This window comes from Nicotiana tabacum, chromosome 1 (genome assembly GCF_000715075.1).
Source record: "Nicotiana tabacum cultivar K326 chromosome 1, ASM71507v2, whole genome shotgun sequence".
Lineage (NCBI taxonomy): Eukaryota > Viridiplantae > Streptophyta > Magnoliopsida > Solanales > Solanaceae > Nicotiana > Nicotiana tabacum.
Genome location: NC_134080.1, coordinates 127,476,200 through 127,548,288, shown reverse-complemented (window position 1 = coordinate 127,548,288; position 72,089 = coordinate 127,476,200).

Here is a 72,089-nt window from a genome sequence, read left to right as displayed (position 1 = left end):
CAGCGTGCCCCGCAGAGTTCTCAAGCTATGATTACAGCACCAGTTGCTACCCCACCTACTCATCTAGCTAGAGGTGGAGGTCGGGGAGGTAGAGGTCTCCACAGAGAGGGAGGCCATGCCAGATATTATGCCCTCCCTACCCGTACCGAGGCTGTCGCCTCCGATTCTATCATCAGAGGTATTGTCCTGGTTTGTCATAGAGATGCATCGGTTTTATTCAATCCAGGCTCCACTTATTTTTATGTGTCTTCTTATTTTGCTCCACATTTGAGTGTGCCTCGGGATTCTTTGAGTTCCCATGTTTATGTTTCTACTCTTGTAAGAGATTTTCTTGTTGTGAACCGCGTTTATCAGTCGTGTTTGGTTGCTCTTAGTGGTGTTGAGACCAGAGCCAATTTATTGTTGCTTAACATGGTAGATTTTGATATTATCTTGGGCATGGACTAGTTGTCGCCCCATTATGCTATTCTTGATAGTAATACCAAAACCGTGATGCTGGGTATGCCAGGTGTACCGCGTGTTGAGTGGAGGGGGGCTTTAGATCACACTCCCAGTAGAGTTATTTTTTTCCTTAAGGCTCAGCGAATGGTTGAGATTGGGTGTGACACGTTTCTAGCTTATGTGAGAGATATCAGTATTGATACCCCTTCAGTTTATTCAGTCCCAGTAGTACAGGATTTTTCTAATGTGTTTCCAGCTGACCTTCCGGGCATGCCGCCTGATAAAGATATTGATTTTGGCATTGATCTATTGCCGGGCACGTAGCGCATTTCTATTCCACCGTATCGTATGGCTCTTCCCGAGTTTAGGGAGTTGAAGGATTAGTTACAGGAATTACTTGACAAGGGTTCATCCTAGTGTATCACCTTGGGGTGCTCCTATCTTATTTGTGAAGAAAAAGGATGGTTCTATGCATATGTGAATTGATTATCGCCAGCTGAACAAAGTTATAGTGAAGAACCATTATAATTTGCCTCGTATTGATGATCTATTTGACCAAGTTCAAGGCGCACGAGTGTTTTCTAAGATTGACTTGCGCTCAGGTTACCATCAGTTGAAGATTCAGGAGCCAGATATACCGAAGACTACTTTCAAGACTCGGTATGGTCATTACGAGTTCCTCGTTATGTCATTTAGGCTGACCAATGCCCTAGCAGCCTTTATGCATTTGATGCACAGTGTGTTCCAGCCATATCTTGACTCGTTCGTCATTATCTTTATTGATGATATTCTGGTGTACTCCCGGAGTCGAGAAGATCATGAGCAGCACCTGAGAACAGTGCTTCAGACCTTGAGAGAGAAGAAGTTATATGCTAAGTTCTCGAAATGTGAGTTTTGGTTGGATTCTGTGGCATCCTTGGACCACGTGGTTTCGAGTGAGAATATTCGCGTGGATCCAAAGAAAGTGGAAGCAGTGCAGAGTTTTCTTTGCTTGGCGGGTTATTACCATCGTTTTGTTGAGGGGTTTTCATCGATTGTAGTCCTTATGACCAGACTGACCTAGAAGGGTGCTCCATTCCAGTGGACGGAAGAGTGTGAGGCGAGCTTTTAGAAGCTCAAGACAGCTTTGACTACAACCCCAGTTTTGATATTGCCTACAGGTTTGAGGCCTTATACTATCTATTGTGTTGCCTCGAGGATTGGCCTTGGAGCGGTATTGATGCAGGACGGTAGGGTGATTGCCTACGCATCCAGACAATTGAAGGTGGATGAGAAGAATTATCTTGTCCATGATCTTGAGTTAGCTACTGTTGTTCATGCCTTGAAGATCTGGCGTCATTATTTGTACGGTGTGCCTTGTGAGATTTATACCGATCACCAGAGTTTGCACCAACTATTCAAGTATAAGGGTCTTAATTTGCACCAGATGAGGTGGTTAGAGCTGCTGAAGGACTATGATATCACTATTTTGTATCACCTGGGCAAGGCAAATATGGTGGCCGATGCTTTGTGTTTCCGGGCAGAGAGTTTGGGAAGTTTGGCTTATTTACCAGCAGCGAAGAGGCCCATGGCGATGGATGTTCAGGCCTTAGCCAGTCAGTTTGTGAGATTGGATCTTTCGGAGCCCAATCGGCTTCTAGCTTGCGTGGTTTCTCGGTCTTCTTTATTTGTTCGTATCAGGGAGCATCAGTTTGATGACCCTCATTTGATTGTCCTCAAGGATAATGTTCAGCACGGTGATGCCAGAGATGTGACTATTGGTAATGATGGGGTATTGAGGATGCAGGGTCGGATTTGTGTACCCAATGTTGATGAGCTTCGAGAGTTGAATTTAGAGAAGGCCCACAGTTTGCGGTATTCCTTTAACAACACTATTGGTGGAGACGGATGAAGAAAGATATAGTTGGGTTTGTAGCTCGGTGCCTCGATTGTCAGCAGGTGAAGTATGAGCACCAGAGACCGGGTGTGATGCTTTAGCAGATAGAGATTCCAGAGTGGAAGTGGGAGCAGATCATCATGGACTTTGTAGTTGGGATCCCACGGACTTTGAGGAAGTTCGATGCCATTTGGATGATTGTGGATCGGTTGACCAAGTCTGTGCACTTCATTCTTGTGTGTACTACCTATTCTTCGGAGCGGTTGGCAGATATTTATATTTAGGAGATTGTTCATCTGCATGGTATTCCAGTTACCATCATTTCAGATAGAGGTACTCAGTTCACATCACGGTTCTGGAGGGCTGTACAACATGAGTTGGGTATACAGGTGGAGTTGAGTACAACATTTCTCCCGCAGAGGGACAGACAGTCCAAGTGCACTATTCAAATTCTTGAGGATATGCTCCATGCGCGTGTGATTGATTTTGGAGGGTCTTGGGATCAAATCTTGCCATTGGCGGAGTTTGCCTACAATAACTATCAGTCCAACATTCAGATGGGCACAGACCGTATGAGGCTTTATATGGTAGGCGGTGTAGGTCCTCGGTGGGTTGGTTTGAGCCGTGTGAGGGTAGATTATTGGGCACAGACTTGGTTCATGATGCTTTAGAGAAGGTTAAGATGATTCAGGATAGACTCCAAACAGCCCAGTCCAGACAGAAGAGATACGCAGACCGGAATGTATGTGGTAAATCTGGGGGCCCAATTTCCCCGTCATTAGTTCATCTCACGGTCATGCTCCTCGAGGCTCAAAGACAAGGTCAAGAACCACCCTCGGGAGTCGTCAGGTACCGGCCCCGGATGGCATTGCATACTAACGGCTATAGTACCCGAGAGGGGAATTCCCAAGGCCCGCGACTGAATCTGACAAAGCTGACCTATCCGAGGCCTATCTCAAGGTGTCACGTCCAGCCGTCCTGTCTCCATGCCTTTACAGTTAATGCATTTTGTACCATAACGCGATTCTCCTCCTATATAAAGGGGATCCCCATCACTTTGTAAGCCTCTGTTGTTGCTCCAACCATTCTACAGAAGATCAATAACAATTTTCTCTCTCTTTTCTCTCTAACTTACCCGCTCGAGGCTACATATTTATTTATTGCTTTCATACTTCTTCATTTATTGCTTGATATTGGCCATAAAGAGCCTTCTTTAATTGTATCCTAACTGTTATTCCCTTACCGGTTACCCCCGATAGCTCAAGCCCGAGCCCAGTCATCGACCTCGAGGCCTTTTATCGATTAGTCCGAAGCCCGGGTAGCAAGCCCTTTGATTTAATTACTACCCTGTTTTAGATTGTATTTCATCGTTAAACTTCACATATCTAGCATCCATTGCTATAACAACTAGCATAAAAATAGATCACGTATTTTTAAAGTTCTATTTACAAATTTAATTGTTATTACCATTTTCACAGTAAACAAATTTGGCGCCCACCGTGGGGATAAAATAATAGTGATTATTTTCTTGTTGGTTTCGTTACACAACACAAGTTATCGTTCATGCTTTTTCTTGTCCAAGATAGCAGAGAGAAGGACAGAGTGCCTAGCTCGATGAACAAAATGGGGAACCAAAACCTTGAAAATAGCAGAGAGAAGAACACGACTGCTCCAGATGTTGGTACACCACCGAACTCAACCCAGGCGGAAGGGAAGGTTCTCCGACATGATGTCCACATGATTATTGGGGGAACCGACGTTCCGCAATGACCCATGTTCAAACGAACGAAAACGTCCACTACGGGAGAAGGACTGACCCGAAACCGCGTGCCCGAAGATACCCTCATATTCAGTGAGGAGGAACTCAGGGCCATGATAGAACCGCACAATGACGCGCTGGTGATATCATTTCTTTTAAACAATACCAGGATAAAACGCGTGCTCGTGGATCCAGGAAGCTTCGCCAACATAATTAGATCGGAGGTAGTAGAAAAGCTAGGGCTGCTCAATCGAGTCGTTCTCGTCCCTCGAATCCTCCATGGCTTCAACATGACCGGCGAAGTAACGAAAGGAGAGATCACCCTCCCGATCGACACGTCTGGCGTGATTCAAAACACTGAGTTCTAGGTCATCGACGGTGACATGAGGTACAATGCATTACTCGGCAAGCCTTGGATACACAGCATGAGGGCAGTACCCTCAACCTTGCATTAGGTGATAAGGTTACCCACGAGGGATGGCATCACGACCATACATGGAGAACAGCGGGCATCAAAAGAAAAGTTCGCGGTCCACCATGAGACGCCAATCCCTACATGCCCGATCCTGGACGAGGATAGAAACACATAGGCCCCCGAGGACGACGAGGAAGATTTCTTCGCTCCCCGAACATTCGTCGCCCCTGAAGAATCGGATGCGACTAAATCGACAATCGAAGAGATGGAGCAGACCATTTTAATTGAGCACCTCCCGGATCGTAAGATATATCCCTGGGAATGGGGTTGACCCTCGAACTCAGGGCAGGGTTTATTCAATTTCTTAGTAACGATATCGACTATTTTGCCTGGTCCCACGTAGATATGACACGAATCCCGTCGGAATAACCTCCCACAGGCTGAGCGTTGATCCTAAATTAAAACCCGTGAAGTAGAAGAGAAGACCGCAATCCGAGGTAAAACATGCCTTCATTAAAGAAGAGGTAGCAAAACTTCTTAAAATCGGATACATTAGAGAGGTAAAGTACCCTGAATGGCTGGCCAACGTAGTAGTAGTGCCCAAAAAGGGGAACAAGCTAAGAATGTGCGTAGATTATAAAGACTTGAATAAGGCGTTCCCCAAAGATTCCTTCCCATTACCTAATATCGATCGTCTGATCGATACTATGGCCGACCACGAGACCCCCACTTTTCTCGATGACTACTCGGGGTATAATCAAATCCAGATGAACCCCGAGGACAGGGAAAAACCTTGTTCATCACAAAATATGGTACATACTGCTATGACGGCATGCCCTTCAGACTAAAAAAGGCAAGGGTAACGTACCAGCGCCTAGTTAATAAAATGTTCGAGTATCAAGTAGGTAAATCAATGGAGGAAACTTTCGACATCCTCAGAAGCTACAACATGAAGCTCAACCCCGAGAAGTGTGCCTTCGGAGTGGGTTTGGGCAAATTCCTGGGCTTCATGGTTTCAAATAGAGGGATCGAGATCAATCCCGACAAGATAAAGGCCATCGAAGAAATCACGATAGTGAACAATGTAAAAGCCGTCCAACGGCTAACAGGGCGGATAGCGGCCCTGGGCAGATTCATATCAAGGTCATCAGACAAAAGTCACCATTTCTTCTCTCTATTCAAAATAAAGAGCAACTTTGAATGTACTCCAGAATGCCAACACGCCCTAGAATAACTGAAACGATACCTGACTAGTCCACCTTTGATGCACATGCCTAAGGAGGATGAAACGTTATACCTGTACATGGCCAAGTCTGAAATAGCGGTAAGCAGCGTACTGGTTCAAGAGGATCAAGGTACACAATTTCCTATTTATTACGTAAGCCGAACCTTGGGGGACACCGAAACCCGGTATCCCCATCTAGAAATATTGACTCTCGCACTGATAAGCGCCTCGCGTAAGCTGAAGCCTTATTTTCAGTGTCATCATATTTGCGTTCTATCAACATATTCCCTCCGAAGCATACTGCATAAACCCGAGCTATCGGGTCGATTGGCCAACTAGGCCATTGAACTCGGAGGGTATGATATCGAGTATCAACCTCGAAGGCCATCAAGTCCCAAATTCTGGCGGACTTCGTGGCCGATTTCTCGCCATCCCTTATACCCGAGGTAGAAAAGGAACTTTTATTGAAATCAGGCAAGTCCTCCGGGGTATGGACCCTGTTCACAGACAGTGCCACAAACACAAGAGGATCCATAAAAATGCAAAATTAACTAACAATGAAACCGAGTACGACGCTATGATTGCAGGTTTAGAATTGGCCAAAAAATTGGGAGTCGAGACTGTCAAGGCAAAATATGATTCGCTCCTCGTAGTGATCCAGGTGAATGGGAGCTACGAAGCCCGAGATGATAGGATGCAGAGGTACTTGGACAAAATCCAAGTCGCGTTACGTCGCTTCAACGAATAGACCTTAGTCTAGGTACCTCGAGAGCAGAACAGCGAGGCCGATGCCCTCGCGAATCTGGGATCTTTTGCTGAAGAAGAAGACCTACTCCCCGGAGCTGTTGTCCAATTGTTTAAATCAGTGGTCGAGGAAGGTCACGCGGAGATTAACTCCACCAGTCTAACATGGTATTGGAGAAATAAATATATTGATTATTTAAAAGACGGGAAGCCGCCCACAGATCCAAAAGAATCGAGGGCCCTATGAACCAAAGCGGCCCAGTTCTCGCTTGATGAAAATGGGACTCTATACATGAGAACTTTCGATGGCCCCCTGGCGGTATGCTTGGGACTAGGCGACACAGATTATATACTCTAAGAGATCCACGAGGGCACCTGTGGAAATCGTCCGGCGCCGATTCCTTGGTCCGAAAGGTGATCAGAGCTACTATTGGGACAGCATGGAAAAAGACACTAGAGAATTCGTTCGAAAGTGCGACAAGTGACAGAGACTCGCTCCCATGACCCACCAACCCGGCGAGCAACTACATTTTGTTTTATCACCATGGCCATTCATTAAATGGGGAATGGATATCGTTGACCCTTTGTCCACGGCACCAGGTAAGGCTAGATTCATTTTATTTATGCCTGACAACTTTTCAAAATGGGTGGAAGCACAGGCCTTCAAGAAAATAAGAGAGAAGGAAGTCATCAACTTCATATGGGATCACATCATATGCCGATTCATAATCCCATCCAAAATAACGTGCGATAATGGGAGGCAGTTCATCAAGAGCAAGGTAACACAGTTCCTTGAAGATAACAAAATTCAGAGAATCCTGTCAACGCCATACCATCCATGTGCAAACGTCCAGGCCGAATCCATAAATAAAACCATCATTCAGAACTTAAAAAATAAACTGGAGAGCGCCAAGGGAAAATGGAGAGAAACGATGCCCGAGGTGCTATGGGCATATCAAACAACTTCAAAATCAAGCACCGGGGAAACGCCTTTCTCTCTAGTATACGGCACCGAGGCGCTGATACCAGTGGAAGTCGGGGAGCAGAGTGCCAGATTCCAGCACACTAATGAGGGATCGAACAATGAGGCTATGAAAACGGCCCTCGAGCTAGTCGATGAAAGGCGGGAAGCCTCGCTGATTCGGATGGCTGCCCAGAAGCAGAAAATCGAAAGATACTATAACAGGAGAACAAATCTCCGATATTTCCGGATCGGGGACTTAGTCCTAAGGAAGGTTATTCTCAACACCCGAAACCCTAATGAAGGAAAGCTGGGCCAGAATTGGGAAGGACCGTATCGTGTCCTCGGGATAGCTGGCAAGGGATCCTATAAACTTGGCACCATGGAAGGCGAACAACTTCCGAGAAATTGGAATGTATCGATGCTTAAACGGTACTACTACTAGGGCACCCGATCGGAAAATCCCGTAAAAATCCTCGAGCAAACATTGCACTCTTTTCCTTCGACCAAGTTTTTTATCCAGAAATGGGTTTTTGCCGGCAAGGTTTTTAACGAGGCAACGTCCATGTGCTACAAGCTTACAGGGTTCCTTCGCAATCAACCCTATCCCAGGAAATGACAAACAATGTTCCAATAGGAAATGATATACCGGGCCAAACGGTCGAACGAACCGTGTCCGTATAAGCCTAGCTTACGGCAATAGAACGACATGTATTTACGCCAAGCAATCAAAGAATGTCTTTCGCCAAATGCATCTCGTACGACAAAGAGAATTCAGCATGTTCACAATAGGGATCCCTCTATCAAGTATGCCCCAAAATTCTCGGAGACTAGCATCAATAATTTGGCACCCAAGGTCGGAACCTCCAAAAAAATAAGCGTCGAAGGAGGCAACTTCGAGCTCACGATTGACAGCCCCCGAGCCTAAGCAAACTCGATGACTCGAAGACTGTTGCCAATCGCCATTCGTTAAAAAACCCGGGACCGTAAGACCCCAAGCGGGCAGTATCGGTCTCAAATAAAGACTCATATCGAGTACCAACGACTACACCTGTAAGACCTCAACAGGCATGACAAAACTATAAGACCTCAACAGGCATGAAAAAATTGTAAGACCTCAATAGGCATGAAATTTTTGTAAGACCTTACAAAAGGCATAAAACTCAATCCCGAAGTTTAGGCTATATGTCGTATTTGTAAAACTCCAGAAAGGGCATACCCTTGATGTAGATGTCTAAACTACCACACTCGGGTTCAAAAATGGCTCCGACCAAATGTAAATGACTACGGTCAATACGACTGCACCAGCCAAATTAACGTGACTCGGGGACACCCAACCATTGCTAACAAAATCACAGGCCATTATTTGAATCTACTTCGAAAAGAACCAGTTAAAACAGGCTACTCTCGATAGGCAAATGAGCTTCGACCATGTCAGCTCCAAATCACAAAGGCATCGAGCTACTCAGCCTACAAGCTAAACCTTCCAAGGTGCTAGAGCATCGCCACTAATGACTTGAAATCAAGGTTCTTCCCGAACCCACAATGAGTCAGGCAAAATCATTTCAAAAAGTCCTTAACGAGAGGAAAATAAAGCGTACATACACCTAAGGGCAAAAGCGTAAGAGCCATTGTCGCCAGCCAAATTAGCCTCAGGGCCACATACTAAACGGTCGCAACGACCAAAACCGTAAGAGCCACTATCACCAGCTTAAAAATTTGAAAGCTTGAGGGTCAAAGTGAGCTCGAGTCGTAACCGGATTCGGAGACCAAATCCAAAATAGTTAATTATACATGCATAAGGGAAAGAGCATAATATCCATCGCCTCCAACTTCATGAGCCTCAGGGCTACATACATAAAAGGTCACTTCGGCCCAAGGCATAAGAGCCATTGTCGCCAGCCCATGCAAATGTAAAACTTGAGGGTCGATTGTGCTCAAGTCGAAACCCGACTAGAAGATTGAACCCAAAGTAATTGAGAAAAAGTATAAGAGCTCTAACTACAGTTTACACTAAAGGTCGCATCAACCAGGCGCGTGAAAGCCCCCGAGCTTGCCTAAGGAGCCCCAGGGCCATATCACACATCTCAGTATTCTTGCCAATTCTTGATGAATATCGGGCAACAAAGGGGAATAGAGGAAACAAAGCTGCAGGATTCACTTTGTACATATGCCAATATGAAAGTACTATATACAAGCAGGAAGACCAACAGGAAAATAGATAGGAAAATCAACAAAGATCCTAATCTATTGCCAAACCCGCATCCTCAATGGCTCCCCAAGGGTTGCACCCTAGCAACTATGAGCCCCACAATGGCCCCTTCTCAATGGCATCTTGTCTCCCAAGGGATCTACCCTCATTCTTAGCACCACCTGAACTGCCTTCCGATGCACCCCCCAACAGTATGCTTTCAGGAAACCAGCCAGGCACGATCCACAACTCGAGGTAAATTCGGGCTAGCCCCCTCAAATTCCTTCCCAACACAAGAATCTACGACAATAGCTCCCTCTCCGTACGAGGATACAAGCGCCTCGGCCTTGGCTTTGATCCGAAACAATGCAGCCACTTGTTCGGAATGGAGACCCTTGTACTCGTCACTATCCTCCTTCGCATCCTAGAGCTGACGCTCGATCAAGGTTACCTTCCATTGGAGGGTGGTCCCTCTCGGAAGCCATTTCATTTACGTACCGACTAAGCTCAGAAATTTCAGCATCTCTAGCCTGAAGCTCCCCTCTCAGCAGGGTGTTCTCCTTCTCAAACTACACAAATTAGGTCAGAGAAGTTAAAAGTAGTGGAATGTCACGAGGATTCAAATAATAGTAAAACTGAGGGATGAGTAACCTGCTCGGTAAGATAGGCTTTCTCACGCTCGCGACGGCTCACCTCATCCTGATACTGGGTGAAAGCCTGGTTATAAAGCACTTTAGCCTGAATCCATGTAAAAAGACAAGCGACGACCAGAATAGCCCAGAGCGGCGGACAAGGTTAGCAAAAATTAGCCGCTCGCAAAGTCTGCCCATCTCGCCGAAAATGAATGAAGCATCAACCTCGGGACCACCCTCGAGAGTGGTTAGCGACCTCTCGAGTGCATCTCCGCCTTTGACTAGTGCCCCTGCTTCATAAGGCTCTTCATGCGGGGCGTCTTGCACTCCGTGAGACGGTAGGATCTCTCCTTGAGGAGAATCAGTAACAACCAAGGTGTTAACATGATCAGTCAAAATATCCGATCCTTGTTCACCTTGGACCCAATATCCAGGCCCCTTCGAACTGCCCACCAAGGGCATCCCAGCTCGGGAAGAATTTCGGCCACCTGCCAACTCAGGGGTAGTGCTCGATACTCCATCCATTGCTTTGCCACCACAAAGATAGGCCACAGCAGCATCAGACTCCAGTCTGGGAGCATCCATCCCTATGGCCCGAGGGTCGACCGAGTCTATGCGCTCTTCGAGGGCCGTTGAGAAGCTCCTTTCTCCCTCATCTTCAGCTCGAAGGTTTCCCATCATCTCGGAGGTCAGAACTGTTGGGTCAACGTAGGAATCTTTTTCCTTAACCCTCTTGAGCTTCGAAGGCCCAACCGGCAGACTCCCTGCCTTCTCTTCTTCTCGCCGAGCACTAGGGTGTCCCCTCTAACGGGTGGTGCCTCCTTCGTCAAAGGGATTTCCCCCAGATCTACATGAATGCAGAGGTTAAATACAAAGGATGAAGAACGCTACTAATAGCGATCTACGTCAAAGTATGCGGATGTAACCAGGCTCATGGCTCACCATGGTCTTTTGTTTCCCACCGAGCTCGGGATAAATCTCGCAACACTCATTCGGTATATGGGCAAATCGAGTGTAAGCAGTCGACCCAACCTGGAGATCCGACACCGCACCAGGGTAGATCTCTACGGCTGGAAAAGAAAGAAAAGCAGAGTTAGATGCTTGAAGAAATATTGCAAAAAAGAAGCAAAGAAAGACCCGACAACACGTTTACTAACGCCCAACGTTCCACTTCTCAGGGAACGACATCTTTTCCACTAGAATCAGGTCAGACGTCCACACTTGGACGAATCAACTTACCCATCCCTCGTCCCCGAGCTCCTCAGTGCAGGCAAAAAGGGATCTTAGGGCCCAGTAGTGAAGCTTGATTAAGCCCCCACGGGAAAGACGGGGACTATACATCCGGATCAGATGGTTGAGGGTGAAAGGCATCTCCTCTATCATGTTCGAGTAATGCCTGATCATATAAACCACGTGCTAGAACGAAGGATGAATTTGGCCTAGAGTCACTTGATAACTCCGGCAGAAGTCGAGAATCACGGGGTCGATTGGGGGCGAGGATGGCCCCACCAGTCCCAAGGTAAATGGGTAGGTGTATACACTCAGATAGCCGACTTTATGAGCCAAATATCCTCCTCCCGAGCAGGAATCTCAACAAGCATGGTATCACCCCAACGACAATCAGCCATCACTCCCCCGGCATCCATTATCGAGCTGATATACCGAGTTACAGATTCGCGACGTCCTAGCTTCGAGGAAGGTCTCTCGACCTTGAAATCGGAGTTCATCGCAAAGGATCCTACGACACATTCCTCAGTACAAGGAGGAGTAGCCACTTCACCTTGAGAGAAAAGCTAAGAGGATGAACCCGCAACCTCGTGGGAAGCAGAAGTGGAAATTTTCGCCATCCTTGGAAGATTCTAAAGGAAGAAAAAGAGTTGTGTTCCTGAAAGAGAACAAGAGCAAAGGAAGAACGAACCTTATTAGGGGTTTTTGGCATGAGATGGGGTATAGAAAGAAAGAAGGGGAGTATTTATAAAAGTACTGTGTGCACATTGAAGGAAGCCAAAAGGCAGCCAACCGCCACAGTCAATGCGAAAACCTGCAGGAACAGCGTGCGTGTTGCATTTTGGCACCTCGTAGCCGTTGCCGAGTGCAAGAACATCGAAGGAAGCAAAAATTCAGGATCATTTCAAATTGTTTCTTACCGCTTTCACTCTAAGAAATGCGGAGACTATCTGTATACAGTAAATTCGGGGGCCCGATTTCCCCATCATTTGGTCCTCTTGAGGTCATGCTCCTCGAGGCTCAAAGCCAAAGTCGAGGCCCACCCTCGGGGTCGTCAGCTACCGGCCCTGGAGGTCATTGCGTACTAACGGCTATAGTATGCGAGAGGGGAATTCCCAAGGCACACGGCTGAACCTAACAAAGTTGGCCTATCCGAGGCCTATCTCAAGGTGTCACGTCCAGGCGTCCCATCTCCATACCTTAACATTTAATGAATTTTGTACCATAACGCGATTCTCCTCCTATATAAAGGGGATCCCCATCACTTTGTAAGCCTCTGTTGTTGCTCCAACCATTCTACAGAAGATCAATAACAATTCTCTCTCTCTTTTCTCTCTAACTTACTCGCTCGAGGCTACTTGTTTATTTATTGCTTTCATACTTCTTCTTCATTTATTGCTTGATATTGGTCATAAAGAGCCTTCTTTAATTGTATCCTAACTGTTATTCCCTTTCCGGCTACCCCCGATAGCTCAAGCTCAAGCCCAGGCATTGACCTCGTGGCCTTTCATCGATCAATCTGAGGCCCAGGTAGCAAGCCCTTCGGTTTGATTACTGTCCTGTTTTAGCTTGTATTTTGTATTTAAACTTCACACATCTAGCATCCACTGCTCTAACAACTAGCATAAAAATAGATCACGTAAATTTAGAGTCCCATTTACAAATTTAATTGTTATTACCATTTTCACAGTAAACATGGAAGGTTCCTGATGTTTCCTATATGGTTGGACTTCTTCGGGTTTTGCCTATGAAGGGCGTTATGAGATTCAGGAAGAAAGGCAAATTGAATCCGAGGTTTATTGGTCCTTTTGAGATATTGAGGCGTGTTGGGAAGGTTGCTTATGAGCTTGTCGTACCTCCCAGCTTGGCAAGAGTTCATCCAATATTTCATGTTTCGATGCTCCGGAGGTATCACGGTGACCCGTCACACGTGTTGGATTTTAGTTCAGTTCAATTAGGCATGGATCGATCTTATGTTGAGCAGCCAATGGCAATATTGGATAGGCAGGTTCGAAAGCTAAGGTCAAAGAACATTCCATCAGTGAAGGTTCAGTGTCAGGGTTAGCCGATCGAGAAGGCGACCTGGGAGACCGAGCAGGATATGCGCAACCGTTACCCTCATTTTTTCACTACTTCAGGTATGTATATATGCTCGTTTACAGACGAACGAATGTTTAAGTGTGGGAGGATGCAACGACCCGGCCGGTCATTTTTAGAATTTACGCCCTGATCCCCTATTAACTGCTTTCCATGAACTTGTTTCTACTATTTTGATTCGCTGGGATGTTTGGGTTTGAGTTTCGGAGTGTTGTGGGACACTTAGTCCCTAAATGAGAGCTTAAGCTTTAGAATTTGGACCATAGTCACAGCAGTGTGAAGACGGCCTCAGAAAGGAATTTCAATGGTTCCGTTAGCTCTGCTGGGTGATTTCAGGCTTAGGGGCATGTTTGGATTGTATTTTAGATGTTTGTAGCTTATTTAGGGTTGAAATGCTGAAAGTTGAATTGGTGTTTTGATGTTGTTTTGAGCGTTCCAAATATTGGAACAAGTTTGAATGATGTTTTAGGATTGGTTGACATGTTTGGTTGAGGTCCCGAGGGCCTCAAGTGTGTTTCGGATGCTCAACGGATCATTTTTGGAACTTAGAAAATTGCAGAAAAAATTGCAGCAGTCAGTTCTGGTTTCCTTCTTAGTGTTCGTGAGTGGGGTCTCGCATTCGCGAAGAGGAGCTGGGGCTGGTGAGGAATTAATGATTCGCGTTTGCAAAGGCAGTCTTGCATTCGTGTAGGAGAAGAGAAATGGATCATCGCGTTTGCGACTTGGGCATTGCGTTTGTGAAGAGGAAAACTGGCCAGTGAAATTTTAGTGCATCGAGTTCGCGACTGTTGCCTTGCGTTCTCGAAGAAGAACGCGTCTGGGCAGAATGTTTAAGTTCAAAATCGAGGGTTTAGCCATTTTTGTGAAAACTAGAGCTTGTGAGCTCGGATTTGAGAAAGTTTTTTTTTGGGATTTTCAGAGATATCGATTGGGTTACGATTCTTAAATCCTTTTTGCTTGTAACGCATTAATCTAAACATGAATTCATCATTTAATTTCGGAATTTGGATGAAAATTGGGGAAAAGTTCTTAGACCTAAATTTCGAGTTTTGATTGGGAATTTGACGTTGGATTTGGATAATTTTGGTATGGTTAGACTAGTGAGAGTATGAGGATTCTAAAAATGTAAATATTACCCAATTATGGGCCTGGAGGGCATTTTGGTCGTTTTACCTAATTTCGCGTATTAGCTTAGAATTTATTAGTGGAATCAATTATTTGAAGTGTTATTTATATTATGTAATTGAATTGAATAGATTTGGGACATTTTGAGTTAGTACTCGTGGCAAGAACATGGTTTCAGGTTGATTATTGAGCCGGATCGAGGTAAGTGGCTTGCCTAACCTTGTGTGGGGGAAACTCCCCTTAAGATTTGCTAATGTTGATATTTGAAATGCCTTGTACGTGAGGTGACGAGTGCGTACTTGTGCTAATTGTTGGAAATCCTGTTTTCATTAAGTAACTTCAATCATGTTTTTCCTTCCTGTTTATTATACTTGCAAATTTTAAACCTGCTATTAGCTTAGAGAATCATGCCTAAATGTCTTAATTGCTTTATTTGCTCAAACTACCTTATTTGGATTATGTGCAACATACTAGGTTAGAATTACCTGTTTTACCTTGGTACAAAATAGATTTTAATTGAGTATTCTTTATATTTCTGCTGTGTGTTTACTTTGGGACTACGGGACGGTATCACGGGAGCTCCCCTGCACATATATTGATTTGGACTATGGTGCGAGACACAGCGAGATCCCTATCACATATAAATTGAGGATACCAAGAGATCCCCAACATATAAATTGAGGATACCAAGAGATCCCTAGCACATATTGAGGATACTAAGAGATCTTCGGGATACCAAGAGATCCCTATCATGTATTGAGGATACTAAGAGATCCTCGAGATACTGAGAGATCCCCGTTGTTACCTCTGTGTTGAGATTTACTCCTTTCCGTGCTTATTTTGTCTCTGTTGTAGTTGCAGTTGTCCTTTCTATTCTGTGTTATTTCTTATTGTTGCACTTAATTATACTATCTTATTTTATACTGTTATACCTTGTATTTTATTTAACCTTAGGCCCAGAACTTCCTCGTCACTACCCGACCGAGGTTACGCTTGGCACTTAGTGAGTACCGCTGTGGTGTACTCAAACCCTTTCTACGCATGTTGTTCATGTGCAGATCCAAGTACTTCCACTCAATCTTATCACACTTGAGGCGAGGCGCTTTCATAGAGACTTTGAGGTATCTCTGCCACGTCCGCAGACCGAGGAGCCCCTTTCTATTTTCTGTACTAGTATAGCCCTTCTGTATTTTCCTTTTGATAAACATTCCTGGAGTTAGAGTTTTTTATGTATCTATTAGCTTGTGATTCATGGGGTTCCGTATTTTGGGAGTGTTAGGTTGAGACTCTTGTGCTATTATATGCCAGGCAACATCTTAACGCTTTAATTGATATTTTTCTTCTGTTTTAGCTAGTTTTGTTCCGTTGTTTTCTTTTCCGCAATTTTGTTAGGCTTACCCAGTCATAGAGACTAGATGTCGTCACGACAGTTTACGGAGGGCGAACTTGGTCATGACAAGTATACCCCCATAAGGTGAATCACATTGAGATACTATGAAATACGATTTGGGAATCACTTCAAATATTTCTCGATACAACGTAAGCCCTAGTGGCAAGGTATTACATAAGAAGTTTCAAGTTATCAGTAGTATATTGTAGATCAATATTGAGGAGAATCATAATTAATAGACAAAAGTTACAAAGTATGAGCTGAGATTAAGTCGCCATTCTTAAGATGAATAGTAATGAGGAAGCATTAAAGGACTTAGATTTATACACATGGGATAAGCAAAAAGAGTAAGATGGAATTTGGTAGCAGACCTCAGCAACGATAAATCGAAGTAAGAGTTATGGTATAGTATGACCTACATAGATACAGTAAAGTCATACGAATGGATAACCAGGTCTATGAAATAAGATATAGCCATATTCGCAAGTTCTACAAAGTACTGAGTAAGGAACTTCAATACACCTATAGATGCCTAGAGAGGCATCCTATTAAGCATTGTAAATATTTACAAAGTAAGGCCTAGAGATTTGCTAAAAGTTGGAGGAAAAAGGAGAGCAGAGTCGCATAGGAAAACATACAAGTTGAGTATCGTAGAGGCAGCATGATAGGAGGTAGTAACAGTTACGAGATTGGAAGGAATTCCATCAAGAGTCAAGGCGTGGGAAAGAGGCCTAAAGGGGAATGCCCTGGCCTTTGGATTATTCAATGAACATTTGCCTAAATGGAAAGAAGAATATTAAAGTATTCGCAAGAGCTATGGGTTATGAGAATGATAAGTGAATCAGCTAACATTTGAGGACGAATGTTCCAAAGGGGGGAATAATGATACGCCCCGCAATATTACGTCGATATTACGTCCTACAGTATTATATTACGATGATCTTACGCCTTGCAGTATTACATTACGATGATGTTACGCCTTGCAGTATTAAATTACGACGATGTTGCACCCTGTAGTATTGTACTTGAATTTGTCGTAAGGTAATTGACATCAGTACAAGGAAAAGATTATTTGGAGATTATAAGGATTATGCTATTTCAAACAAGTGATGAGTAAATTCGTGAAGGTGAGAGAGGTACACGAATTAAAGAAAACGAGCTTCCTTTAAGGTGGCCGATTTGGGATAAAATATAGGTCGAGCGATAATACCCAATTATTATGGACTAGTACCATGCAAAGTACCATATGACCACGGTAGTATGATGTATAAAGTATATTAAAGTAAGTTGAATTTTAAGTAATTTGAGATAATTTTTAATTAGGCTGGTAATTGGTTAATTACCGGGTATCAGGACATTACCTAATTAACTAATTAGCGGATAAAAATCAATAATTTCCAACCAAAACGTGGCAGCATATGCCATATAAAATTATGACTCTTTCAATTGAATGAAAGAGGTGGCATATCTAATGAATACTACATGGCTTAGTCACTTGGATTAGGTGGCATATACTTAGAATCTATTACATTTCCAAGACTAAAATATCAAAAACAATTCTACAATCAGAATGTATAGAGTGAGACGTTACAAATTTTCCTAGACTTTCAACAAAATTTCATTTTCAAACATTTCCAATTAACAGTGAGACGTTAGAAATTCTCCTAGCCTTTCAACCAATTTCATTTTCAAACATTTCAATCCAAGTGAGACATTAGCAATATTCTTCTTGCAAACAATCCCTACAAAAGAAAATCTAATGAGAATTATTAGAGTCTTAGTAACGTACAAATTTTGTGGTTCTAACGGAGTACCGTGCAATCTCTTCCAATAATATCATATGGATTTTTTCCTACTCCAGGTATGTTAAGGCTGTTCTTTCTTTCTTTTTGGGATGATCTATACGACACGAACGAAACAAAGAAATGCACAAATTCCATAAAATGACTCTATTCATAGAAATACTAGAGATGTCGATGTTCTTGATTCCCTATGTGTCATATTATTCTATCATCTATTCATGGGTCTCAAAAATACGTAAGTTGGTAAAATTTATTTCATGATATTAGACAGAGGCATGATGGTTTTATGATGTACCAAGAGATCTTATTAACGTGTTTCATATGCATTTCATGCATTTATACATGCACATTGACCCATAACCAGATGACGTTATATACGCGTATATATGTATATTATATGTATATGAGATATGGAAAAAGGTTATGGCGTTATATACGCACCACCACCTGATCAGCTGGTATACATTTATGAATTTGCCCATAGTGGTCAAGATGATATGATGGGATGCCCTCAGAGGCTTGATGATGTTATGAATATATGTACCTATGCACGACATGACATTTATATGTATATGCATGACATTTTAAATATTAAAGGATTTCATAGAGCTATTCAGATTTACATGTCGAGTCTTTTACTCCATGTTTCTCTCATGTCTATTGTCTAATGATTTTCATTCCTTACATACTCGGTACATTATTTTTACTAACGTCCCTTTTTGCTTGGGGACGCTGCATTTCATGCCCGCAAGTCCCGATAGACAGATTGAGAATCCTCCAAGTTGGCGATCAACTCAGCGGAAGATGTTGGTGCACTCCATTTGCTCCGGAGTTACTTGTTTGGTCAGTATAATTTAGATGTGTATTGTTTGGTATGGGGGGCCTCTGTCCAGACATTTACGATATCATTTATTCTTAGAGGCTTATAGACATATGTTATGTATACGGATTATTGCATGGCCTTGTCGGCCTATGTTTTGAGTATATAAAGGATCATGCCGGCCTTATAGGCCGTGCGTCATATGTATAAGCTTGGATTACATGTTGGATCGTCCAATGTCAAGTATTTCTCCATGTTTTATTCTACTTAACTCACGACAACCTCTCTGACTCATTTACCTATGATAGTATGATACGAAAAGATACATTATGTTGGTACTCAATTGAGTAAGGTATCGGTTGTATGTCGTGGCCCATCGGTTTTGGGTCATGATAGATCTCTGATGCATTTACGAAACATAAACACGTGAGAGACTAGATGTACAGATTCCCAATCCGAAAGCAAGTCCAACTCATATGCTACCTGGCCTACCTTGCATATGATCCTATATGGTCCAATGTACCGAGGGCTAAGTTTTACCCTTTTTCCGAACCTCATATCGCCTTTCATCGGTGATACCTTTAGGAATACCCATTCATCAACCTGAATTCCAAGTCTCGCCGTCGATTATATGCATACGACTTCTAACGGCTTTGAGCTAATAGCCTTTCCTATATAAGCTTAATTTTCTCGATTGCCTATTGTACCAATTCTAATCCTACTAATGTAGTTTCCCCATATCTAACCACCCTATAGGTGACCTACACTTCCATCTGTAAAGAGCTTCGTATGGAGCCATTTGAATATTGGAATAATAGCTATTATTAAATGCAAATTCAATAATCGGCAGATGATCATCCCAGGTCGGCTACTTTTGAAGTCTATCACACAAGCCCGTAACATATCTTCAAGTGTTTGAATAGTACGCTCAGCCTGTCCGTCTATCTGGGGATAAAATGTTGTACTAAGACTTACTTGAGTCCCCAATCCTTTTTGGAAAGACCTTCAGAAGTTGGTTGTAAATTGAGATTCTCTATCCGAGATAATAGATATAGGGACACCATGCAGTCGTACTATCTCCTTAATATAAAGACTTGCATAATCTTCTGAGGAATATGTTGTCCTAACGGGCAGAAAATGGGCTGCCTTTGTAAGCCTATCAACAATTACCCATATCTAATCGAACTTACGCTGGGTACGAGGAAAGCCTACAATGAAATCCATATTTATTATTTCCCATTTCCAAGTCAGAATCTACATAGCCTGCAATAATCCACCGAGTTTTTAATGCTCAATCTTAACCTACTGACAGTTAGGATACTGAGCAACAAACCCTACTATATCTTTTTTCATTCCGTCCCACCCATATACTTCCCTGATATCATGATACATCTTTGTCGCTCCTGGATGGATAGAATAACGAGAATAGTGAGTTTCCCCCATAACCTACCGACGCAGCCCTACAACACTAAGCACACATAATTGCCCTCATTATCTGAGGACCCTATCTTCTGTAATTTCAAATGGTGTCTTCTCTTTCTAAGGGGCGGTATCCCTATAAAGAACTAACACAAGATCCTCGTACCGGCATTCCTTCACTTCAGTTTCTAACGAGGATGTTTCCATATCCTGAATAGTAATTCCAATATCACCCGAGTCCAATAATCGAATTCTAAGACTAGCTAGATGATTAATCTCATAGGCTATTCCCCTCTTTTCTGGCTGTAAGTATGATAGGCTACCTATAGATCTATGGTTGATGGAGTCGGCTTCCATGTTTGCCTTCCCTAGATGGTATAAAATATCAACGTCATAGTCTTTAAGTAGCTCCAACCATCTACTTTGACATAAATATAATTCCTTTTGCTTGAAGATATACCGGAGGCTGTTTATGATCCGTATAGATATCAATATGAATGCCATACAAGTAGTGTCTCCACATCTTTAGTGAATGAATCACTGCGGATAACTTTAAATCATGGGTCGAGTAAGTTTCCTTGTGCTTTCTTAGTTGTCTAGATGCATAAGCTACAACCTTACTATGCTGCATCCACATAAAACCCAATCGAACGCCTGAAGCGTCACAATAGATAACATAACCATCGGTCATTTCTGGGAGCGTTAGAACCAGTGTTGAAGTTATTCTATCCTTCAATGCCTGGGAACTTCGTTCGGAAGCATAGTTCCATTAAAACTTGGCTCCCTTCTAAGTTCACTTATATGGGTATTCTAATCCTTCACAATAAATGAAATTACCCTCTTCGAATGCCCAAACTTCATCCTTTATTTATCACAATTACGCCCTTATTCCACTACCAGTGAAACATTTCATCTATTCCAAATGTTACTAGTCTTAGATTACTCTGAGTTCATTCAGGCTATACTGAGCCTTATATAATTTAGAGAAACCATCAGCTCTCTTATGAGCATAACCCCAAGGACTTATCCATTCTTGTCCCCTTTTTACTCATATTTTTCTTATCCTTCCTCCTATCTTCCTAAAACCTTATCGCTCTACCATACTTTAACTTGCGACCCACACATCTCTATTTATACTTATTCACAACCTTCCCTCAACTTGCTTGCACCATAAATTTTCTTATGTTATTCTGTAACATCAAGCGAAACACGAGATACCACTTTGTTTAAGGTGCTAAAAGAGAAGAAAGTTTTGTTACAAGTTTCCTATAATAACCTATCAAATGGAGAAGCTACGAACCTCTGTCGGTATCGAGGGTCTAGGTCGAGTCTTTACTGCTCCAATCTTTTGTGTATCCACCCGGATACCTTCACCCAAAATGATATGCCCAAGGAAGGCCACAGAGTTCAACCAGAATTCATATTTAGAGAATTTTGCATACAACTTCTCCTTTGTAGAAATCCGAGCAGAGTATGCAAATTATCTGCTTGCTTCACCTCTGAACGAGAATACACCAATATATCATCGATAAATATACTTACGAACAGATCTGAAAAGGGCCTGAACACACGATTCATCAAATCCATGAATACTGCTGGGCATTGGTCCAACCGAATGACATAACACGAAACTCGAAGTTCTCATAACTAGTCCAGATTGTTATCTTCGGTATATCTTCCTCTTTAACCCTTACCTGATGGTACCCAGACCTCAAGTCTTTCTTTGAAAAACATATGGCACCTAGGAAGTGATCAAATAAATCATCAATCCTCAGGATCAGGGTACTTATTCTTGATCGTCACCTTATTCTACTGTCTATAATCAATACATATCCGTAAGGAACCATCCTTCTTCCTCACAATTAACACAAGTGCTCTCCATGGTGATGTACTAGGTCTGATAAAGCCTTTTTCAAGCAAATCCTTTAGTTGTTCCTTCAACTCTTTTAGTTCTACAGGAGCCATCTTATAATAAGGAATAGATATTGGATGTGTATCTTGTAGTAGGTCAATAGCAACTCAATTTCTTGCTCTAGGGGAAGACCCTAAAGTTCATCGGGAAACATCGGGAAACTTGTTAACCACGGGGAATGACTAAATGGTTGATAACTCTACTTCCACATCCCAACCCGAACTCAGTGATAAATATAGCCCCTTCTGATTATCTTCCTTGCCTTGAGATAAGAGATAAATTTACCTCTTGGTGATGCTGTATTACCTTTCCATTCTAAAAAGGGTTCTCCTGGGAGCTAAAATCAAGCCATCTTTGATCTATACTCGATGCTAGCATAACAAAAGGCCAACCAATCCATACCCATTATAATATCAAGTTCTACCCAACCGAACACCACGTACCTTATCCTTGTTTGTTATCAAATCTATCACGAGCCATTTTGGGCTACATCCATATTTATAGGTAACAATATTAAAACATAAAATGCATAACTAACTTAAAAAAGGTTTATATACATAGGGGTTGACCAGGATGAAGACACGTTATACCTAAAACTAGATATAGGATACTTCCTGCAAAACCTCTAAGTAAACCGTCACGACACAAACCGATGGGCCGCAACGGGCATGTGGTACCTTACTCAACCGACTACCAACGTAACGTATCTTTCTCATTACATCATCATATACACGTGACATATGGGCCTAATAGGTCAACATGATAATTTATAAACTCAAAACATAGGCCGACAAAGTCGTACAATCTTTCACATACACGTCATATGACCACAAGCCTCTAAGAGTACATAAATGTCATAAAGGTCGGGACAGAGTCCCGCCATACCAAACAATACACGTCTGAATCATACTAACCAAACAAGAAACTCTGAAGAAAATGGAGCGCACCAACATCTTCTGCGCTGAAAGCCTACTTGGAAGGCTTTCGACCTATCTATCAGGATGTACGGGCATGAAATGCAGCGTCCCCAGGCAAAAGGGATGTCAGCACGGAAAATGTACCGAGTATGTAAGGCACATAAATAAGTACATAACAGACATGGAAGAAATATAGAGTAATTAACTCAACCTGTAAGTCTGGATAACTCTGCTAATCATGAAATACTTTTAGTGTCATGCATATGCATATGAATGTCATGTTCGTGCATAGGTATATGTTTCATAACATCATCAGCCTCTGAGGGTATCCCATCATATCATATCGGCCACTGTGGGCAAAATCATCATTGTATACCAGCTGATCAGGTGGTGGTGCGTATATAACGCCATAACCTTTCCCATATCCCATATACATATACATACATACATATATATATATATATATATATATATATATATATATATATATATATATATATATATATAACGCCATCTGGTCATGGGTCAATGTACACGAACGCAATGCATGAAAAGTACGATCCAACATGTAATCTAGAGAGGCTGTCGTGAGATAAGTAGAATAAAACATGGAGAAATACTTGACATTGGATGATCGAACATGTAATCCAAGCTTATACATATGACGCACGGGCCTATAAGGCCGGCATGATCCTTTATATACTCAAAACATAGGCCGACAAGGCCATACAAAAAACTGTATACATGACATATGTATACAAGACTCTAAGAATACATAATATCGTAAAGGTCGGGATAGAGCCTCGCCATACCAAACAATACACATCTAAATTATACTGACCAAACAAGCAACTCCGAAGCAAATGGAGTGCACTAACATCTTCCGCTGAGCTGATCACCTACTTGGAGGACTCTCAATCTATCTATCGAGACCTGCGGGCAAGAAACACAGCGTCCCTAAGCAAAAGAGAAGTCAGTACAAATAATGTACCGAGCATGTAAGGAATGAAAATCAATAGACAATAGACATGAGAGAAACATAGAGTAAATGACTTGACATGTAAATCTGAATAGCTCTATAAAATCCTTTAATATTTAAAATGTCATGTATATGTGTATGAATGTTATGTCGTGCATAAGTACATGTTTCATAACATCATCAGTGTCTGAGGGCATCCCATCATATCATATCGGCCACTGGGGGCAACATCATCAACGTATACCAGCTGATTAGGTGGTGGTGAGTATATAATGTCATAACCTTTCCCATATCCCATATACATATATATACGTACATATATATGCGTATATAATGCCATATGGTCATGGGTCAATGTACATGAATGCAATGCATGAAAAGTACGTTGATAAAATCTTTCGGAATGTCATAAGACCATTTTGACTTTGAGTAATATCATAAAGTAAACTCTTTTCAACTTTCATATTTTTCTGAGACCCATGAACAGATGATAAAATATTATGACACATGGAAATTCAAGAACATAGATATCTCTAATACTTCTATTAATAGAGTCATTTATAGAATTTCTGCATTTGCACGTTTCGTTCGTATCGTATGGATCATGCCAAAAAGAAAGAATGAATAGCCTTAACATACCTGAACCAATTCTCTTGACAATCCCTTTAACACCCGTTAATTGCGACAACATGTATCGACGAATTGAAGTAGGAAAATATATGTATGATATTCTTGAGAAAGATTGGACCGTACTCCTTTAGAATCGCAAAATCCTGTTGTTATAACATAACATAGTCTCATGTGATTTTTGTAGCAAAATTCATGTTGCTAACATGTTGATTGAGTTGCTGAAGTTTTCATGTCATTGTAGAGACTAGAAAAAGAATTTGGAAAGGTTATCTTAACCTTTGGGAGTTGGCCCCACTTTATGGCTTAGTTGGCCAATAATTTCTCCAATCTTTGCCACCTTTCATATGAAATTAAGAGTCATCATTCAAGACCTCTATGGCTGACACCTAAATGGTTATAAGTCTTATCCAAATATCATCCACCTAATTCCTTAATCAACTTATTAATCCCCACTAATCCAATAATTAACCAATTATCTATGTAATTAAGAATTATCTCGAATTACTTAAAATACTACTCACTTTTAACGCACCTTATACACCTTACTAGCATGCTCATGTAGTACCTTGTATGACACTAGTCCATAAATACCGGGCATCTTAGCTTGGACCGTATTTTACCCCAAAATGCCAAACTTGGACAATTCATATAGTCTCGAATATTACCTTTGATCTTTCTCCCCATTCATTAGACATGGTGGGTGTCACTTTCTTTTGGAGGGCATACAATTTTTTGTTGTGAGACTGCTTTTACATGACCATTTCTCCTTCGAGTCACCATGTTTAGGTTGAAGCCTTCTTCCTTATTTCCACAGCTAGTCTTCCATTGTAGTACTTAGGGAGGACTCTCTGACTCTTGTAAAGTTGTGGGCTTATTACGGATATTTTGATGTCCTTTCTTGCCTATAATTATCCCTAGTTACTTACTTCCACATCCTTGTACTTGTAGGGTTGCTTCTGAACTAATATTTTGACTGTATTTCCAGTGGCACTCTTTTTTATTCCCGTAACACGTACGGTATCTTTAACTACCCCAACTCCTATCTGAATATTTCCCAAGGTTATGATGTCATATTTGCGTGATTGAATTCCCCATGTTGGGTTTTACTCTGTTTATCTTGCATGATTTGTTGATTTGTCTATATCCTCTTATCTAGCCATAACTAGGCTCTACCTGAATTTACTACTAACTACTCGTTGGCCCATTCTCATATTAATATTTCGTGTAATCTTTCCTAGGTTATTTCCTTTATTTTAACTTACCTCTCACATTGGCTCCTTATTTATCAATAACATCCCACGCATGAATCCTTACTTCCTTTCCTTGACATCGTGTTTGCATAATGTTCTAGAATCGTAGTATAACTGTAGGATTTGAATAAGTGCAATCTCATCCCTTTTTCATTTTTTGTCACATTCTTCCTTTACCATTTCATTATTACTAGAACCACTTAATTTAGATTTAATGCCACATCACTCCATATTCCCCCCTTTAGGAGAGTACTAAGATTTAGCGCTATGATAATCTACCTATAGATGTTTTACCTCTTTATCTTTGGTGTCCTTTCACATCATCGATGACCCTTACTCGCCTTGCAGTCATCTTTCTGTACCAAGGATAACAAACTTCCTTACTCATGAGGGAAACATCTAGTGTAACTGGCACCTACAGTCCCATAAGTTTAACTTTACTCACATTGCTTGTTTTAAGGAAATCTCTACCCGAATGACCATTCTATGAATTTCTCATGAATCTTCTTCTATGTTCCATTCTATTATTGCCGGCATGAATCTGAAATTCTCGTGATGTCGACCATTATCAAATCACTAAATCCCTAATTCATTTTTACTTTACCTTGTTCACCAGCCCGTACTAGTTTCTATTACTCTAGGATCTAACTTTTCCTTTTGGTAATCACGTCAGAGTTGCAAACTTATTTCTTGAAATGAGGATATGACTTTATCGCCTATACTATTTTGTTGTCTCAAGGCCTGTCACACCTCGTATTTTCCTTCACTTGACTATAGACTCTGTTATCTTTTTGACCTACCGTTGTCATTCATGTATCACATCTTACTCTTAATGCTTCATTAACTCTCTTCTGATTTCCTGCTAACATTTTTATCACTTTATTCTGAAAATTTTAATAGGACGTTCCTTTGCTTTTAGCTCCCCTTGCTCCATCTACTGGCCCTTCGGGTTGCCTAACATTCTTTCTTTACTAGGGATGGGAGTCATATTAAGGTAACATTTATCCTTTCAAGGTTTCCAGAGCCTATCTTTATAGTACCCATATCTACCTGTATTATTTTAGAGTGCACCATCTGGGTGTCTCACAAGGAGATTTTGGTACATTTGCAAAGTCTTTCTAAAACGTCAACTAACTCAAACAATCCATTCACCATTTTGGGTTACTCTAACCCTAGCCAAATCCCGATATCATGTTCCTCTTTTAAACAACACATGTTAGCCCGCATAGGCATAACTGAGATAGATATATCTTATTGTAAATACCTTTGTTACCGTTGAAAGTAACTCAAAATGCTTATGTTCCTCTGCCTGAAGTATAAATACTATTAAACTTTATTAACTGGGTTCCTCGTACCCTTCTTCATCTTGCTTCTTTTGCTTGTTGAAACTTGCATTTATCTTCTTAATATCCCATTGTCTTTCACCATAAATGTGGATAGGCATTCTTCCCTTAAGGCTTCTTATCAGGAAGCTTACACCTTTTAGTACACCCATGATCTGCTAAAGACCTCACATTTATTTATCGTAGGCAAATTTCAAAAATTCAATTCCTCTAACTCAGCTCTTCCACAACTATCTCTCTTTCCAACATTCATTCCGGATGTAGGTATCATCTTATTACGAATAAAATAGAATTTCCAAATTTGAATTCTTATAAGTGAGCTCTACCACACGATCTAGAGTAAGAAGAAAGTGACAATCAAAAATAATGCCCTGTAGCCTCCTGCTTATAAGTGTGGTGCACGACACACCCATAAACAAGACTCTACTAGACACGTCTTGTAGACTCCCTAGGACAGAACTACTCTGATACAACTTTTGTCACGACCCAAACCGATGTGCCGCGATGGGCACGTGGTACCTTACTCAACCGAGTACCAACGTAATGTATCTTTCTTATTACATTATCATATACACGTGACATATGGGCCTAATAGGCCAACATAATCATTTATAAACTCAAAACATAGACCGACAAGGCCATACAATCTTTCACGTACATGACATATGTCTACAAGCCTCTAAGAGTGCATAAATGTCATAAAGGCTGGGATAGAATCCCGCCATACCAAACAATACACGTCTAAATCATACTAACCAAACAACCAACTCCGAAGCAAATAGAGCGCACCAACATCTTCCATGCTGATAGCCTACTTAGAGGGATCTCGACTTGTCTATTAGGACCTGTGGGTATGAAACGCAGCGTCCCCAGGCAAAAGGGACGTTAGTACGAAAAATGTACCGAGTATGTAAGGCACATAAATAAGTACATAACAGACATGGAAGAAATATAGAGTAATTGACTCAACCTGTAAGTCTGGATAACTCTGTAAATTATGAAATATTTTTAGCATCATGCATATGTGTATGAATGTCATGTCGTGCATAGGTACATGTTTCATAATATCATCAGCCTCTGAAGGCATCCCATCATATCATATCGGCCACTATGGGCAAAATCATCATCGTATACCAGCTGATCAGGTGGTGGTGCGTATATAACGCCATAACCTTTTCCATATCCCATATACATATATATATATATATATATATATATATACATATATATACATACATATATACGCGTATATAACGTCATCTGGTCACGGGTCAATGTACATGAATGCAATGTATGAAAAGTACGTTAATAAAATCTTTCGGAATGTCATAAGACCATTTTGCCTTTGAGTAATATAATAAAGTAAACTCTTTTCAACTTTCATATTTTTCTGAGACCCATGAATAGATAATAAAATATTATGACACACGAAAATTCAAGAACATAGATATCTCTAATACTTCTATGAATGGAGTCATTTATGGAATTTGTGCATTTACACGTTTCTTTCATATCGTATGGATCATGCCAAAAAGAAAGAAGGGATAGCCTTAACATACCTGAACCAATTCTCTTGACAATCGATTTAACACCCGTTAATTGCAACAACACGTATCGACGGATTGAAGTAGGGGAAAATTCGTATGATATTCTTGAGAAAGATTGCACCGTACTCCTTTAGAATCGCAAAATCCCGTTGCAATAACATAACATAGTCTCATGTGATTTTTGTAGCAAAATTCTCGATGCTAACATGTTGATTGAGTTGTTGAAGTTTTCATGTCATTGTAGAGACTAGAAAATGAATTTGGAAAGGTTTTCTTAACCTTTGGGAGTTGGCCCCACTTTATGGCTTAGTTGGCCATTAATTTCTCCAATCTTTGCCACCTTTCATATGAAATTAAGAGTCATCATTAAAGACCTCTATGGCTGCCACCTAAATGGTTATAAGTCTTATCCAAAAATCATCCACCTAATTCTTTAATTAACTCATTAATCCCCATTAATCCAATAATTAACCAATTATTTACGTAATTAAGAATTATTTCGAATTACTTAAAATACTACTCACTTTTAACGCACCTTATACACCTTACTAGAATTGTCATGTAGTACCTTGTATGACACTAGTCCATAAATATCGAGTCTTTTAGCTTGGGCCGTATTTTACCCCAAAATGCCAAACTTGGACAAAATTCATTTTCTTTGACCTGCTCCCCCTTTCACCTTCATGAATTTACTAATCGCTTGTGGAATAGCATAATCCTTATAATTTTCAAATAATCTTTTACTTGGACTGACGTCAATTACCTTTCGACAAATTTAACGTACAATACTTCAGGGTGCAACATCGTCGTAACTTAATACTATGAAGCGTGACATCACCGTAATGTAATATTGTTGGGTGTAACACTATCGTAACTTAATACTGTGAAGCGTAGCATCACCGTAATGTAATACTGCTGGGTGCAATACTATTGTAACTTAATACTGCGAAGCGTAACATCATCGTAATGTAATAATGTAAGGCGTAACATTATTCCTCCCTTTGGAACATTCATCCTCGAATGTAGACTGATGCACTTATCATTTTCATACTTATATCTTCCGAATACTTTAGAACTTCCCTTTCTATCTAGGCGATTGTTCTGTGAATGATTCCAAAGTTCGGGGCATTTCCCCCCTTAGGCCTCCTTCTCACACCACAACTTGTAGTCGGAATCCTTCCAATCTCGTAATTGTTGCTACCTTTCATCATGTAGCATGTACAATTTTGACCTTGTAAGTGTGCCCAATCTCTAGGCTTCGTATGTAGAGCTTGATAGTATGTCCCGTTGGGCATCTGTGAGTATACTGAAATTCTTCGCTCGATACTTTGTTGAATTTACGAATATTGCTATATCTTATCGCATAGGTCCGTTTAGCCATCCGTATGAATTTACTGCCATAACTATTACTTTAATTTATCGTTGCTGAGGTCTGCTACCAAATCCCAGCTTACTCTCATTGCTTATTCTATATGTATAAATTTAAGTCCTTTAATGTTTCCTCATTACTGCTCATCTTTAGAATGCCGACCTAATCGCATACCACTTTGTGACTTTTGTCCATCCATTGTTGATTCAACTCAATATTGATCTACAATATACCACTGATAACTTGAAACTTCTTACGTAATACCTTTCCCCTAGGGCTTACGTCACATCAAGGAATATTCAAAGTGATTCCCATAATCATATTTCATAGTGTCTCAATGTGATTCACCTTATGGGGGTATCCTAATTTCGTGCCGCCAGCGAAATCTTTTCTCCTTCTCTTCTTTTTTTTTCGAATCATTATTCAAAGGAAGGCCCAAATATCATCCGTTATCTGTCACAATTATACCCTCATTTTATTACCAGGTCAGCATTTCATTCCTTCTAAATGCTATTAATCTTAGACTCCTTTGAGCTCATTCAAGCTATACTGAACTTTCAATAATTTAGAGGAACCATTATCTCCCTTGTTTCCATGGACTTAATCCTGAGGACTTATCCATTTTTGTCACCTTTTCACTTGCCTTTCCTCATCCTTACTCATGTTTCCTTAAAACTTTGTCGCTCTACCATACTTTAGATTGCGACCTATACATATCCATTTATACTACTTGCACCATAGATTTCCTTATGTTATTCTGTAACGTCAAGCGAGATATCATATCGTCTCTTTCTCTACTCTCGTAACTAGATCTCTCAGTACTTATAAATCATAGGCTGGAAGATATGCCACCGATGATGCCGCTATCATTCCCGGTTATCGGATCCTCGTGCTTATATCCTTCTATCAGAAGTATGTACTATTCACGATCTTCTGCCTTTGAGTATCTCGTACGTTGTTCAGCTTTACCTTACTTACCTAAAAATCTTGCATCGCATCTTTTATCTCTTTCCTGACCTCCTTTCCACCTAGGTGTAATTCACGTCCATAACTTGAAGCTCTATTATAATACTCGCACCTCAGGTACATACATAATCCGGTGGGAGCTTCATACTGACTTCTTATGAGGCCGGTACTTCTTCTAACTAGCGTCCTTGTAGAGTCATTATAGATTATGGTTGTTGTGTTATTTCTCTTGAACATGTGATATTAAGAGTGATTCTGTCATGTTCTCAAGCACAACTTCTATAATTATTTCTAGGTCTAATAATCAGACTCTTAATTTACTTGGGTGATGTAATTCTTTAGTTTTATTTTCCTTCTGATTAATCTTTATGTAGGCTTAAGCTATCTTCCAATCTGTGGCTCATGGTATCAGTTATTACCTTAGCCTTTCATGGGCGTTATGGAATATCCATGTTACAATCTTCTAATAATTCACTCCTTTGTGTATGCCCTGGGCTCAATTCTTTCTTTTAACTTATACCGGAGTTTTCTATGGATGTATGATTGTCAACAAATATGTTGCCTGGATAATTTTTCAAAATCTTGAGTGTATCCATAATGTACTAACTCTGGATCGTTGATCGAATAATTCCTTTCGCTCCATCTCAGCTTTCTTTAAATCTATGCAATTACTTTTCCTGGTTTTCCTGCCCCTTGTTGCGTGCATACGTAACTCATCCTAGTTCCCACACACACCAAAATTTTTGTGGAACTCATATAGTCTCGAATAATACCTTCGATCATTCTCCCCATTCATTAGCCACGGTAGGTGCCACTTTCTTTTGGAGCGCATACGATTTTTGGTTGTGAGACTGCTTTTACATGACCATTTCTCCTTCGAGTCACCATGTTTAGGTTGAAGCCTTCTTCCTTATTTCTACAGCTAGTCTTCCATTGTAGTACTTAGGGAGGACTCTCTGACTCTTGTAAAGTTGTGGGCTTATTACGGATCTTTTGATGTCCTTTCTTGCCTATAATTATCCCTAGTTACTTCCACATCCTTGTACTTGTAGGGTTGCTTGTGAACTGATATTTTGACTGTATTTCTAGTGGCACTCTTTTTTATTCCCGTAACACTCATACGATATCTTTAACTACCCCAACTCCTATCTGAATATTTCCCAAGGTTATGATGTCATATTTGCGAGATTGAATTCCCCATATTGGATTTTACTCTATTTATCTTGCACGATTTGTCGATTTATCTGTATCCTCTTATCTAGCCATAACTAGGCTCTTCCTGAATTAACTACTAACTACTCGGCCCATTCTCATACTAATATTCCGTGTTATCTTTCCTGGGTTATTTCCTTTGTCTTAACTTACCTCTCGCACTGGCTCCTTATTTATCAATAACATCCCACGCAGGAATCCTTACTTCCTTTCCTTGACGTCGTGTTTGCATAATGTTCTTGAATCGTAGCATATATGTAGGATTTGAATAAGGGCAATCTCATCCCTTTTTCATTTTTTGTGACATTCTTCATTTACCATTTCATTATTACTAGAACTACTTAATTACGATTTAATGCCACATCACTCCATATTCCCCCCTTTAGGGGAGTACAAAGATTTAGTGCTATGACGATCTACCTATAGATGTTTAACCTCTTTATCTTTGGCGTCCTTTTACATCATCGATGACCCTTACTCACCTTGCAGTCATCTTTATATACCAAGGATAACAAATTTCCTTACTCATGAGGGAAACACTTAGTGTAACTGGCACCTACAATCCCTTAAGTTTAACTTTACTCACATTGCTTGTTTTAAGGAAACGTCTACCTGAATGACCATTCTCTGAATTTCTCATGAATCTTCTTCTATGGTCCATTCTATTATTGTCGGCATGAATCTGAAATTCTCATGATGTCAACCATTATCAAATCACTAAATCCCTATTTCATTTTTACTGTACCTTGTTCACCAGCCCGTACTAGTTTCTATTACTCTAGGATCTAACTTTTCCTTTTGGTAATCGCGTCAGAGTTGCGAACTTATTTCTCGAAAAGAGGATATGACTTTATCGCATATACTCTTCTGTTGTCTCAAGGCCTGTCACACCTCGTCTTTTCCTTCACTTGACTATAGACTCTGTCATCTTTTTGACCTACCGTTGTCATCCATGTATCACATCTCTCTTAATGCTTCATTAGCTCTCTTCTTATTTCCTGCTAACATTTTTATCTATCACTTTATTCTGAAAGTTTTAATAGGACGTTACTTTTCTTTTAGCTCCCCTTGCTCCATCTACTGGCTGTTCGGGTTGCCTAACATTCTTTCTTTACTAGGGATGGGAGTCATATTAAGGTAACATTAATCCTTTCAAGGCTTCCAGTGCCTATCTTTATAGTACCCATATCTAGCTGTACTATTTTAGAATGCACCATCTGGGTGTCTTACAAAGAGATTTTCGTACATTTGCAATGTCCTTCTGAAACGTCAACTAATGCAAACAATCCATTCACCATTTTGGGTTACTCTACCCCTAGCCGAATCTTGATATCTTGTTCCTCTCTTAAACTAAACATGTTAGCCCCCATAGGGCATAACTGAGATAGATATAGCTGATTGTACATACCTTTGTTACTGTTGAAAGTAACTAAAAATGCTTATATTCCTCTGCCTGAAGTATAAACGCTGTTAACCTTCATTAACTGGGCGTCTCGTACCCTTCTTCATCTTGCTTATTTTGCTTGTTGAAACTTTATTTATCTTCTTAATCTCTTATTGTCTTTCACCATAAATGTGGATAGGCATTCTTGCCTTAAGGCTTCTTATCAGGAAACTTACACCTTTCAGTACACCTATAATCTGCTAGAGACCTCACATTTACTTATCGTAGGCAAATTTCAAAAATCCAATTTCTCTAACTCAGATCTTCCACAACTATCTCTCTTTCCAACCTTCTTTCCGGATGTAGGTATCGTCTTATTACGAATAAAATAGAATTTTGGAATTTGAATTCTTATAAGTGAGATCTACCACACAATCTAGAGTAAGAAGAAAGAGTGACAATCCTAAATGCCCTGTATCCTCTTGCTTATAAGTGTAGTGCACGACACACCCATAAACAAGACTCTACAAGACACGGCTTGTAGACTCCTTAGGACAGAACTGCTCTGATACCACTTTTGTCATGACCCAAACTGATGGGCCACAACAGGCACGTGGTACCTTACTCAACCGAGTACCAACGTAATGTATCTTTCTTATAACATCATCATATACACGTGACATACGGGTCTAATAAGCTAACATGATCATTTATAAATTCAAAACATAGGCCGACAAGGCCGTACAAACTTTCACATACACGACTTATGTCTACAAGCCTCTAAGAGTACATAAATATCATAAAGATCAGGACAGAGTCCCGCCATACCAAACAATACACGTCTAAATCATACTAACCAAACAAGCAACTCTGAAGCAAATGGAGCGCACCAACATCTTCCGCGCTGATAGCCTACTTGGAGGGATCTCGACATGCGGCATGAAACACAGCGTCCCCAGGCAAAAGGGACGTCAGTACGAAAAATATACTGAGTATGTAAGGTACTTAAATAAGTACATAACAGACATAGAAGAAATATAGAGTAATTGACTCAACCTGTAAGTCTGGATAACTTTGTAAATCATGAAATACTTTTAGTGTCATGCATATGCATATGAATGTCATGTTGTGTATAGGTACATGTTTCATAACATCATCAGACTCTGAGGGCATCCCATCATATCATATCGGCCACTGTGGGCAACATCATCAACGTATACCAGCGGATCAGGTGGTGGTGCGTATATAACGCCATAACCTTTCCCATATCCCATATATATATATATATATATATATAACGCCATCTGGTCACGGGTCAATGTACATGAACGTAATGCATGAAAAGTACGTTAATAAAATCTTTCGGAACGTCATAAGACCATTTTGCCTTTGAGTAATATCATAAAATAAACTCTTTTCAACTTTCATATTTTTCTGAGACCCAGAACAGATGATAAAATATTATGACACATGGATTTTTGTAGCAAAATCCTGTTTCTATAACATAACATAGTCTAATGTGATTTTTGTAGAAAAATTCACGTTGCTAACATGTTGATTGAGTTGCTGAAGTTTTCATGTCATTGTAGAGACTAGAAAATGAATTTGGAAAGGTTTTCTTAACCTTTGGGAGTTGGCCCCGCTTTATGGCTTAGTTGGCCAATAATTTCTCCAATCTTTGCCACCTTTCATATGAAATTAAGAGTCATCATTCAAGAACTCTATGGCTGCCACCTAAATGGTTATACGTCTTATCCAAAAATCATCCACCTAATTCTATAATCAACTCATTAATCCCTACTAATCCAATAATTAACCAATTATCCACGTAATTAAGAATTATATCAAATTACTTAAAATACTACTCACTTTTAACGCACCTTATACACCTTACTAGCATGGTCATGTAGTACCTTGTATGATACTAGTCCATTACCGGGTATTTTAGCTTGGGCCGTATTTTACCCCCAAAATGCCAAACTTGGACAAAATTCATTTTATTTGACTTGCTCCTCCTTTCACCTTCATGAATTTACTAATCGCTTGTAAAATAGCATAATCCTGATAATTTCCAGATAATCTTTTACTGAGACTGATGTCAATTACCTTTCGACAAATTTATCATATAATACTTTAGGGTGCAACATCATCGTAACTTAATACTGCGAAGCGTATCATCACCGTAATGTAATACTGCTTAGTGCAACACTGTCGTAACTTAATACTGCGAAGCGTAACATCACCGTAATGTAATATTGTTGGGCGCAATACTATCATAACTTAATACTGCGAAACATAACATCATCGTAACGTAATACTGCAAGGCGTAACATAAACATAACCATAGTATATCTACAAGTAGGGACAGAGCTCCCTACGTCCTTATAAAATATCCTAACATGTGCTGATCCGTGAATTGGCAATATTCCCAAAAGAAGTGGAGCTCACCACCCAAAAGCTGACATCTAGAGGAAGTCTAGAGTAGAGGGTCCTTGCCTCGTCCTATATGAGAGCCTCGATCGTACACACTTCGAAGCGGAATCTTCATGCCCTTATCAGTTACCTTCCTCCTCTTGGCGTGACTACTATCTTCTTCCTCTGCGTATCCCATTACATACACCGATGAACCTTGATTGACGGACTCCTAAGACTGTGGACTATCTGGAACCTCAGAAGAGCTAGTGTTCGCAAATACCTTGACATAGTATTGAGCCTGAGGGAAACCCGGATGTGCCAATCCACGCACTACTCCCCTCATACCCTGATAAACGGGCTGTGATAATGAAACTAAGGGCCTTGGTGCGGTCGAAACTCCTCTCACCCCATCTACTACCGGAGTGGTCGAAACAGCTCGAACGGATGACTTATACGGATCCTAGGATGGATCCTCCTCAATAGAACCCATGATCTCCGATAGGTCTGACTCCATAGTATAACTTATATCTCTTTCTAACACCTTTGTAGCCCTTTGACCCATGCTAGCGGTTGTAGTCTTCGGAGGCATCGCTGAAAACGTAACACATCGTTAGGAACATGAATTCTTATATCGCACGATCTAAGATAAGAAGAGAGGATAACATCCTATATGTCCTGTAGCCTCCTGTCTATAAGTGTGGTGCATAACACACCCATAAACAAGACTCTACTAGACACGGTCTGTACACAGCCCTAGGACAGAAACGCTCTGATAACACTTTTGTCATGACCCAAACATATGGGCCGCGACGAGTGCGCGTATCCTACCTGTCAGACACCCCTAAGTATGCGTCTAAGATGTAAACCTGAATAACATCTACTAAATTACGAGAATAATAAATCTGCCCAAAAAGACATACATACGTATACATGCAGAATATAGTGGGCGAGCCGGCAAGGCTGCTATAGACAACTATACACCCAAAACTGAAAGCCGACAAGGCCACATACAACCCAACTAGACATACTGTCTATATACCTCTAATAGAAATATAATTGTACAAAGACGGGACTGAGCCACGTCATACCCATATATATATATACAAACAAAATCAAAATCAGCTTCGGATCAAGTGGAGCACGCCAACTCTCGCTGATCAAGGATCCTAAGAAGGGGGACCGTCAACTTGCCTACCTACACTTGCGGGCATGAAATGCAGGCCCCATGAAATAGGGCGTTTGTACGAAAAATGTACTGAGTATGTAAGGTATGAAAATCAGTACGTAAAAGACATGGATGAAACATGGAATAGAGAAATCCATCTATAAATCTGACTATCTTTGTAAATTCTGAAACATTTATAATGTCATGCACATGCGTATAAATGTTGTGTCATTAATAGGTATGGGTGTACATAATATCATCAAGCCACTGAGGGCATCCCATCATATCGTGTCGGCCTCTGTGGGCAACATCATCAACATATACTAACTTATCAGGTGGTGGTGCGTATATAACGCTGGAACCTTTTTTAATCCATCCCAAATATATATATATATATATATATATATATATATATATATATATATATATATATATATATATATATATATATATATACATATAAATACGCGTATATAACGTCATCTGGTCATGGGTTAATGCACATGTATAAATGAATGATATGCATGAAAAATATGTAATAATCTCAATATTCCTTTTGGATAAACTTTTTCAACTGCGTATTATTCTGAGACCCAAGAATAGAAGATATAACAATATGTCACATGGGGAATCAAGAATATAGAGACCCCTAGTATTTTTATGAATAAAGTCGTTTATGAAAACTGTGCATTTGCTCGTTTCTTCTGTATAACTTGGACCATGCCAAAAGAAAGAAGGGATGGCCTTAACATACCTGGAGTAACGAAAACTCCGTATAATATTCTTGGAGAAGATTGCACAGTACTCCTTTAGAACCGCAAATTTTTTACGTTGAACTGTTGAAAATTTACATTTCTACAGGCTTAACCACGTTACTTAACGTATAAATTATGATTTTTGGAGTGTTCCTTTGAGAATGAGAAGTAGAAGTGTTATACTCACATTTAGGAATGAAAATGATGAAGTTATGTAACCTTGGATAGAATATTAATGTTTTCAAAAATTGAAATCCTTGGAATTGAAAGGATATTTAGTCTTGTGACACATAATCAAGGAATGACCTTAGTCATATCCTTATAAGGTGGCTAGCTGCCACGTTTTTTTTGGGTGGGAATTATTACTTTTTTACCCACTTATTAATTAATTAGGTATTGTCCCGTTACCCGATAATTAACCAATTATCCGTACAATTAAAAATTATCTCAAATTACTTAAAATTCTACTTATTTTTAATATACTTAATATATACATACTATCACGGACATATGATACCTTGTATGGTACTAGTCCATAATTATCGGAATTTATCGCTCGACCCGTATTTTATCCCAAATTAGCCACTTTCAACGAAACTCATTTTCTTTAATCCGTGTACCCTTTATCCTTCATGACACTTACTTATCGCTTGTTATAAATAGTGTAAATACGTTGACCTCAAGATAATCTCATTCCCGAGTTTACGTCGATTAACTGAAGACAAAACTTTTAACGTACGAAAACGCGATATGTAACAGTAGGAATGCAAACACGTGGTGGCATTCACCATTACAGATTCTCGTACCAATCTTAGTGCAACAGCTCAGCCCACTAGTAATATTTTTCGCTCTGGGCCTAGGTCCTCATGGGTTTAAAATACATCACTAGGGTCTAAGGCTTGCTAACCTGTATACCCAGCACCCCTCCTATGTTTTGCCAAAGTAGGACTCTGTCTAAAGTTTGGGGTGTTACATACACGCCCTCTTTTGGACTCAGCGTCCTCGCTAAGGTTTGCCTCCCCGCATAGGATTCGTCTAGATTCAGCACTGAGGTTTGCCCCACCTAACCGGAATTTGCATAAACTCAGTTGAAATCTGACTCACCATCAGCAAGGTTGATACAAGAGTGGATCTGATACAATATGTAACAGCCCATCATGCTAGTAATGTTGTTCGCTTTGGGCCTAGGCCCTCACGGATTTAAAACGTATCACTATGGTCTAAGGCTTGCTAACTTATATACCCACTATCTCTCTTATGTTTTACCGAAGTTACACTTGTCTAAAATCTGGGGTATTACAGTTAGGATAAACTGTGTATGCAAAAATTTATATAAGTTGTATCGTTTGTTATCACGGTTCATATTGCAGGTGTATTTGAGTTTGAAACTGTAATGGTTATAAGATTTTACTTTATGTCCCAGTAATTAATATTTAACTTGTATTATTTTCATGCACCTTTGATATAGCTTTAATTTTTTTAAATAAGCATATGTCCAAAAGAGATACTGATATTATAAATGATCATGCTTCTTATTGTTAATGACAACATGTACCTCCTAACTTATAAGTTGGGATGTCAAATAATCAACAGGTTAACTAGTACCGATCATCAAAATTAGTTCCCCCTCTCTTTGGGATGGAAGTTTTTACACAGTGTAGTTTAGCGACTAAATACGTTTGTTTCATATTTTGTATAAACTATACTTACTATGTTTGTTATTTTAACATAATGCATCTGTTTAGCAAAAGAATAACCCCCGGTATGTATGTTCACATTCACACGGTAGACACAGACATGTGAAAGCGCATGCATACATCTTTTAAAGTTTAATTAGAAAAAGAAAAGGTCAACGAGGACGACAAGAAAATTCTACAAAATAGTCATTCAGAGAATTCTAATGCCTTCTCATATAAACCACTCCTCAACAATTTGATCGCTCCTCTCTAATTAAGGGGCGACAACATAGTATAATGGTCCTTCATAATCGGCAATTTCAATCCTTCAACCTTTGGTAATACCATATTCTACAACTTGATAAAAGAATTACCTCTAAATTTAAAGGTCTGTATGACCAAATTCCTCTTTTAGAATGAGTTAAAATCTCAATTTTATAATAAAGATATGACCTTCAACTAAAAGAATTGGCACATATATAGATACTACAATGAATGAAAAAAACTCTTTGTTGAACGTTACTCACTCAATATCTCTTGTGGTTGAATATATGAGAGATTGTTTATTGTTTTCGTGAAAATATAAAGAAAATTCTCTTGTCTAACGCATTTCTAATTATATATATTGTTTTGTAGCGTTGGATTCTTTTGGAATCTTAAAGCATTGATCGTTGCTACAGTTGGCATCGGATAGACCCCGAAGGGAACACAATCAACATGAACAGATCCAATGTTTGTCATCGGATAGTATTCAATGAAGAATATTTCCTAGCATTAAATGGGCAGTCGTTGTAGAGAATATTTGTATTTGTGGTCTACCGTTACATATTCATCAATGGCCCCTTTATTGTCACTAAAGAAGGGCTTGATCCTAGGATCTTGTTTCCCTGGGTATAGCTATAAATAGTAGTTTCAACAGCCATTGTAAGGACACAGAATTGTGACGACCCGGCCAGTCGTCTCATGAGTTACCACTCTATTTCCACCATTTATGCTTTTTATTGCTTTGTCTATCGGTTCTATATGTGATCGGGTTGTTTGGCTCAGGTTCAAAAAGGATTTGGTAAGGTTTGAGACACTTAGATTCTTTTGAGGAAGCTTAAGTTGAAAAAGTCAATAGGATGTTGACTTATGTGTTAAAGGGCTCGGATGTGAGTTTTGATGGTTCGGTTAGCTTCGAGAGATGATTTGGAACTTAAGAGCGTGATTGGAATGAGTTTTGGAGGTCCGGAGTAGATTTAGGTTTGAATTGGCGAAATTGGATTTTTGGCGATTTCCGATTGGTAGGTGAGATTTTGATATAGGGGTCGGAATGGAATCCGAGAGTTGCAGTAGTTCCACTGTGTCATTTGTAATGTGTGCGGTCATTCGAAGGTGGTTTGGTTGAGTTTTTGATCGAAAGCGTAATTTAGAAGATTTTGGAATTCTTAGGCTTGAACCCGATGCGAATTTGGTGTTTTGATGTTGTTTTGAGCGTTCTGATGGTTGGAACAAGTTTGAATGAGGTTATGGGATATGTTGGCATATTTGGTTGAGGTCCCGGGGGCCTCGGGTGAGTTTCGGGTGGTCAATTGAACCATACCATGAAGTTTGGAATTACAGAAAATTGCAGATTAGTGCTGAAATGACCTTCGCGTTCGCGTCAGTTGATGAAGCTGGGATTTAAGCCTTCGTGTTCGCAAGGAAGGCTACATGTTAGCGAAGGGCTGGGCATTTGGTCATTGCGTTCACGTGAGGTGGACCGCGTTTGGGTAGAGGAAAAGTGGTTAGTTGGGTTTGAGGTACTTTATTCATCGTGTTCGCGAGAGGGATAACGCGATCGCGAAGGGGGGTCTGAGTAAAGCATCGCGTTCGCGATGGGAAGGTCACGATTGCGAAAGGGAAAATTTTGGTCAAAGTTATTTTGTGCTTCGCGAACACGAGACTGTGACTGCGTTCGCGAAGAACGATTTCAGGCCTGGGCAGAAGGTTTAAATAGTCGTCTTGTCTGCAATTTTGGGGTTTATTTCTTCCATTGTTGATCGTTTTTGAAGCTTTTTGAAGAGGATCGAAGAGGGATTCAATAGGAATCACTTGTAGGTAAGATTCATGGACTTAAAACTCGATTCTAATGTGAAATCTACCTAATTAATCATGGAATCTAAGCCTAAAATTGAAGAACTAGGGCTTGAAATTTGGAGACCTAGAATTGGGATTTGAGGAGTCATTTGTGGATGGATTTTGATGCTTTTGGTATGAATGAACTCGGGGAGTGATAAGGAATTCATTGATGTGAATTTTATTGGAATTCGAGACGTGGGCCTGGGGTCGGGTTTTGGTAATTTCAAGATTTGTGTTGTAAATTAATTATTTTCGCTTGGGCTTCATTCCCTTAGCATATTTTGACGTCGTGGTTATGATTTTGTATAGATTCGACGCGAGTGGAGGCCGATGCAAGGGGCAAAGGCATCGCGGGATAGAGCTTTGACCGGATTGAGGTGAGTAATGATTGTAAATGATGTTCTGAGGGTATGAAACCGCGAATTGCACATCGTTGTGCTATATTGAGGTGACGCACATGCTTGATGACGAGCGTGGGGTCGTGCACTACTGAGGATTATGACTTAGTCCATCCCGAATGACTATTTTACCATGTATTTGACTGAAATCTATTTGCTATCACCATGATTTGGGTTGAATGCCATATTTGGGCCTCATGCCAACTATTTGAACCCTTCGGGGATTTTTATTGATATTTCCTCACTGTTTTGACTTTATACTTGAACTCAGTCATGTTATATTCCACTAATTTTATACTCAGCCATGTTTACTATGTTTTAACACTTAAATGATCTTTTAAATGATAATTGGGCTGAGAATCATATTTCACTATTGTCGAGTGGCTCGTGAGGATTGTGAGCACGTGATTTTTGCTTTACGAAAATGACTCCAAAAGAAATCGAAAAATAAAATAAATTTCTTTTGGGTACAATTTTGAGAATTTTTCGTGACATTTTGAATAATAAATTTTGTCTGTGAATGTTTATCTTATTTTAATTAATTGAAAAATACCAAAATACATGTTGCATGCATATTTAGGATTTAATTGTGCATTTTTTAATTAATTAAACCATGTCCTATTTTAAAAGAGTGAAAATCACAAAAATATGAATTTTGGTAGCTTTGTCATTTTTATTATTTAATTGTGTGATTTTATTTTAATCAATATTTGATCTTGTGTATTAATTATTGTTAAGGGTTAATTAATATCTTTTTAAAATAATCTTGGTTTTACAATTTAATTTAGGAATTTTGGTTTTTAGGAATTAAAAGAAAATGAAAGGAAAAAAGAAAGGAGTGAAAAATTGGACAAAATTGGAACTGGGCCAATTTCAATGCAAAATCAGCCCCAAATCATATCAAACGATCCAATCCAATAAGCCTGGTCTCTCAGACAGTCCAAACGACGCCATTTCGGCACCTCAGATCTAAGATGTTGATTTGTTTCCATTAGACGACTCAGTTCAACCCAACATTATTTGAAACGACGCCGTTTTAGGCGAGTTGATCCGAGCCGTCCGTTCCCAGTGATCTAACGGTCCCAGCCTTCCCCCATACCCGGTCCATTTCAACCCTGGTTGACCCAGTATCGATGCATGACCAAATGTCACCGTTTCCTTTAAGTGAATTGATCCAGGCCGTTGATCGTGCTTGATCCAACGGCCAAGATTAAACAACCCCCTCCCTATATAACCTTAATCTCTACCCAGCCCCCCCCCCCAAACCAGACCCCCCTGTTCATCGTCTCTCTCAGAGACGGAGCCTCGCCATAGCCCAAACCCTAGCCGCCCTCTCAAACCTTCGCCTGAAACCCGGCGGCAACAACGCTGCCGGTCACCAAACTAACATCCCTAGAGCACCTAAACACCCCCAACCCGAATCCATTAACCATTTGCTTCGAATCATCCCCCAGCTTCTCGAATCTTCAATTGAAGATTCGAGCAAACCATGAACCAAAACCAATCCACCCCAAACTCACACCAGATATCCACCTGACCTCCCTTACCTATAAACCACCATTGGTTTGGTTCGAATCGTTCTAGAACGGTTCGAATCCCAAATCGAACCAGGAACCCTAAACGAAGACCAAATTGGGATTTCTCCGAAATTAACGGGAATTTGGGGTTTCAAACTAACCTTAGTCCAGTGTCCTCAATCGAGAACACTCGATTAAGGTCCGTTTGAAGAAAAAAAAGTTCGAGTCCGAGTTGGTCAAGCCCGTCTGTTTTTTGTTCTTTTTTTTAAGGTATTTTTTCTTTTTTCCCTTCTATTCTATTTTTGATATTAATGTTTGTTTATTTTGTTTAGTATTGTTATATCAATTTTTCATTTTTTTGTCGATTGTTCTGTTCTTCTCTCTCAAACCTTTTATTTGGTCGAATTTGTTTCTGCTTGTTGTTGTGTATAATTATAGGCTGTGTAATCGATTCGAATAAGTTTCGTTGATTAGTTAAGTCTTATTATAAATCCCTGTTCTTGTCAATGCCGCTTGAATTGCCTGATTATCTATTTCTGATTGATTGTTGTCAATTGTTATAGGCAATCGGTTAATTAGTTATCGTCGATTAATTCAGTTTTATTAGTAGTTTTCGTCAAATGGTATGAGGTCGAATGTTGTATGTACTGATCTTTAGGCAATTAGCTTCAGGGCATTGTCAATATACTGACAATGATCCTGCATTCTTGTATAGGTTTGACTTAGAATTGTGTTAGTTTAATCCCTGCATTCATGTGATTTTGATTCAGTTTTAGCTTCATCTTTAATGATTCTGTTGAGTTCTGTGTTGTGTTAGTTTGGTTTTGATTTAAATTCAGTTCATTTTTTTCAATTGGAGTTCAACCTTAGTCATTCAGTTGTCAGGAGGATTGATTATAGCTGTTAATCAGAATTAGTTTTAGATAATTGTTAGCTTGAACAGATTTTAGAGTTAAAGGTTTTAATGCAGATGAATAGATTGTATTAGGGTAGTAATATTAAGGGGTTTCAGAGGTGATTTGGGAATAGAACAGTTAGGATAATATTTTAATGTTAGTGTCTTGTTAGTGGGGTGTTAAATGTCTTTAAATTAACAAGTTAATGGGTAACAAGAGGGAATTGGGGAGAAAAATAAGGAAAAGCATTCCTTAGTGGGTTTTAAGTGAAAATATGCAGATTTTGGTTGCTGGGGGGGGTCGGGTAGTTAAGTTTTAAAGAGGGGACAGGTCTGTAATGGCTATAAATAGAAGGCATTTGGACTGATTAAGGGGCGGAATTTTGGAGATCAGAAATTTAGAATTAGAAATATATAAAAATAGGCTGGCTTTTAATGTTGAAGAGGTCAGTTTAGTTTGAGAGTGAAAGTGACTGGATTTTAACATAAAAGTTCAGTTAGTTAGATAGTGAAAACAGGCTGAATTTCAATACTAAGAATTCAATATTGAGAGTAAGGAAGTCTAGTTTTCTTTGATTGCTGAAAATCAGTTAAAAGAGTAGAGTTTCTTGAAAGTGTTCTTCTTTGAGAGTTAAAGAATAGAGAATCAGAAAGTACTGTTTCATTGCTTTTCTGAGTTAATTCCTGCCCTCTGTTTGTTTCTGGGAGTTCTCTGGTTCAGTTTGGTATTGCTGGGGTTGTCAACTGGTTTTTCTGAGTTTGTTGTGGGTTTCTCGTTACTGTTCCATTAGTTATTGCTGGGATTTTGCTGGTTTTAATCTGTTATTGGGTTGTTGCTGTTTGTTGTTGTTGCTGTGTTGCTACTGCATCTGTTGTTTCTCATCTTTCTCTTCTTTTGTTTCCAATACCAGGTACACGACTGTAACACTGGCTATTGTAAGCTGAAATATGTGGAAGCATGAATATATATAAAAATGGAAGTCTGAAGTTTGATTCAACTTTTTTTTTTCTTTTTTTTTACTGATTGTAGTTAGAACATTTTGTATACTACTGTTTTGTAGATTCCTGCTGCTTTGTATAGCTGGACTGTTTTCAGTTAATTTGGATTAATTGAAGTTATAGTTATAATGAACTATTAGGTGGTATTTATAGCTGTAGTTAGTTTTGTTTGTATGATAGCATTTTTCTGTCTGAAGTTAAAAATTAGGAACAGTTTAAGCATGTTGTTAGATTGAAATCAGTAAGTCCATGCCTCCTTAGTGAATGCAGTAGTTAAATATCAGTAGAGTAGGTTTCAATTGTCAAAATTAATATGCCTTTGAGTTCATTCTTTTAGAGCAGACATTGGTAACTTCAGTAGTTGGCGTTACGAGTCACTAGAACCAAACTTGCAATCTCGTATGCTTTTATATATAATTTCAATTTTAGCGATATTCGCTTATAGAATAAGGCACGAAACAATTTTCCATTTTTATGAGTTTGAGTGCAATTTTCCGTTAGCATCTTTTGTAATCTAATAATTAATAAGAGACCCGAACTTGCCAAGCATGTAATTTAATTAGGACTTTTTCTTCTTTCATTTTTAGAGACGAACAAAAATAGAAAAAAAATAGTCATTTTAGGATTATCCTTTTAAAATAAACGAGACGAGCCTCGCCAAATAAAACGCACAAGCCGCGGGGCCCTCATAAATGCATATATATTAAAAATACTTAGAATTCGGGATGGGCCGTCTAGCAAATTTCACGGTCTTCCCCAAAATAATAATACGCTAGTCACTTTTAGGCGCACTTTTAATAATTTACTTTCTTAAATTCGGGTGTGCATTTCATGTGACCCAAATCCAAATCCCAAAACGTCAAGTCAAATGTGTTCAGGATTGCGGGTGCATTTCATGTGACGTGATCCAAAAACATGTTTTAAACGACGTTCAATTTTCTTTAATAATTTTTATAAAAGCGGTTAAAAAATTTAAAATTTGCACATAGGTTCAAAAATGTATTAAAATCAGATAATTAAGCCGAACATAACAGTTGAGCGACCGTGATAGAACCACGGAACTCGGGAATGCCTAACACCTTCTCCCGGGTTAACAGAATTCCTTATCCGGATTTCTGGTTCGCGGACTATTAAACAGAGTCATTCTTTTCTTCGGTTCGGGATTAAACCGGTAACTTGGGACACCATAAATCTCCCAAGTGGCGACTCTGAATTTCTTAATAATAAATCCCGTTTTCGATTGTCCTTAAATTGGAAAAACTCCCTATATGCCCCTGCGGGCGCGGACCAAAAGGAGGTGTGACAGCACTGGCGACTCTGCTGGGGACTAGAACCCAGAACGTTTTGTTCAAGGTTCAGAATTCGAGCTTAGATAATTGTTGTGTTTGGCTTTTTCTGATTTTGTTACATGATTTATGCCTAATGTGCTAATTGACTACTTTTACCGCTTTGATATTATGTGAACTATATATAAACTGTGCCGAAACCCATCTCCTCTCCGAGTCTTCTAAATCATGAAGAAGCGTGCACTTCGTGTGACTTCTTTTCTGTATAGTGTCTAATTCCCAATTTAGAACGAGGTTTGGATAAGTTGCAAAGCCGGTGAAGCTTCTGTATTCCCGGTACGCTGCCTCCCCCTCGGCTCGAGCTGTCTGCTCGGGTAAGTCAGGTCTAGAACAAACACCTAGGTTTTGAACCTAGAATAACTCAACCTCGTGTCGGATCCCTAGTAGGAACGTTTATTTGCATCATGTGCATTTTGACTTAGGGGACTCAACACAGGGGTTGGGTCCGTCTAGGACAAGCATCCTGAAGTGAAAAGATCATCCTACTACATCTTGTTTGATTTATGCATTTTTTTGTTCAAGATTTACATGCGGTTCAGCTTACGAAAATTAGGGAATACTAGAAAATCGTGAAAAAGAGAAAATAATAGTGTAGAGAGATAACTACTTATTTTCAGAAAAAACCAATGTCCAAGTAGTGTCGAAACTCTGCCGAAATTTTGAAAAAAAAAAAGAAGTGTATTTTTGAAAAGAAAGGAGTCTTGTTTTTTTAGTTTGTTTTCCTTGCCCGAACTACGTCGGTTTGATTCTCACCGGATGTGAGATACGTAGGCAACCCTCATCGGGTCCAACTTCTCCTTTTTGCAAAAATACCCAGAAAATGTCAAAAATTTTATTATAAGTCGGGCGGTGCTGTTGTTGTCAAAAATAGCCAAATGTTCCTGAAAGGGACGCCGGAGGGCTGACTTTGCATAAACGACCACTTTTGGTCATTTGTTTTTTGAATTTTGACCAATTAGCCCACACAGCCTTAGAATCCTCGTCCCCGAAGCTCTGTAAGGCCGTGTTCTCAATGTCGGGTTACTATTTTGGAAAAACAAGAAAGGAGTCTTAAATAAATCAAGTGATGTTGTTTTTATCAAAAATAGCCAAATGTTCCCGAAAGGGACGCCGGAAGGATGACTTTGCATAAACGGCCACTTTTGATCATCCTTTAGAGTTTTGATCGGTTGACCCTCACAGCCTTAAAATCTTCATCCCCGAAATGCTGAAAGGCCGTGTTCGGAAAATCGGATCTTTCTTTCTGAAAATGTAGTCAAATCATTTTTTGAGTCAAATAATTTTTTTGCTTTTGTTTAAATCACCTTAATAAATGTGCAGGATGAGCACAAGTGAAAACAAATCCTTCACCGTGGTGGGACGATTTGGGAGAAAGCAGCAAAGAAATAGTGGTCAGAGTCTTGGGGGGTCTCATCAGTTTACTAAATGTCAAGCCAAGGACGGATGTCATCAAGGCTTTGATACCATTTTGGGACCCGACCCGAAATGTATTTCGCTTTGCGAATTTTGAGCTTACACCCACACTGGAGGAAGTAGCAGGTTATGCGGGTATGAATGGGAATCTGAGAAGTCAGTATCTATTGTCACCAAGGCCGGTATCGCCACACCGATTTCTGGACTTGTTAAATATCAGCCGGACTGTGCAAAATAATGATTTATCAAAGGGATGTTGCGCTCTTCAGTTCTTATATCAGCATTATGGTAATCCGTGGGGTTTTGACGAGCCAAATTTGGGACTGACTCACGCTAGAAACAGAGGTAAATGGGAAGCAAGACGAACCTTGGCATTCATAACGGCATTCTTGGGAATCATGGTTTGCCCACGAGACGACAAGAAAATAGAGATAGGTCTCGTGGGGATGGTTGATGTCACAATGAAAAGGGCTGACAGCACTATAGTTCCCCTGATCTTATCAGAAATATACCGAGCATTGACCCTGTGTAAGGAGGGAGGTTGTTTTTTCCAAGGTTGCAATCTATTACTTCAGTTGTGGATACAGGAACATCTCTGCCATCGAGTGGAGTATATGAACTTCGGGCTGACTGGTTTAAACTGCATTGAAAAGTTTAAGAAGCGGGTAATGGGTGTTGCGTTCCCCGAGGGTACTAGAGATTGGTTTATACGACTGAGATCACTAACGGCGGACCAAATTGAATGGGCGTTTGGGTGGTTTCCCGCTACTGAAGCAATATACATGTCGACCAAAGAATGTTATGTTCTTCTGATGGATGTCCGTAGTATCCAACCATACGCTCCCCATCGGGTATTGTGTCAATTGGGAAGGTTCCAGATTATCCCTCATGATGAAGATTTGAGCATGCATACCATCGAGCTAAGACCGAATGCCACAGCCCCGGAAGATACAATTCGCAAATTGTGGCATGAATGCAGATTCTTTGAGCCCAAAACTATGGTGCGAGATTTAGCCAAAGGCGAGGTGGACCCGAAGTATGGTGAATGGTTTGGGAAAAGGTTCCGGATTCGTCAAAGGCCTGCTAAAAGAGCCCATGTCCAGTAATTCACGAATGACTCCCAAGAACAATGGGGCTGGCTGGCAAGAGAAGAAGGCTATCGGGTTGAAATTGGCAAGCTGAAACAACAAATTGAGGATCTGAAATATGAAAATAACGTGCAAGTCGATGCTGACACAGGAAAAAAGAACAGATTAACTCAAGCAAATAAGGCCTTGAAAGCCCAAATCCAATGAGTCAGAATGGATGCCGACAACCAACAAAGGAGTCGGTCCGAGGAAGGTCGGATAACTGGGTGGAGGAACCAAGTCATTGAAAGCCAAGAGGGTTTGGCAAGATCAGAGGCCTGCATAGCAAGAATTCGGGCCAGATGGGCAAAAGGTACAACAGCGTGAGCAAAGCACTTATGGCAAGTGAGAAGGGATTATGGGCGAGCATTGAAATATTAAGAGAAACAAATTCCACTCTCAAAGATCGGGTCTTTAAACAAGCCCGAGATGCCAGAACGGACAGGAAGCGCTGCTATGATTTAATGGCCCGAATGGAAGAACAAATGGAGAAGTTCCAAGATCAAATCGCTGACAACGCTCAAGTACTGGGAGCAAAGAATCAACGAATAGAGCAACTGTTCATGGAAAGGGATAGAACCAGGGGTAGAATTGAGGAGATTGGGCATTACATCACCATGAGGTTCCTAGCATGTGAGGAAATACCCTGTGATACCCTTTTTGCTTCAGTCATGGGTTACGTCCACCGAATCATGGAAGAATTGAAAAGCTTGCAAAGGGGCCTTGAACCAAAGCCCGCGGAAAGGCCGAACGATACCCCGTGGGCACAAAAATTCAAAGCGTTAATGTACTCCTAGTTCAAATCTGTATTTTTCTATTTTCAAAAGTATGTTGTATGTCCGTGTGTTTCCTTTTGGCATCAAATTATGTTAGTACTTCGGAGTCTGTATTTTGTTTTCCTTTTCCAAATGGGTAGTTTGTAATAGAAGTTTTAGTAATGAAATAAATTTTCCAAAAATTGGTGTCTTTATTTGTGGTAGAACTACGCACGGTCTATTAATGCGGGGGACATGATACGTAGGCAATCCACATAAGATTCGACCATCTCTAAAAGAAAAAGTGAATAAAAGAAAGGAAAAGAAAGAAAGAAAAGAGAGAAAGAGAAAGCAAATAAAGAAAAGTTTCAGAAACACCTAAAGGGCACAAGTAAAATAAGCCGGGATGATGCATATGGAGAAAAGACATGTTAGAAATGGTTAAACTGCCTAGGAACATTGCATCCCCCAACGTGCAATTGCAATATGTGTTAAACTCTAACGCTAACAAGTTTGTTGTTTTCCAGAGATTTCAAACCAGTTAGTTTGTTAGAACGTTCTGGCATATTACCATTACCAAACAAGATCCAAAGGGCCCATACCGAAAAGCATGACTAACTTAGAAAATAGTGTTGAAGAGGAAAGGACGGAAAGTCAGATGCTGAAAGAGGCAATGGAAAAAATGGAAAAAATGAGACTGGAGATTAACGAAATGCAGCTAGCCCTGGCTAGGGTACAAAAGGGGCCCAAACCACCCGTTACTCCTACTCTCCCACCAGGACACACGTCGGAATACCCTTCACCCGGCCCTTCGACATGCTTCCCAAGTCACCACTACTATCAGGGAAGAAATCCCTATGATCCCCAAGCTCTACCACCCAATCAGAACCTTCCCCCACCAAATGTTCCTGTTTTCGTGGCACCCCCACCAGCCACGTTACAAAGATTATCTAGTGGGCCGTTGTTTCAGGCTCACGATAACCAATATTACCCCCTGAACCTACCCTCAAAGCACCCGAGCCATATATTTATAATCCTTACTTTGAAATCCCGGTGGAGACTGAAAAGCCGGCTAAGTTCCTGGAGCAGGACGAAGTGCTTCGAAAATTTAAAAGCCTGGAGCAGTATGGGTTAGGCAATCAGGTCAGTGTAGCTTACAAAGATCTATGTCCTTTCCCTGATGTTCAATTACCGGCAGGGTTCAAGATGCCAATGTTTGATCTATACGAGGGGCACAATGATCCAATGGCACATCTGCGAGAGTTTTGCAGCAAGATGAGAGGAGCAGGTGGTAAATATGAGCTGCTAATATCTTACTTTGGTCAAAGTCTAAGTGGGTCTGCACTGGAATGGTACACAAGACAGGATCCGAGCAGGTGGTACACCTGGGACGATCTAGCACAAGCATTCGCACGTCACTTCCAGTACAACCTTGAGATCGTCTCTGACCGTCTCACATTGCTAAAACTTGAGAAGAAGTCAGGAGAGAGCTTTAGAGAATTTGGGTTCCGGTGGAGAGAACAGACAGCAAGAGTTGATCCTCCGATGAGAGAGGGGGAAATGGTGGACTACTTTCTGCAGACTCTAGAGCCAACTTACTTTGGTCACTTGGTGACGTCAGTTGGCAAATCTTTCAACGAGGTGGTGAAAATGGGCGGTATGATTGAAAAAGGACTTAAGTCCAACAAAATCCTGAGCTATTCGATAATCAAAGCAACAACTCAGGCCATTCAGAGCGGCACAGGAGGTGCGCTCGGGAAGAAGAAAAGAGAAGAGGTCACAACAATAGAGGCAGGTAATTGGTCCAGATCGAGAGGTCCTTTCCCCCGCTACCAAACCCGACCCTATCACCCAAATTACCCACACACTCCAAATTACCCCCACAACACTACTACCTACCACAAGAACCACATTTCTCTGTCCATCAAGCCCAGACATATACCCAGCCTCCGGCTCACCCACAGTGGCGCGCGTCGGCTCCCCAAAATACCTATCCACCTCCACAGAATACATATTCACCTACACAAAACATATATCCACCACCAAGGGCCTACAGGAATCCCGCAGGGCCAGGTTTCCGGGGGAATCAGGCTTTCAGAAATGAAAGGGTGCAGAGACAAAGAACATTCACTGAGTTGGGAGAAACCTATACTGCTTTGTTCCATAAATTAAGGCCGTTAGGTTTGTTGAGTCCTGTTGAGCCCAGATTGTCGAATCCCCTTCCCCAAAATATGGACCACTCGGTAAGCTGTGAGTATTATTTGGAGGCTCCCTGACATGATACCGAGAAGTGCTGGAAGTTGAAACGTGTAGTGCAAGATCTTATTGACACCAACAAGATCGAGGTTCAGACACCGGAGGCACCCAACATCAATCAGAACCCGTTGCCAGCACACCACGAAATCCACATGATCGAGCTTGTGCACGAAGGAGGGGAGCTAAAGAAACCCTCACAGACGGTGATGATGATCCGTTCCAGTCCAAAAGAAAAGTCGACAGGTGGAGAAGAGGTGGTACAGTTGGAAAATGTAGACGTCAAGCCAGTAGTGGTGATGGGGAAGAGTTCTCCTGTTGTTGCAAAGAATCCAGAGCCGGTCAAAGTAACGGTGCGAGGGGTACCAAGCAAGCCAGCATGCATAGGGCCAGTTGTCATCAGGCCAGTAATGCAGATGCCGATAACCAACGAGAAAGTCGTGCCATGGAGCTACAGTAAAGTGATGGTAATGTACAAAGGGAAGGAGGTTGTGGAAGAAGTATGTGAGGCCCAGGGCTTAACTCGTTCAGGAAGGTGTTTTTCTCCCATAGAGTTAAGAAGGTCCAACCCAGCAGTGGTAAAGAAGCCAGTGACAGAGGAAGAGGTTGAGGAGTTTTTGAAGAAAATGAAGGCACAAGACTACTCCATTGTGGAGCAGTTAAGAAATACCCCAGCGCAGATTTCGTTACTATCACTACTAATCCATTCCAGCGATCATTGACAAGCACTGATGAAAATCCTGAACGAGGCCCATGTTTCGGATAAAATCTCTGTAAATCACTTGGAGAGGATAGTGCACAAAATCTTCGAGGTAAACCGAGTGACATTTTCTGATGATGAATTGCCAGCAGAGGGTACAGAACACAACAAAGCCCTATACTTGACCGTGAAATGCGAAGACTCGATGGTCACCCGAGTATTGATTGATAATGGATCAAGCGCCAACATCTGTACTTTGACTACTCTAAATAAGCTGAAAGTTGATCATGACCGGATTCACAGGAACAGCGTGTGCGTCCGAGGTTTCAATGGAGGTGGTACCGACACGGTGGGTGATATCATACTGGGATTGACCATTGGTCCAGTGGAATTCACCATGGAATTCCAAGTGGTAGACGTGGCAGTATCATACAATCTTCTATTGGGGCGACCCTGGATCCATGCCGCCAAAGCAGTGCCTTCTACATTGCACCAGATGGTGAAATTTAAATGGGACAGGCAGGAGATAGTGGTGCACGGGGATGATGGTACATACATTGTGAGTGATGTCGTTGTGCCATTCATAGAAACTGATGACGACAAAGGTCCATGGGTGTACCAAGTTTTCGACGCGGTTTCAGTGGATAAAATTTCTAAAGGCAAGGACCTTCCACTTCCTAGGATCGGAGCTGCGACCTTCATGGTAGCCTCGGAAATGCTAAACAACGAGTTTGTACCAGGAAAAGGTTTGGGGGTTGATCTACAAGGTATGGTCTAGCCAGTTTCTTTGCCCAAGAACCTGGACACTTTTGGGCTAGGATTCAAGCCTACGGCAGCAGATGTAAGACGGGCCCGAAAGTTGAAGAAGAAAGTTTGGGTTCTTCCCAAGCCAGTTCCACATCTTTCCAGATCCTTTATCAGAGCAGGTATCAGAAGGTTGTCAGTCCCCAGAATTCTCAGACCTCTGATTGGGTCAGATGGAGATTTGAATCAGGGTTTTGAAAGGTTGTTCGCCAACGTCAACGTGATATAAGCTGGAGAAGGTTCCAGTAGGGCAGATATACAGTTTGTGGGGCCTAGGGCCAATATCAACAATTGGACAGATACTTCTCTTCCTACTCGGAGGGAGTCTTGGTAGTAGGCTCTGGATTTTCTTTCTTGTTTACTGGATTATTCCAGAGTTGTAATCTAGTTTTGTTTTATTTTTGTATTCGACAAAAGCGTGAAACTCTGTTATCCCACATTTTAATAAAGTGAAAGTTTTCTCTCTTTATTTTGTTTTAATTCTGTTTTCTTCTTTTCTCTTTCTGAACAGTTCTCTTTATATTGGTTCTAATGACATGGCATGCACAACGGATCTTCAACCTAGTCTAAAAAATCAATCTGATTCCGAACTAATTGTACAAAAGGTCGATTATGATGATGAATCGGAATACGATGAGGATGAAGCCTTTGAAGAGATAAACAGAGAATTAAGCCAGTTCGAAGAGAAACCCAAGCCCAATTTGAACGACACTGAAGCTGTCAATTTAGGGGATGCAGACGATGTCAGGGAAAGCAAAATAAGCATACACATTGAGCCGAACATCAGAGAGGAACTAATCAAAGCACTCATTGAATTCAAAGATGTTTTTGCATGGTCGTACGATGACATGCCGGGACTAAGCACCGATCTAGTGGTTCACAAATTGCCCACTGACCCGGCGTGCCCTCCCGTCAAACAGAAATTGAGGAAGTTCAAGGCAGATATGAGTGTAAAGATTAAAGAAAAAGTAACCAAGCAGCTGCAGGCAAAGGTTATTCGGATCACTCGATATCCTGATTGGTTGGCTAATGTGGTGCTGGAGCCGAAAAAAGATGGGAATATCAGAGTGTGTGTCGATTACCGCAATTTGAACAAGGCAAGCCCCAAGGACAACTTTCCATTACCCAACATCCATATCTTGATCGATAATTGTGCCGGACGTGAGATCGGGTCTTTTGTAGATTGCTATGTTGGGTATCATCAGATTCTGATGGATGAAGAAGATGCGAAAAAGACGGCATTCATTACGCCGTGGGGGACTTATTGCTACCGGGTAATGCCTTTTGGCTTGAAGAACGCTGGGGCAACGTACATAAGAGCAATGACTACGGTGTTTCATGACATGATTGAGATGTACATAGATGATGTGATCATAAAATCTAAGCGTCAGGAAAACCACGTGGTAAAACTAAGGAAGTTTTTCCAAAGACTTCGAAGGTACGACATTAAGCTCAACCCAGCCAAATGTGCATTTGGTGTTCCATCTGGAAAGCTGTTGGGATTCATCGTCAGTCGGCGAGGCATTGAGTTGGACCCGTCAAAAATCAAATCCATCCAGGAATTGCCACCGCCGAAGAACAAAACAGAAGTAATGAGTCTGTTGGGAAGGTTGAATTATATCAGCAGGTTCATCGCTCAACTCATGGTGACTTGTGAACCCATTTTTCGGCTACTGAAGAAAGATGCTGCAGTAGAATGGATGGTAGAATGTCAGGAAGCCTTCGACCAAATCAAGGGGTATCTATCAAACCCACCTGTGTTGGTCCCACCTGAACCAGGAAGACCGTTGATTCTCTATCTAACGGTACTGGAGAATTCATTTGGTTGCGTACTGGGGCAACATGATATCATAGGAAGGAAGGAGAAATCCATCTATTATCTCAGTAAGAAGTTTACGGTCTATGAGGTTAAGTAAACTCAACTTGAGAAAACATGTTGCGCCCTAACTTGGGTGGCACAAAAGTTTAAACATTATCTGTCATCATATACTACTTATCTCATTTCACGCTTGGATCCATTGAAGTATATTTTCCAGAAGCCTATGCCCACAGGGAGGTTAGCAAAATGGAAAATATTACTCATGGAGTTCGATATCGTCTATGTGACGAGGACGGCCATGAAAGCCCAAGCATTGGCCGATCACTTGGCAGAGAATCCTGTTGATGAAAAATACGAGTCATTGAGGACGTATTTTCCTGATGAAGAAGTGATGCATATAGATGAGTTGGAATTATCTGAGGAACCAGGTTGGAAGCTCTTCTTTGATGGAGCCGCAAATGCGAAAGGAGTTGGAATAGGAGCGGTACTTATTTCTGAAACAGGACATCATTATCCTGTTACGGCACAGCTACGTTTCTATTATACCAATAACATGGCTGAATATGAGGCATGCATTTTGGGCTTACGGTTAGCTGCAGACATAGATGTCCAGGACGTCTTGGTCTTGGGAGACTCGGACCTCGTGGTGCATCAAATCCAGGGTGAATGGGAAACACGGGATTTGAAGGTTATACCATATCGACAATGTTTGCACAATCTGAGCAAGCGATTTCGATCAGTGGAATTCAGACACATCCCAAGAGTTCACAATGAGGTTGTCGATGCTTTGGCCACTATAGCATCGATGTTGCACCACCCAGACAAAATTCATGTTGAACCGTTGCATATCAAGGTTCGTGATCAGCATGCTTATTGCAACATGATAGAGGAAGAAATGGATGGCAAGCCATGGTTTTATGATGTCAAGGAATACCTCAGGATGGGTATATACCTAGAGCAGGCCATCGGAGATCAAAAGAGAGTCATTCGGCGATTGGCAAATGGATTTTTCCTCAGTGGAGGAGTGTTATACAAAAGAACACCAGATTTGGGATTGTTGAGATGTATAGATGCTGGTCAAGCCACGACAGTGATGACAGAGGTACATGCGGGAGTTTGTGGGCCACATATGAGCGGATATGTATTGGCGAAGAAGATTCTTTGAGCAGGGTATTATTGGCTCACTATGGAGCGTGATTGTATCAATTTCGTGCGAAAATTCCATCAGTGTCAGATACACGGAGATTTGATTCATTCTCTGCCAACAGAATTGCATACAATGTCAGCACCATGGCCATTTGTTGCATGGGGCATGGATGTCATTGGACCTATTGAGCCGGCAGCTTCCAACGGTCATAGGTTCATTCTGGTCACCATCGATTATTTCACCAAGTGAGTTGAGGCTAAAACTTTCAAGTCGGTAATCAAGAAGGCGGTGGTGGATTTCGTTCATTCCCATATCATCTGTAGATTTAGGATCCCCAAAGTGATCATCACGGACAATGGCGCTAATCTTAACAGCATTTTGGTGAAAGAAGTATGTCAACAGTTCAAGATTACACACCATAATTCCACCCGTATCGTCCCAAGGCAAATGGCGCGGTTGAGGCAGCCAACAAGAACATAAAGAAGATATTGAGGAAGATGGTAGAAGGGTCCTGACAATGGCACGAAAATTTGCCATTTGCATTGTTGGGATATCGCACTACTGTCCGCACTTCAATAGGTGCAACTCCTTATTTATTGGTATACGGAACTGAAGCAATGATACCGGCAGAAGTAGAAATTTCGTCCCTCCGGATTATCGCTGAGGCTGGGATTGATGATGATAAATGGGTCAAAGCCCGATTGGAGTAGTTGAGCTTGATTGATGAAAAGAGATTGGCAGCAGTATGTCATGGCCAGTTGTATCAAAAGAGGATGGCAAGAGCATATAATAAGGTGTGTCCCAGGAAATTTGAAGTAGGACAGCAGGTGCTGAAACGAATCTTGCCACATTAGGCCGAAGCAAAGGGCAAGTTCGCCCTGAATTGGCAAGGGCCGTTTATTGTGACTAGAGTGTTATCCAACGGCGCCTTATGTTTGACAGATGTCGAGTGAAGATGCATCGACATGGCTATCAATTCTGACGCAGTCAAGAGATATTATGTGTAATTCATTTGATTGCAATTGATGTTTGTCTGTTTGTACTTGGCATTTATCGGAGAATGAAATGACGGAGGCAATTCTTTCTTCTATCCAAACACTTTTACCTTTGCTTCCCCCTTTTAGCCTTATTTATTCTTTCATACCCCTCTCTTGGAATCACTAATGAAAATGAAAAACAAAAAAAAAAAAAAAGAAAAGGATGAAAAAATAATAACAAAACAAAAAGAAAAGCCACAAGAAAAGAAATACAAAGGAATCGAATGAACTACGTTCGACCTAATTCCTCAAAGAGGATACGTAGGCGCCTCACGGCTCGGTCATAGTATAACAAAAATCAAAAAAATCCCCCAAACAAGAAAACTGGGGCAGAAGTTACGTTTTAAACTGTGGAAAAAGGTTTGATTCCGAGAGTTGTAATGTTTTACCCATTAAAGTTATTTTGAATCTTTTAATATCCTTTTCCTTTTAGCCCCACACAAAAACCCATATTTAATGTCCAAAAAGACCTCCCGATCAGTATCCGAGAGATGCCGAGCAGGTAAATGAAAAATGAGAATAACACACTGATCCCCGACTAAAAGAGGATTATGAGCCGACAGAATTGATAGCCAAAGGAATCCCCAGTAGAGAGAATCTTATCGGCAACACTCCAATCCCCAGCTGAGAAAGAGAAAATAAAATGAGAGAGTCTTATGGTGAAAACCTTCATAGGCACCGTAAAGTGACGAAAGCTAAGAGAAACAAAATGAGAGAGTCTTATGGTGAAAACCTCCATAGGCACCAGAAGGCGACGGGAGTTGAGAGAAATGAGAGAGTCTTATTAGTGAAACCCCTCGAAGGGCACTATGAGGCGACATGATAAGATTGGCGGAAAGGATCCGTCGAGGCATCAAACAATGCAAAAGTGTTGATTTGGCAAAAAGAGTTGGGCGCCTGCATATCCCCCAGCGAAATGAGGCCACCAAAAAGATTAATTGATACAAATAGAATGGGTTGATTAATCCGAAATGCACGACATGATCGTTGGGAATGGTTATATCATTCAGATAAGTCCTTTTCCTTTTCTTCTCCCCAGCATTCGTTCGGAAAGACTTCTTCTTTTTCCATCTTTTGAAATCATCACTTTTCATTTCTTTTGTTTTAAGAATTTTTCCTCCAGCAGTTTGTTTTAAGAAATATTTTTTAGAGCAAACTACCAGTTGCCAAAACGGTGCAAAGCAAAATGCAAATAAGACAAGCCAAAGATAAGGCGACAAAGCGAAAAGAAGTTTATCACAAGACCAAATGATGAATGGGTCTAGATTCCAAGCGGACCAAATTTTCAGGGGAAGTTGGAGAAAAACAGAAAATTAGGAAGTTGAAAAGTTATGGATCAAATTCCAAGAGGATCCCCAGCAGATTTGCGAGATGCAGGAACAACTCCGACAGATTATCGACCAAGTTCCGTGATGGTCGGACAACACAGAGCGGGGAAGGAAGAGAAAAGAAAAACCATCCCCAGCAGGAATATCATCCCCAGCAAATAATATCATCCCCAACAAGTTTTGTAGTAAAATGCAAAGCAGGGAAAGGAAAAAGGGAAAACCATCCCCAGCAGGAGTGGCACGACCACTCACCACGTTTTAAACTAACAAATTTTTCTTTGATTTGAAGCAGGGGAAAGGAAATGTTATTGACAGCGGGAAGACAGGGCCATAAAGAAGATTATCAAACTGAGGCAGAAAATTTTCTCTCATTGCGAAAATTTTCTTGAAATCAGATACCCACTTGGGGAAGATGGAAGATAACACAAGTTTTGAAGGAAGTGGAATCCCCATTACGGGAGTAGGCAATACAAGTTTTAAAGAAAACAATCTTGGAAGAAGCAAGATAACCCAAGTGTTAAGGGTAGTGGTCTTTGAATCAGTATCATCCTTACCATTGTTAAAAGGAGGAAAGTAACTAGTCTTAAAGAAGGAAGATAATTCCCCAGCAGTGTTATCCCCGGTAGGTTTTAGAGAAGTGAAAATACCAGTTTGAGGGAAGTAATTGCTGAAGAAGTCAGGAGCCCGCTTGTAGAATGGAGGTTGTTAAATTTTAAGTTGGAGTCAGGAGCCCGCCTGGAGAATGGAGATTGTTAAATTTTAAGTTGGAGTCAGGAGCCCGCCTGTAGAACGGAGGTTGTTTATTTTAAAAGTTGAAGAACTCAGGAGCCCGCATGTAGAACAGAGGTTGTTATGTTTTAAGTTGAAGAAGTCAGGAGCCCGCCTGTAGAACGGAGGTTGTTATATTTTAAGTTGGAGAAGTCAGGAGCCCGCCTGTAGAACGAAGGTTGTTATAATTTTAAGTCGAAGAAGTCAGGAGCCCGCCTGTAGAATGGAGGTTGTTAAATTTTAAGTTGATGAAGTCAGGAGCCCGCCTGTAGAACGGAGGTTGTTATAATTTTAAGTCGAAGAAGTCAGGAGCCCACTTGTAGAACGGAGGTTGTTATAATTTTAAGTCAAAGAAGTCAGGAGCCCGCCTGTAGAATGGAGGTTGTTAAATTTTAAGTTGATGAAGTCAGGAGCCCGCCTGTAGAATGGAGGTTGTTATAATTTTAAGTCGAAGAAGTCAGGAGCCCGCCTGTAGAATGGAGGTTGTTAAATTTTAAGTTGATGAAGTCAGGAGCCCGCCTGTAGAACGGAGGTTGTTATAATTTTAAGTCGAAGAAGTCAGAAGCCCGCCTGTAGAATGGAGGTTGTTAAATTTTAAGTTGATGAAGTCAGGAGCCCGCCTGTAGAATGGAGGTTGTTAAATTTTAAGTTGATGAAGTCGGGAGCCCGGCCGTAGAACGGAGGCGTTACTTTTTTTAAAAGTTGTTACATTCGGGAGCCCACCCGTAGAACGGAGGCGTTACTTTTTAAGTTGTTAAAGTCAGGAGCCTGCCTGCACAACAGAGGAATACATTTCAAGATCAAATCAGAGGTCAGTAATGCGGAGGGTTACAACAAAATACCCCCAGCATGAATCCCATCGCAAAATCAGAAAGAAGACTATAAGAACAATTCGGAGATAGATAAGATTTTGTAGTTCCTAGTTTAAGTCTAGCTTCTTGTTTTCTTTTGGCACGGTGTAATAAGGAGATCGAAAAGTAGTAGCAACAGCATGCAGCAGCAGTAACAGCAAAAATGCAGTCCCATGGTAGTCCCAGCTACCAAAACTTCCCGAACTAAATTAACTTGATTCCCTTTTAGCCAGGGATATGTAGGAAACCTTTGAAGCAAAGGTTCGGTTAAATCTTTTCAAAAATGCTTCACACAGAGTATTCCAACGGGCAAAAATCGCTCGTATCCGCTCACTTTATCTTTGCACGAAAACTCTTTGTGTTTTCAGACAAAGAGGGGCAGCTGTGAGCACGTGATTTTTGCTTTACGAAAATTACTCCAAAAGAAATCGAAAAATAAAACAAATTGCCTTTGGGTACAATTTTGAGAATTTTGCGTGACATTTTGGATAATTATTTTTGTCTGTGAATGTTTATCTTGTTTTAATTAATTGAAAAATACCAAAATACATGTTGCATGCATATTTAGGATTTAATTGTGCATTTTTGAACTAATTAAACCATGTCCTATTTTAAAAGAATGAAAATCACAAAAATATGAATTTTGGTAGCTTTGTCATTTTTATTGTTTAATTGTGTGATTTTATTTTAATCAATATTTAATCTTGTGTGTTAATTATTGTTAAGGGTTAATTAATATCTTTTTAAAATAATCTTGGTTTTACAATTTAATTTAGGAATTTTGGTTTTTAGGAATTAAAAGAAAAGGAAAGGAAAAAAGAAAGGAGTGAAAAATTGGACCAAATCGGAACTGGGCCAATTTCAATGCAAAATCAGGCCCAAATCATATCAATCCAATAAGCCTGGTCTCTCAGACAGTCCAAACGACGTCATTTCAGCGCCTCAGATCTAAGTCGTTGATTTGTTTCCATTAGACGGCTCAGTTCAACCCAGCATTATTTGAAACGACGCCGTTTTAGGCGAGTTGATCCGAGCTGTCCGTTCCCAGTGATCTAACGGTCCCAGCCTTCCCCCATAACCCGGTCCATTTCAGCCCGAGTCGACCCAGTCTCGATGCATGACCAAACGTCACCATTTCCTTTAAGTGAATTGATCCAGGCCGCTGATCGTGCTTGATCCAACGGCCAAGATTAATACACCCCCTCCCTATATAACCTTAATCTCTACCCAGCACCCCCCAAACCAGACCCCCCTATTCATCGTCTCTCTCATAGATGGAGCCTCGCCATATCCCAAACCCTAGCCGCCCTCTCAAACCTTCGCCTAAAACCCGGCGGCAACAACGCTGCCGGTCACCAAACTAACACCCCTAGAGCACCTAAACACCCCCAACCCGAATCCGTTAACCATTTGCTTCGAATCATCCCCCAGCTTCTTGAATCTTCAATTGAAGATTCGAGCAAACCATAAACCAAAACCAATCCACCCCAAACTCACACCAGATATCCACCTGACCTCCCTTACCTATAAACCACCATTGGTTTGGTTCGAGTCGTGCTAGAACGGTTCGAATCCCAAATCGAACCAGGAACCCTAAACGAAGACCAAATTGGGATTTCTCCGAAATTAATGGGAATTTGGGGTTTCTAACTAACCTTAGTCCAGTGTCCTCAATCGAGAACACTCGAATAAGGTTCGTTTGAAAAAAAAAGGTTCGAGTCCGAGTTGGTCAAGCCCGTCTGTTTTCTGTTCTTTTCTTTTACTTTTATTTTTTTAAGGTATTTTTTCTTTTTTCCCTTCTATTCTATTTTTGATATTAATGTCTGTTTATTTTGTTTAGTATTGTTATATTAATTTTTCAATTTTTTGTCGATTGTTCTGTTCTTCTCCCTCAGACCTTTTATTTGGTCTAATTTGTTTTTGCTCGTTGTTGTGTATAATTATAGGCTGTGTAATCGATTCGAATAAGTTTCGTCGATTAGTTAAGTCTTATTATAAATCCATGTTCTTGTCAATGCCGCTTGAATTGCCTGATTATCTATTTCTGATTGATTGTTGTCAATTGTTATATGCAAACGGTTAATTAGTTATCGTCGATTAATTCAGTTTTATTAGTAGTTTTCGTCAAATGGTTTGAGGTCGAATGTTGTATGTACTGATCTTTAGGCAATTAGCTTCAGGGCATTGTCAATATACTGACAATGATCCTGCATTCTTGTATAGGTTTGACTTAGAATTGTGTTAGTTTAATCCCTGCATTCATGTGATTTTGATTCAGTTTTAGCTTCAGCTTTAATGATTCTGTTGAGTTCTGTGTTGTGTTAGTTTGGTTTTGATTTAAATTCAGTTCATTTGTTTCAATTGGAATTCAACCTTAATCATTCAGTTGTCAGGAGGATTGGTTATAGCTGTTAATCAAAATTAGTTTTAGATAATTGTTAGCTTGAACAGATTTTAGAGTTAAAGGTTTTAATGCAAATGAATATATTGTATTAGGGTAGTAATATTAAGGGGTTTCAGGGGTGATTTGGGAATGGAACAATTAGGATAATATTTTAATGTTAGTGTCTTGTTAGTGGGGTATTAAATGTCTTTAAATTAATAAGTTAATGGGGAACAAGAGGGGATTGGGGCGGAAAATAAGGAAAAGCATTTCTAGTGGGTTTTAAGTGGAAATATGCAGATTTTTGTTGCTGGGGGTCGGGTAGTGAAGTTTTAAAGGGGGGCAGGTCTGTAATGGCTATAAATAGAAGGCATTTGGACTAATTAAGGGGCGGAATTTTGGAGATCAGAAATTCAGAATTAGAAATATATAAATATAGGCTGGCTTTTAATGTTGAAGAGGTCAGTTTAGTTTGAGAGTGAAAGTAACTAGATTTTAACACAAAAGTTCAATTAGTTAGAAAGTGAAAACAGGCTGGATTTCAATTCTAAGAATTCAATATTGAGAGTAAGGAAGCCTAGTTTTCTTTGATTGCTGAAAATCAGTTAAAAGAGTAGAGTTTCTTGAAAGTGTTCTTCTTTGAGAGTTAAAGAATAGAGAATCAGAAAGTACTGTTTCATTGCTTTTCTGAGTTGATTTCTGCCCTCTGTTTGTTTCTGGGAGTTCTCTGGTTCAATTTGGTATTGTTGGGGTTGTCAACTGGTTTTTCTGAGTTTGTTGTGGATTTCTCGTTACTGTTCTATTGGTTATTGCTGGGATTTTGCTGGTTTTAATCTGTTATTGGGTTGTTGTTGTTTGTTGTTGTTGCTGTGTTACTATTGCATCTGCTGTTTCTCATCTTCCTCTTCTTTTGTTTCCAATACCAGGTACACGACTGTAACACTGGCTATTGTAAGCTGAAATATGTGGAAGTATGAATATATATATATAAATGGAAGTCTGAAGTTTGATTCAGTTTTTTTTACTGATTGTAGTTAGAACATTTTGTATACTACTATTATGTAGATTTCTGCTGCTTTGTATAGCTGGACTATTTTCAGTTGATTTGGATTAATTGAAGTTATAGTTATAATGAACTATTAGGTGGTATTTATAGCTGTAGTTAGTTTTGTTTGTATGATAGCATTTTTCTATTTGAAGTTAAAAATTAGGAACAGTTTAAGTATATTGTTAGATTGAAATCAGTAAGTCCATGCCTCCTTAGTGAATGCAATAGTTAAATATCAGTAGAGTAGGTTTCAATTGTCAAAATTAATATGCCTTTGAGTTCATTCTTTTAGAGCAGACATTGGTAACTTCAGTAGTTGGCGTCACGAGTCACTAGAACCAAACTTGCAATCTCGTATGCTTTTATATATAATTTCAATTTTAGCGATATTCGCTTATAGAATAAGGCACGAAACAATTTTCCATTTTTATGAGTTTGAGTGCAATTTTCCGTTAGCATCTTTTGTAATCTAATAATTAATAAGAGACCCGAACTTGCCAAGCATGTAATTTAATTAGGACTTTTTCTTCTTTCATTTTTAGAGACGAACAAAAATAGAAAAAAAATAGTCATTTTATGATTATCCTTTTATAATAAACGAGACGAGCCTCGCCAAATAAAACGCACAAGCCGCGGGGCCCTCATAAATGCATATATATATTAAAAATACTTAGAATTCGGGATGGGCCGTCTAGCAAATTTCACGGCCTTCACCAAAATAATAATACGCTAGTCACTTTTAGGCGCGCTTTTAATAATTTACTTTCTTAAACTCGGGTGTGCATTTCATGTGACCCAAATCCAAATCCCAAAACGTCGAGTCAAATGTGTTCAGGATTGCGGGTGCATTTCATGTGACGTGATCCAAAAACATGTTTTAAACGACGTTTAATTTTCTTTAATAATTTTTATAAAAGCGGTTTAAAAATTTAAAATTTGCACATAGGTTCAAAAATGTATTAAAATCAGATAATCAAGCCGAACATAACAGTTGAGCGACCGTGATAGAACCACGGAACTCGGGAATGCCTTACACCTTCTCCCGGGTTAACAAAATTCCTTATCCGGATTTCTGGTTCGCGGACTGTTAAACAGAGTCATTCTTTTCTTCGGTTCGGGATTAAACCGGTGACTTGGGACACCATAAATATCTCAAGTGGCGACTCTGAATTTCTTAATAATAAATCCCGTTTTCGATTGTCCTTAAATTGGAAAAACTCCCTATATGCCCCTGCGGGAGCGGGCCAAAAGGAGGTGTGACAAGGATTTTTGACTGAGTGAGACTAAGGGCATATGTTGTTAGGAAATACTGATCAAGATTATGAGGTCGAGGGCCTGAGATATGTACGTCACTAGGCGGCTTGTTGATATGAGGTCGAGAGCCTAGTGATGATGCCACGAGATGGCTTGATATTGCACTTGGGCCGTAAGGGGCCCCTCTAGGAGTCTGCACACCCCCAGTGAGCGTGGGTACCCATTGTGATGTGAGATATAGCCCAAGGGGCTGGTATTGTTCTGAGATATTGCCCGAGGGGAGGATTTGTTGATATTGTGCCCGAGGGGCGAACCTTCATGTGTTTATCTTCCTTAATTGCTTGTCATTTACCTGCTTAATTGTTGAAAAAGGCTTTTCATGAAGTTTAATTTGAACTAAAATGACTTCCACATATCTTTACTGATTAACTATTTTTATTGGTTTTACTGCTTCATTATATCCTGTAATGTGCCTTACGTGATTTTCTGCCTTCAGTCTTTATTTATGATTATTACTCGCTGAGTTGGAGTACTCACTTTACTCCCTGCACCCGTGTGCAGATTCAGGCACATCTATTCCCGCTCCCGAGTGCTGATCTTTCCAGCTCAGGCGGATCCGAAGATTCTCTAGGTAGTTGTCGTCGTTTGCAGCCCAGAGATTCTTCCCTATCTTATTTCTCCTTGTTTTAGTTTTTGTATTAAACTCTGTAGATTTTTCTGAGTATTTTGGATTTTTAGTTTCTCATGGCTAGTGACACTCCGGTATCGGGCTGTGTTGGGTTGTTCTTCCGCATATTTGTACTGTTGACTGCTTAAATGTTGGACTATTTATCATGTTTCAGACTTAATTCTCATTGTTAACTGCTTAAAAACTGAAATGGTAAGTGTCGGCTGGCCTTGTTTTCATGAGAGGTGCCATCACGACCGGGACCGGGTTAGGTTCGTGACAGGAATTCTTGGCAAAACGTGTGCTACATTATATTCTCAAGCTAAATAAAACAACATTACTTGTTGTTTTATTTTGTTCTTATTTCTACTCTCAGTGGCATTACTTTCGGAACCAGGCTTGTCATTTTCTTCGATTTTAATCGCTAAGTCTTATTTTTAATCTAGTTTATTTATTATTTTTGGATCAAATCAGTTCGCTTATATATAAACCACGTAACAAATTCAAGAGTATCGTTTTGCGGTAAACAAATAAGTATTTGACTTCTATTATTTTTCAAGCGCCTTGGATATAGCTTTAGTTTTTATAAATCTGCATAGATTCACAAGAGATACTAATATTGTAAGTGATCATGTTTCTTATTGTTAATGACAGCATGTACCTCCTAACTTATAAGTTGGGATGTCAAATTATCTATTGATTAACTAGTAGGATTTAATCACAATGAGTTCCCCCACTCTTTGTGATGGAAGTGTTTGCACAATGTAGTTTAACGAATAAATATGTTTGTTTCCTATTTTGTATACTACTTACTTTGTTTGTTATTTTAATATAATGCATCCGTTTAGCCAAAAAAGAAGAAGAAAACTCGAGATATGTACGTGCACATTCACACGCACACGGTAGACACAGACATGTGCATGCACATGCATATGCATGCATATATTTTAAACTTCCCTTTTTAATTAGAAAAGAAAAAGGTCGATGAGGACGACAAGAAAATTCTCCAAAATAATCACACTCACCTGAATCTTGCCTACTCTATTCATTTCGAGAAACCTAGCCTTCTCATATAAACTACTCCTCAACAATTTGATCGCTCCTTTCTAATTAAGGGGAGACAACATAGCATAATGGTCCTTCATAATCGACCATCTCAAACCTTCAAGCTTTGGTAATACCATATGCTACAACTGGATAACAGAATTACCTCTAAAAGCTCATAATGAAGATCTCTATGACCTAATTCCTCTTTCAGAATGAGTTAAAAACTCATTTTTATAATAAAAACGCGACCTTTAACTAAAAGAATTCGCGCATATATAGATGCTACAATGAATGAAATGTCACAATCCAAAACCCCAATAAATCGGGATCGTGATGGCGCCTAACACCGCTTGCAAGGCAAGCTAAAAAATAACAGAAACATACAAAAAATTGCAATTAACGACTAATAGCAAGATAATAAGAAATTGTAAAAGCATCCCAGGAGTGTATAAAATAAGTCTAAAATCCACACTAGAGTTCAACCATCTCAAAACGTGGAGTCACAAGTACATGAGCTACTAGACTTTACTAAATACATTATTTTGAAAGAAGCACAACACTATCCGGAAAGTAGAAACATTACAATAGAAATAGAAAGTAGACTCTAAGGCCTGCTAACAGAATGCAGCTCTACCTCGAATCACCTGATTGGTATCTACTAAGAACCACTCGGAACTCCGCTGGTACCTATATCTGAATCTGCACAAGAAGTGCAAAAGTGTAGTATGAGTACAAACGATCCAATATATTCAGTAAGTGTCGAGCCTAACCCCGACGAGCTAGTGACGAGGCTAAGACAAGACACCTGTAAGGAACCTATGCAGTTATATATCATGAAGTAACGAAATAACAGGTAAAGTATCAGGTATAACAATGGGATAACAACAAGTAAAATGGATAAAAGTAAAGGGGCAAAAACAAAAAAATAAAGTAAAGTGTCACTGAGTAGGCCTCAACTCAAAATTTTACAACAACTCTAAACAATCTTTCAAAAGTAAATAATGAAGCCACAAAGCCAAGTCCACATTCCGAATATCAAGTATGGAGCAATGAAGTCAACAAAACGGCACGACATTACCCTTCATACTTTTACTCTCATCCTCTCATCATAATATAATAGCAAGCACGAAAATACCCTTCGTACATATCCTCGATCACTTTAACTCAAGCACAAAAGCACCCTTCGTGCAATGATATCAATATATGAATAAGGCGGGAAACACCCTTCGTGCACAAACACTCTTCCTAACAAGCACGACAACACACTTCATGTATCACTCTTCCATACCAAGTATCACATACAACAACAATACCAAGTAAGATGGGAAGCATATTCAACATCAATAATAGTATTTGAACACTACTCATCATATGAGAATTTACCAATAATTTAGCACCAACAACCAATCAACAATTCAACTATTTCAACACCCAATATCCCAATAATTCTCAACATAGGAAATAACATGAACACTAAAAATAAAAGAATTATACAACCTATCTAAAGCATGAAAGACATAATACACAAAGTAACATGGCACAAATAAGGCTAATTCTACCCGCATGCTTCTCCCATGACTGAAGCATATACACTTGTCACCTTGCATATACCCTGCCCCCAACACATAGATCACATAGCAAATAGACTCGATTATATCTTATTTACCTCAATCAAGATTAACTAAGACACTTACTTGTTTTCCGAACACAATCAATAATCCAGCACGACTTTCCCTTTAGAACGAGCCTCCAAATCCACCAAATCTAGTCAAATAATGCTCAAAAAGTCAAACAAGCTTTAGAAACTACCCTTGTACAAAAAAGGTTCAATGTTTAACATAATTGAAAAAGTCAACCCTGACCGACGTGGTTGAAATCCGAAATTAAGACCATATTCTGATTATCCATTTACCCTGATCCCGAATATATGATTTATTTCAAAATCTGGCCTCAATTTGAGGTCTAAATCTCAATTTTATAAACTTTCTAAATTCTACCCAATAGCCTTAGTTTCTACTCTATAATCTTCGATTTGATAGTGAAATTCATGAAATGGCAATGTAAATTGAATGAAAACAAGTTAAAGTTATTGTCGACGCCCCCTTTTTCTACGGGTCGAAATCGGGTATACGACATTGGGAGGACAACTCTATTCCCTTTCGAGAATTGGGTTTTGGAATTTTGAAGAGTCGCCACCTAATGATTATAGTGCATTAGGACACTTTAAGAAAGGTTTGAGTTGGAAAAACCAGAGTTTGGGTAAGGGCTAGAAATTATCTCGAGGAGAAGGTGTTAGGCACCCCTCAAGATCCACTAGAAATTGTGACTTTACAATTAAACAATCAAGGCTAGAAATAAGGACTTGCATACAACATTGCAATTAGGTTGAGCAGATAAGCAAGTAAGGCTCAAGTAAACCTCTTTAAGTCAGATAAGACATAGAGTTTAGCATGTCTTGCATGTACTGGTTTGGTCTTTAAAGTAGCGATAAGCGGACTTGTTCAACAAATACTTTTAGACAGGAAGTCCGCATTAGGCTCGCTCGAATGCAGTTCTTAAGGACTAGTCTACTTTCAGATATGTGTAGGATAGAACTAACAATTTCGAAAAGCGAACTGGTTATGAAGAGTTACCAGTTTTTTATCAGAGTGAAACGAGTTTCAGAAAAAGAATGTACTATTTTGAAAATGATTTAAAAGAAAAGAAAGGAGCTTCAGAAGACATGCAGACTAGTTGGAAAAAAAAGAGTTTCACGAACCTTATCAGAAAAAAGTGAGTTTCAGAAAATGCCAGTTTGGTTTAGAAAATCTTTGTTAACTTACGAGGTTCAGAAAATCACATAAGACTGCCAGTTTTACCAAAGTATATATTAATTTAAACGGTTGGTGCTGTTTTGAACAAATGAGACAGTTCTGACTCGAAGTTCCTATAGGCATGCTTTCTAAACGTTAACTAATTTTAACACCTTTTTAACATGAGTCTAACAAACATGGTATCTACATGAAACTTTATAATTAAGCTTACAGTTTGCCTAATGGTATCATTATGTGCAGAAATGTAAACCCCTATGAGCACGGGATCTATATGCATAGTTGCAGAAAGTTTAGAAGTTAAATTCTATAGGCATGGTCTCTACGTGTGAAATTGCGCTTTGTAGAAATTAAACCTATAGACATGATTTCTACCCTTTTGTGCATGAAAAGTAACCCCCCTCCCCTTTTTACTAAAATCCCATGAGTTTATACAAATTATTACAGACCAGTAAAAAATAAGACAGAAATAAAAAATACATCAGAAATTACTGCTACATCCGAGCAGCCTAATTCAGACTTAGTATCTAACAATATGAGATTGAACCACTTCCGAGATCCAGATTTCCAAAGCCTTCTCTTATCTAGGGTGTTTCAGAGATCCAAGGAGTTTCAGGAACTCCGGGCAGTGCTTACACCCAATATGTTAATTAAAAAGGGTTACAGTGCAGTGTGGAAGAGCCAGCCCTCAGGTGTCCAAGTTCAGAGGGAGCTCATGGATCCCAAAGCAAGGCTCACAAGAGAGGGGCAGAACTTAGGTTCTAAGAATGAGTGTAAGTGCAAGACAGGGGGTTGGGGAAGGCCATGGCAGGCTGGTGGTCTGCCTAGCCACAAGGTAGGCTGGCACACCCCTGACCAAGCCTGTTCAGCCAACAAATAAGAGCACAGACCTATTGAAGGTTAGACTATGGTCTGGGCAGTGATTAGGACACTGCCAGACCAAGGTCTCAAGCACAGAATACATATAAGGGGGAAAAGGAATGGGAATTGAAAGAGTTTAGGACTCAGGGAGTCCAGTCCATATACATGAACAACAATGTCAAGGGTTGTCATGTTTTCTGAACCATAACTCAGTAGACAAAGGATTCAGGAATAGGGATTCATATAGGAGCAGGAATAACAAGCTTGCAGAAAGCAATAAAATAAACAAAGAAAAGACTGAAGCATAAACATATAAGAGAAGGGGCAGAATTTAAACAAGAAGAGACATACCAGTTGCAGAAAAGTAAGCACAAAGAAAAGCAGGATACTTGCAGCCAAAACACAATCAGAGAAGAGAGCTTATGAGTTCAGAGAAAACTCGAATGCTTTTTTAGAAAACCTAAGTGTATTTGAGAGAAGAAGTGGTGACTTATGCTGTGTGTTCGAACTTGTTTTTTGAAAGAGAAGAGGTACAGGTATTTATAGTTTTGAAAACGAGTAGAGAATAAGGTAACAAATATGGAAATAAACACAGTCAGAATCAATTAACACAGGTATTCCCCTTTAATCAAGAGATTACTGCTCAAACGGATACTAACAGGATTAATATAAGAAAAGAAGATCAATTTGTAAGCAGAATGATTGTTACCATAAAAGGAGCAGTAAAACCATATAGTAAGGGATTAAGTCTAAATACAGGAATGTACTTATTTTGGAAAGGATCTGGTAAGGCCAAACAAAGAGAGAGAATCAATTAACCCTTGACGGGTGAGTAAAAAATTAGAATTTCATAAGGAAAAGTTTTGAAAATCAATCACGAGTTTGAAAATCAATCACAGAAGGGACTCAGTATATAAATGAAGTGCACAAGTAATAAGCATGTGAGGCCAAGCTATGGCGAGAAGGAACAACATACAGTAATAGCATAGAGCAAGCATTCATAGCATGATAGTCACGTAGGACAGGTTTCAGTGATTTAGTAGTAGAGGAAAAGATCAGAAGCATGCGAAGAATCAAGTAAAAACCTTTCTGAAAACATAGTAGAGTTTGACAGATCG